This window comes from Leucopleurus acutus (assembly GCF_964270905.1).
Source record: "Leucopleurus acutus genome assembly, chromosome: 2".
In the NCBI taxonomy this organism is placed as follows: domain Eukaryota; kingdom Metazoa; phylum Chordata; class Mammalia; order Artiodactyla; family Delphinidae; genus Leucopleurus; species Leucopleurus acutus.
The window spans coordinates 178,204,597-178,275,650 of NC_139143.1; the positions used below are offsets into that span (position 1 = coordinate 178,204,597).

Here is a 71,054-nt window from a genome sequence, read left to right on the forward strand (position 1 = left end):
GTTCTATTTCAGGCCCTACCCAGAGCTAGCTGGATGACCACGGGACAGTCATTCTACCTTTCTCATACATTGCTTTCCTCGTCTATAGAATTAGCTATATGACCTTGAAAACATCATTTAACTACCTCTAAACATCAGTCTCTTTATCTGCAACATGAGGACAGTAATACGAAACATCATAGGTAAGGCCGTAAAAACCAGGCTTGGCACACAGTAAAGGCTTCATTTTTCTGCTTTTGGTTTTTGTTTTCTGTTTATTTAGTGCTTCCGATTGTTTTAGGTCCAAAAGTCTTACCTGTTGCTTCAGAGCTTTTCCCCAGGGTGTCCGTGGCGGGCCTACTCCCAGTCACCTCTAATCCGCTGGGTGACTCAGGGGACCCGTGCCTGCCCCGCCCACTGCACAGAAATGCCGGAAGGTTGACTCCAATGAGCTACTGCCTCCAAAAATGCATTCTAATATGTCCCTTCTAATCCCATACTTTTATTTATTTATTTATTTAGTTAGTTATGTATTGGCCATGCCACATGGCTTGTGGGATCTTAGTTCCCCGACCAGGGATCAAACCTGGGCCCTCGGCAGTGAAACCGTGGAGTCCTAACCACTGGACCGCCAGGGAATTCCCCCTAATCCCACACTTTAATCGTATACTTACCTCCCATTCACTTATTCCAAGCTACCTTCATCACACAATGCTGAGCAATGCAATTCAAGCCCCTTAGCTCTGCACCCTAATATTCCCATTCTGTGCATATTACCACCATTGTCTAATTTTAGGGCGTATCCCCTTCCTCACCACTAAAACCACAACCAAACAAAACACAGTATCCCTGTGTATTCCTGAAGGCCTACTCAGTTCAAAGTCTGCCCTGTCAGAAAGAGAAAAACAAATACCGTATGCTAACACATATATGGAATCTTAAAAAAAAAAATGGTTCTGAAGGAACTAGGGGCAGGACAGGAGTAAGACGCAGATGTAGAGAATGGACTTGAGGACACGGGGAGGGGGAAGGGTAAGCTGGGACGAAGTGAGAGTAGCATGGACATATATACACTACCAAATGTAAAATAGCTAGCTAGTGGGAAGCAGCCGCATAGCACAGGGAGATCAGCTCCGTGCTCTGTGACCACCTAGAGGGGTGGGATAGGGAGGGTGGGAGGGAGAGGCAAGAGGGAAGGGGTATGGGGATATATGTATACATATAGCCGATTCACTTTGTTATAAAGCAGAAACTAACACACCATTGTAAAGCAATTATACTCCAATAAAGATGTAAAAAAAGAAGAAAAAGAAGTCTGCCCTGTCTTTCTTGACTGCAAGGCCTCTGTGTTTGCTCCCTTCTGCTCACAGGCCGTGTCTTTCCACACTCCCATTTTCCCACTTCTAGTCTTTCACACTCAATCTGGCTGCTGGGAGTTCGGGAGCCTGCTCCTTGGCATCAAACAAGCCTGCCCAGCTCCTTGTTAATTTAATCTATTTTCTGATCAACTGTGAAGAATGTGGGGGGGGGGTTCCCTTTAATTTTAGTCAAAGTCTTTCACTTGTAATTAAGCAGCTCTGCACTTAACTCAGGGTGGCATGGGGAGGTCATAACTGCCCAACTGTTCTGCGAAAGAGAAGCTTAACTGGGAGACCAGCTCCCCCTCTCTGCCCACCCTTCCCCGTCGAAGAAGGGCTGTTAATTTGCCACAGCTTCTACCCAGTTATCACAGACTTGGCTTCTAATTCCCACACACGCCTCGGGAAGGCTTAACTGTCAGTAAGTTTGGTAACTTAGAAACCTCTTCCTTAACAACTTTGCTGAGGAAAGTCATGTGTTCTCACAGGCTCCCTGCTGGATTATTTTTAACAGTAAAACTTGAGTGTGTGCATGCACTTTCCATACCTTTTGGCACTATATAATTATCCATGTTCAGGGGGTGTCATATCCAAGACACCCTGGTCATAAGATAACATGACTGCGAGCTATCTCGGAGAAAAACCTCAATTATGACTAATCCCTATAAGCCCACTCATGGTTATTTAGAGATTAACACCTCCTTCAGGTAAAACCGTTCCCTCAAACCTGCTTTCATAACCCGCTGCCTCCTGCCGAGAGCAGGAACCATCTGTTACATGGAGGGAACATCAACTCTCCCCAGCTTCTGCCACATGGAGAGGGGAGGTGGGGGAAACAGGTGTTTGGGGACCTGGGCCAACGGTGTCTTTATAGTCACACCTTGGGTCTCAAACTCTGCCTTCCCGCCTCAGTCCAGGGAGGCTTCTGCTGCATCCATCATCAACCCTGCTCAGCTCATCTCACCACCTCTAGGCCTGGCAGACTCTCAACCACAAAGTGATTTGACAAGATCTAGGCGTAGGCTTCCATCAAGCTGCCTGTTGAATAGGCAAGTGGCCTGTTTACTTAAACATAATAGCTGCACCCCAGAGGCCTGCTAGGAGTCAGGAAACAAACATTGATAACGGTTCCCAAGGAACTGACAAAAGGGCAGGTGCCCATTTCTTAAGATTACTCACCAAATCAACTGGAAAGAAGAAGAATTGGATAGGAGAAGCTAACGCCATCTTCCGGCTTTCCAAAGGCTCCCACCTCCCACCACGGGGTCAGACCACCCTATTTCACTCACAACCCAAACCTAAGCCTACAATAAATGCAATAAAATATAACTACCCACATATCATCTGCTGGTATATACCAAGGGTGCATACATTTGAATTGGTCTTTTAAAAATGTTTGTCAGTTAATACAATCCTCTGCCAATCCCCACTCCTCCTTGTGAGGCTTTGAGGATGAAAACGCTCAGGAGAACAAACAGGAGATAGTAGTTGGCCTGAGAATGAGAAAACTTTGGTACCATTCCCAGTTCTACCCAGGACTAAAGATTAGAATACACTGTCCTACGCAGAGTGCCATGTTTAAAAGGGGGAGTGGAGAAATTGGACCACAAGCCACCAAGTGATCAAAGGTCTGGAAAAGGAACTGGGCATGATTCCAGCAGCAGTGGGGAGGGGGGATTAGAGGTAGGTGGAGAAGAGCTCAGTTCTTTTCAAGTACTGTTAGTTCTAGAAGGAGGCAAGATTAGGCGGCAGGATGGATGTGGGGGAGGGGCAAGAAAGAGCCTCTAGAAAGTGCGAGTTGACCTGGGTGAAACAGCGGGGGTCTGGGGGGAGGCTCAGATCTGGTTCCGATCTCTCCGTGTGACAGGACATCCCCTTGTCCCTCGGAGTCTGTGTTCGGTCTGTACTGCCCAGCCAGGAGGGCATGGCCCAGCGGTTTCCTAGGGCCCTCGGCTTCCGAAAAGCCCAGGAGCTGTCCCATTCCGGCAACGGTGAGCTCTGGCCGGGCTGGCTCTGCCCCTGGGGAGCAGCCGCTTCCCTCCGGGCCCCTGACCTGTCTCCCGGGCTTCACCCCTGGGGCCGAGTCTGGGGAGGTCCGCCCGGGCGACGGGCCCCGGGGGGCTCGGGGCTGGCCTCTCCCGGCCCCTCCCACGCCCCCAGGAGGCCGAGGAGAAACCCGCGGGCCGGCGGCCGGCCGCGCTCACCTAGCGGCGCCGCTCCATCCGCCGCCGTCGCCGGGCACTGTCCCGCGGGTAAACAGCCTGGGTCTCCCGGGCAACCGCGCCGGTGGGCGGCCACGTGCTTCCGGTCTGGCCGGAACCGGCCCGGCCTGGGGGGAGGGAGAGGGGCGGGGTAGGGTTGGGGTGGGGGTAGGGGCGGGGGGTAGGGGCGGGGGTAGGGTTGGGGCGGGGGTAGGGGCGGGGGTAGGGGCGGGGTAGGGTTGGGGCGGGGGTAGGGGCGGGGGTAGGGTTGGGGCGGGGGTAGGGGCGGGGGTAGGGTTGGGGCGGGGGGTAGGGGCGGGGGTAGGGGCGGGGCTGGGCTCGGCCCCGGGAGGAGACGGGGTGGGGACTTAGGCCTGGCCTCTGCTGCCTCCTCTTTTCGTCACCTATCCTCCCTGCCTCGCTGCACATCTCCTGGGGGAGAGGGCGTCCAGGGGCAGGAGATCCCTGGCCAGGAGACTGGGGGTGGCAGGCCCGCCTGCCTCAAACCCCTTTCGTGACCTTGGCTCAGGCCCTGACCCTCTCAGTGTCCCTGATTGGCAGATGCAGCTGCTGAGATGACTGATTCTTGTGAATCCTAGAATCTGAGCAGCTGCTTTTAGGGCGTCTGTTTGAGGCCGCCCGTTCGACACCCGTTCCTTGACCTCCTCATTTCCCTATCAGCCTAGCACACCCGGGCCACATCCGAAATCTTGCTGTAGCTGCATCTGCACCTGCTTTGACCCTCCTGACCATGACTTCTTCTGCAACTCCAGCCACTTCTACCACGCTTGTCATTCAACATCTTCCAGAGGCCCCTCCATTGCCTTTCTGCTTTCTCTGTATCAACCTGTGTCTTCCGTACCCTGTTGAGTTCAAGCTCCATTACCTCAGCTGTTCCCTTGCAAGAAGCCGTGCCCTTGTCTTGCTGTCTTTCCATCACTCCCACCTGAGGAAACCCCAACCAGTCCACCTACACCAAGGTCCTGAAGAAATCTGGACCAGCCACAGGCATTGATGTCATGGAAACATGGGGTCTCCAACCTCCTTTGGACGCTCAGTCCTACACAGAAATCCTCCCACTTTCCCCAGCCCAGTTTTGACTCCTTTCAGTGGCTATTTCAGACCTTGTCCTCTCTCCCAAAATCTCTCACCTCTCCTCGTTCCTCTTCCTGCTCAGAAGATATCCTTACTTCCCTCCTCAGAGAGAAGATAGAAGCCATCATATGGAAACTTTCAGCTTTCTGCCCTCAGACCTACAAACTTGCCTACTTTCATCTCCTTGCTTTCCTTCCTCCCTCCTGTTCCGATGGGAGGGAACCCATCCTCTGATTCTGTCCGAGATTCACCGCTGATCCAGGGCTGCCCTGAAGCCTGTCCCCGGCCACAGGGTCACACCTGTACACACCCTCATCGTACTTCAGGCCCTTGCTTCTGCTGTCCCCTCTGCCTACAAGATTCTTCTCCACGCTCCCCAACTTCTCATCCTCTTTCTTTGCCTAATGGCCACTTACCCTTCAGATCCCAACTTAATAGATGAAGGCTTTCTTCCAAGATGGAATTAAGATAGCTTCAGAAGGAGTCCTAACTGGACACTTGTCTGCCAGGCCCTGTTCTAGACTCTTGGAATTTGCAGAGGAATAACTAGTGACTATATTATTAGAAGATAATGTTAGGAGACATTCAAGAACCATATCATCAGATGAAAAAATTCAGATTCACTACCCAGCATAATGGCAAAATGTTTGCTACCTTGTCTATCCCAGATGCATGGATACAGGACTGTGTTAGAACGCAGCTCTAACCCTCCTGCAAGATATTCACAATTGGCTGAGAAGACAAGTCGCACAGTCATAAGGAGTTACCAATCAGATTCCTTTCAGTACAATCGGAGCCAAGGGTGGAAGAGCAGCACAGGCTGGACATGATTATGTGCCACGTGATTGGCACGGACAGGAAGTTCTCTGGGGGCCTGGGAAAGAGGGGATCGTTTCAGTGGTGGTGTTTCTTCCCATCTCAGAAAAGAAGCACCTGATCTGTGGGAGCTGCTGGCGAGTCCCTGGGTTGGGCAGGCCTCCTGCAAGGGTCACCCCCTCACCCACCCTGCACATCTAGGCAGGCATCTAAGGACCCAAGAAGGTGCAGGAGCTAGAGGTTTTAGGAGCTGAAGGTTTTAAAGCTCTGTGCTGGAGGCTTATTTCTTGTAAATGATTCTGTCAGAAATATCTAAGCAAGGCCCTTCAGCCCTTCAACGCCCACCCAAAAAAGATTAAAGCGGATTCTTCATCAGCTATTTTAATATCACCTAAGAATTATGCAATCTTTTGGAAAATCAGATTGGCTTCTTACCCCATTTGTGTGCGTGAGTGTGTTTGTGTGCGTGGATATGTCCCCATGTGTGCACACAGTGAAATGGTGCTTATGCCTAGGGTCTGTTTAATCTTCAGCAGTGTGTGCCTTTTGCTCCCAGGGGCCATGGAAGGCACAGCCCTAGGGGGGAGGCTGGAGGGAAGGGAAGGAAAGGAAGCTGGCCAGACAACTGCTGTGCCTGCCTGCTCTTTAAAGAGAGGGCTGACTCCGCTACCTTTGTCTCTCCGCCTTTTTTGAAGAGGATGCCTTTAAAGGATGAACCCTTTAATGCCAGGTCTTCAGCACACACACAAAGTGGATTCTCAGTAAACGTGGCCAAAGGTCACTGCCCTGCCAGCTTAAATGTGGATTCACCTCCTTCCCAGCCATGGGTCTCTCTACTCCACAGCTCTCTTCCTGGGCTCCAGCCAGCTTGTCCCCCAAATGGGCCCTCAGCCTTTTCACCTCCAGGGTCTTTGCGTGTGCCTGCCCGACCCTGCTCCCTTCCTTGAAGTTAATCCAAATTTACTGATCCTTCAAGGCCCATCTTAAAAGTCACCATTTTCTTGAAGGCCTTTCCTGACCACACTCCCCACCCCCCGACACACACACCCCTCCTGTGCTTTCTCTGATCCCGTTTCGTCCAGTGGAAGATGCCCAAGATGGCGCCATGGACCCCCACTAGGTCAACTCCTCTCATCTTCAGGACTCTCCTCCCTGCCAATGTAGTTGTAGAAAACAATTGAATCTCAGGGCCCCCCAAGTTAACGATTGGCAGAGCACTTTTAGAACCCCAGTCCAGCTGATTCCAAAGCCCACCCTGTACCCCAGAGGCCCATCCCCCACCCCAGTATTCCCACCTGGCACTTTATCTGTACCTGCCTATTGCGCTGGTCATGGGGTTGCAGGCGTGACCTCTGGGGTCAAGGCTTGAGTTTGAATCCCAGCTCCACCCCTCGCTAGCTGGAGACCTTGGGTAACTGCTCTAACGTCTCTGGACCTCGGTTTTCACCTCTGTAGAACAGAGATGATGAGAATAGGATTGTCGCGAGGGTGAAATGAGATAACACGTGTAAAGGTCTTAGCGTAGTGCCTGGTGCATGGTGAATGCTTGGTGAGGGTTAAGTTCATCATCCTGTTCTCATCTCACGGTGCACATCTTCTTCAGTAGATTATGGGCTCCTTGTGGGCAGGAACTTGCCTGTGTCTGAGTTTCCTGCTTTGCCCACCACGTGCCTGCTTTGTGGTAGGTACATATGAGAATTCAATTCATGACGATGGTGATGTTGATTGCACAGCTGGCTTTTCTATGAGAGATCCAGCAAGTTGCCAGTTGGTATCCCCCCAAGGGTATGTGGCTTGAAGTCTAAATGAGCCCTCCCCTGGGTCTGGGCTGAAGGCAGGAGCTTCAGTTTCTTAGCAGCTTGTCCCCAAAGAGCAATTGGCCTTTTTTTTTTTTTTTTTTTTGTGAACTAGCGACTTGTAGATTTTGGAGTCTGTACCCAGTGTCCTACTCTGTCTGTCCTCAATCCCATTAGACATGTTGATTGAGATCACGGATAACCTTCAAGCAGAAGGTGAACTGGGTGGATCTTCTGGTTAAGAGGCCAAGAGGCTGCCAGTTAGTCATGCCTCCCGATGAATCAGCTTCCTGAGGGCACTGCAAGAGCGAAGTTTCTAGAAAATGAAATTCGCCCCTTGACATACTGCAGTTGTTTTTTTCTTAAATATTATTTCCGCCATAGTATTGGAAAACTTCCAAAAATGTATTGCTTACTCTCCCAGTGTTCTGCAGCAAAACATACCAGACATGGTAACTCACCTTGGCTACCGCTGACCAAGTGCTTTTGCCGTTGGGAGCTTGTTGAAACTTGCCGGCAATCTGTCGGGGGCCAGGACTATTGTCTCCATCTCACAGATGAAGACCCTGAGGCTCAGGGAGCTGCAGTGGCTGTGACAGGAAGTGGCATCTCTGCACACTACAACCTTTTCTCGGGGCTTGGAAGTCAATACCTACGCTCCAGGTGCAATACTGTTGACGTGGCTAGAGCCATCTGTCCTGCACTCCTGGCCCCAGGTTTACGGGCTTGGTCAGTTATCCTTTGAATCATTCCTCTCTCTCCCTTGCCTTCCTGCTAAGAGCAGCCACTCTTTTTTCTAATTTCTGTTCAACTTCTGGGTCTGAGAAAAAGAGTGATGCTCTTGCTCGAATTTTGTCTAAAATAAGAGCGTTGTGCCATGGGCTTGGACGCTCGGGGGCGTCTTCGGTTTTGTTTTCTCAGCTGTGTGTTGGACAGTTACAGGGTTTGGCCCAGTGACCCACAGGGAAGCAAGAGAACTGCGAAGGGGTTAGGGGTGCTGTTTTTGGAGTCAGACACACCTGGACTAAGCCCTGGCTCTGTCCATTTGCGGGGCAGCCTACCTACCCCCTGCCCGTCTCTCTCCCGTCGCCTGTGAACCGGGCTTGATCACCTGTGCCTCTCTGGGAGGATTGAAAGAGGATTCGAGGAGATAATCCGCGTACCAGGCTGACCCCATTCTGCTCCCCAATGGATTGTAGTTTCGTTTTTATTTCTGTGACTTGAAGCACAATAGGCCTCGGATCATTCATTCATTCATTCACCCCTCAAATATTTATTACTGCCCATCTCTCAGTGCCTAGTTTCCTTTATCTTCAAAACGAGGATAATAACAGGAGTTATCTAGCTGAGGACTAGATATGAGGGCTTAAAGAGTAAATATATGTGAAGTGCTCAGAACTGTGCCAGGTGTAAAATAAACGTGATACACATGTCAACCGTCATCACCATTAGTACTAGTTTGTGCCAGGCACTGTGCTAGTTAGACTCTAGGTGAACAAACTAGAATGACCTTTGACTTGTGGATCTTGTAGGCTCTTTCCTCCTTATTTTCTCCATGGGGAGAAAAGCCAACCAATGTTTCATCACTGCCCATGTAAGATGAAGTAATGGGTTTGAGAGAGTCACTCCTAGGGACCTGCCAACTTGCTGGCTGCTGCCCTAGAGGCTGGCGTAAGAGTCATGCCTCCCTCCCTCCCTCCCTCCGTCTTCCCCTTCATCAAGTCTCTGGGCCCCTAGCCCTGTGCTCTTAGCTTTGGTTCAGCACGATTCAAAGCACCCGTGAACGATTACTCAAAGGGAGAGAACCATGTCTGTCTTGCCTAAGTCACAGCTGTGGAGGTCAGTATCTATGAAAAGGCTCTGTAACTTTCAAAATGCCACCCAGACAAGAGGTTTAGGTAGGGAGCCCAGCGAGGTGGATTTGAAGTTAGGGAACAGAGCTTAGTCCTGGCCCCGCCACTTGGTAGCCGTGTGGAACTGTTTCAGGTCACCTCTCCTCTCTGAGTTGGTTTCTCAATTGTCAAATGACGAAGTGATAGGTCCTGCCTGGTAGGATTGTAGTGAGGAGGAATTAGGAGCAGAATACAAATGTAAGGTCATTCAAGGCCCCCTCAAACGCCTCCGTCCTTTTGGAAGTGAGTCCACTGCTCCTTTCTCTGAGCTCAAAGGCATTTATGTATACAACCACTAGAGCAGTGCTCATCATTCTGCACAGGCTTAGACTGGCCTGCCCGGACACAGACTCTGAGATGGAGAAGTGCATTGCCAGGGGGCTCCCTGGAGAGACACCTGTGCGGATGTGAACCAGGCGAAGTTGGAGAGCAGGAGAAGCTGACATGTGGAGACGGTTGCTAAGGTCACATCTGGCCCCCCAGTGAGCTCTGGGAGACCTGGGATGGCCTTTCAGAGCTGTCCTGAAGGACGCAAGGGGGCGGCCCTTTTTTTTTAAATTTATTCTTTTATTGAAGTATAGTTGGCATACAATATCATGTTAATTTCAGGGGGTTACCAGAGTGACTGAGGAAATGCATTAGGAAACGATCACCATGATAAGTCTATTAACCATCTGTCACCACTCAAAATTATTACAGTATTATCAACTATATTCCTTGTGCTGTATATTACATCCCCGTGACATTTTATAACTGGAAGTTTGTATCTCTTAATGCCCTTCACCTCTTTCATCCAACCCTCCACCTCCCTCCCCTCTGGTAACCACCTGTTTGTTCTCCATATTTATGACTCTGTTTCTGTTTTGTTTTGTTTGTTCATTTGTTTTGGTTTTTAGATACCACATATAAGTGAAATTAGATGGTATTTGTCTTTCTTTTTATGACTTATTTCAGCTGGCATAATACCCTCTAGGCCCATCCATGTTGTTGCAAATGGCAAAATTTTTAATTTTTTATGGCTGAGTAATATTTCATTTTAAATATATATATATACTTAGGTTGCTTTCATACCTTGGCTACTGAAAATAATGAACATATGGGTCATCTGCGTTTTCGGATTACTGTGGAATAGCTGGATCGTATGGTAGTTCAACTTCTAATATTTTGAGGACCCTCTGTACTGTTTTCCACAGAGGCTGCACCAATTTACATTCCCACCCACAGTGCATGAGAGTTCCCTTTTCTCAACATCCTGGGGGTGGGGGGTTTGGCCCTTTAAATCATCACCTCGACCAGGGGCTACTCCTCCCCCCATCGCCTGGCGGAGTCATAACCTTCGACCAGACAGAGGCAATTCCCAGTGAATGAGTGACAGTGTCAGGAACAGCTGATATCCCATCCTTAAAGAAAGGACCTGCCAGAAGCTGTGCCAAGCATTCGGGATCAATGGAGAATGAATAGAATTTCTGCACATGGGACTTTCGATCTATATATGGTCTATATTTACCTATGTGGTCTCTGGTCAGCTTGGAGGCCCACCTTGGGCCACAGTCTTGTCTCATGAGAAGAACGTATAGTTGGTGCTTAAAGGCGTCTGCAGCATCTCATTACCGGTAGTGCACCCAGGTCCCTTTCTTTGTCTTTCCAAAGTGTCACCACCCGATCTTTTGAAAGATATGAGTCCCTTCATCATGGGCTAAACCACCACACAGTTATTTTTTCACACTCAAAAGAGACAAAGGAAACCAGCCTGTAAGATGGAACCTCATTTAAAAACATCCCGTGCAGCATCTGAAATGAAGGCTGCCTGGGACCAGGCCCGGTGAGGGCCTGGTCTCGAAGCGTCCACCAGAAACTTGCCAACGAGGGCAAAAATGGCAAATTCTCCCAGGATGCTTCAGCAGGTCGCTCGTTTTGAAATTTTCCTGGGAAACTTTGCCACGGAGTGCAAACCTAGCTGAAGCTCTACACCTGCCAAATCCTCTAGGCTCTGCTGAGCTAGGGTTCATAGTCCAGGTCTTGACCTTATCAGAGTTAGCCTGATTTATGATGGAGTGCATAAAAACCACTTGCATTTAAAGAGAGCTGTTGACGAACTAGTGGGGGCTCCATGTGAGGATGTGGGACCCTGAGCCCACATTCTCCTCTGTCGTCCTGTGGGAAGTATGGCTACCATTACCATTGCTAATAATATTGGTTTGGCCAAAAAGTTTGTTCGGGTTTTTCTGTAAGATGCTATAACAATAAGAAGGGTGTGGTCGCCTGGTACAGCATTTTATAGTGCCAAGCAGTTTTACTTGCATTATTTAATTGGTCCCCACAAGTCTGTGCAGTAGGGAGCTGTCTGAGCACAAGGAAGTTGTCCAAACTCTCTGGGCCTCAGTTTCTCCATCTCTAAGCTGATAATAGAGCCTCTTAAGTTATTGTGAGGATTAAATAATGTAACACCCATGAAGCCCTTAAAGAAAATAGCACCTGGCATGTACGAATTTTTTTCTTTTTTTAACAAAGAATTTACTTTATTAGAAATAAAAATGGGACTTCCCTGGTGGTGCAGTGGTTAAGAATCCACCTGCCAATGCAGGAGACACAGGTTTGAGCCCTGGTCCAGGAAGATCCCATATGCCGTGGAGCAACTAAACCCATGTGCCACAACTACTGAGCCCACGTGCCACAAATACTGAAGCCTGCATGCCACAACTACTGAAGCCTGCATGCCTAGAGCCTGTGCTCTGCAACAAAGAGAAGCCACTGCAATGAGAAGACTGCACACCACAACAAAGAGTAGCCCCCTGGGCTTCCCTGGTGGCGCAGTGGTTGAGAGTCCGCCTGCCGATGCAGGGGACACGGGTTCGTGCCCCAGTCCGGGAAGATCCCACATGCCGCAGAGCGGCTGGGCCCGTGAGCCATGGCCGCTGAGCCTGCGCGTCCGGAGCCTGTGCTCCGCAGCGGGAGAGGCCACAGCGATGAGAGGCCCGCGTACCGCAAAAAAAAAAAAAAAAAAAAAAAAAAAAGAGTAGCCCCTGCTCGCCGCAACTAGAGAAAGCCTGCGCACAGCAACGAAGACCCAACGCAGCCAAATAACAAATAAATAAATACATTTATTTAAAAAAATAATAATAAATTGTTATGATGCAATTATCTGCTAAGTGTTTTTTCTTTTTTCAATTGAAGTTTAATCAATTCACAATGTTGTGTTAGTTTCAAGTGTACAGTAAAGTGAGTTAGTTATTCATACACGTATACCTAGTCTTTTTCAGATTCTTTTCCCGTGTAGGTTATTACAGAGTATTGAGTAGAGTTCCTTGTGGTTTATCTATTTTATATACAGTAGTGTGTATCTGTTAATCCCAAATTCCTAATTTATCCCTCCCTCCCCCACTGCCTTCTTTAATAACTATAAGTTTGTTTTCTACGTCTGTGAGTCTATTTCCATTTTGTAAATAAATTCATTTGTATCATTTTTTTTTTAGATTCCAACTAATTTCTTAACAAATGTTTGAAATTACTGATAGGCAATTTTAGTCTCTCTCTTTTTTTAATTAATTAATTTATTTTCATATTTATTTTTGGCTGTGTTGGATTTTTGTTTCTGTGCGAGGGCTTTCTCTAGTTGCGACAAGCGGGGGCCACTCTTCATCGCGGTGCGCGGGCCTCTCACTATCGCGGCCTCTCTTGTTGCGGAGCACAGGCTCCAGATGCGCAGGCTCAGTAGTTGTGACTCACGGGCCTAGTTGCTCTGCAGCATGTGGGATCTTCCCAGACCAGGGCTCGAACCCGTGTCCCCTGCATTGGCAGGCAGATTCTAAACCACTGCGCCACCAGGGAAGCCCCAATTTTAGTCTCTTTAGGAGAGGAAAGCCAGATTCAGAGGGGCTAAGTTTATGAATAAGATATCTGGGCATCAAGGAAGGAAAACAGAGGGGGACTACCATGCAAATGGGGCCAGACTTTCCCACACTGGATTTCCAACACGAGCCATATAGCATTTGCCTGTCAACTTGGCAACAGAGGAAATACTGAATCTTCAAAAGAAAAAAAAAAAAAAAAAAAGATGAAGGCATAGTGTTGCCAAAGAAAGAAATTTAAAAAAAAAACAAAAACCTTGCACTTTTCAAACAATTGAACGCTTCTCATCTTTATATTTAGGTCTAAATAACTGAGGGATCATCATATTCAGAGATAATTAGGTTTGAAAAAGGTCTCTTTGCTCCGAGCCCTCCACTGAGGGCTTTTGAAGGCCTGCACTGTGCTTGGGGTTTCACATCCACGTGGCCTCCCTCATTTTGGTTATTTCCTCCCCAAACAGAAGTTCAGCTGGCAGAGCCCTCGAAAGCAGAGGAAAGTGTGATCCTGGTGCCTCGGACCCCCGGTCTCCTCAGGAATGAAGGTTTTCGGGGTTCTCGTGGTCTTTGTCTCCTGCCGTAAGTAGTAACAGCTGAGTGAGCTCAAAGGCACTGTCCTGTCTGTGTGTCTGTGTCTGGGGTGGCCCGTCCTCAGGTAGCATCGGGTGAGGGGAAATCAGGTGTCACTCAAAGGGGAATCGGGAGTGGAACGGCCCCCACCAAAGTCCTCCTGCTTCTGCTTCTCCTACAAAATGGGTTGACCTTGGTGTTGGGATCTCACAGAACGTCTAGAAAATCAAAGGTTGCTAACCATTTGCTAAGAAAGAGGGCATTTGACAATTGTTTCACCACACACACACCATTCAGGAGTCTTTTTTTCATTTGGTTGCTAGCTGCTTTTATTTAAAGTCTTGTGGATTCCAGGACAAAAATGCAGACACATATCTAACTAATTTAGGAATGATTAATTCTCATCAGAAAGCCATTCTTACGGTGACCTAAGGAATAATTAGTAATTATAAGTCATTGCTATCAGGAGATCCGATTACCTACCTCTGCAAAGTGAAAGAGAACTTACTAGGAAACCGTGTTGGGTTTGTTGGAAAACTCTTTGACTCCTTGGTTTGATCAGATGAGTAGAGATTTGCTCAAATCCATTTTTCTATCTGTTTCAGCTGTGAAGCAATCACCTTGGGCTTCCTAAGTCAAAATGTCAAAAATGGGGTTCCCTTTTCCCTTAGTCAGTGGTGGAATTTACAGTTTTCAAGACCATGATGTTAGAGGCAGGGGACCCATGTGTAGGAAGAGCCACTGCTGCAGCCCCCATCGTGTACCCCAAGAGCAGTGTCTGAGTGTGGTCCTGCCCTCTCTCCAGGGGCTGCTCCAGCCCCAGAGACCACCCCCAGGCTTTGGCCCCCTCTGCAATGCTGTGTGACAACAAGGCACCCAAAATCACAGTATGAAGTTGGAAGCTCCTGGGAAAATTTCCCCAAACCTCCTGTCTTCGGTTTTCTTCTTCAAGTTCATGTTTTTATTTTATTTTTATTGTAAAATTAATATCTGCTTTTAATTAAAAAGAAAAATACACAGAATAACAAGAGTATAGAATATGGAGTAACAAGACAAAGCCCCTTCTCATCCTTCCCAGACCCTGATCCTTTTCCTACACTCAGATGTAAGCACTCTTCAGAGTTTGATATACATCCTTCTAGGCCTTTATATATGTGCATTTCAAACATTTCAATAGAAAAGTAAAACACGCTTTTTGTAAGAAAATATATATATATATATATCAGACAGCAGAAAAGTATTTAAGATAAATGTTGCCTGTTGTTTTTCTCCACCTACTTCCTCAGTCCCATCGCCTAGTGATATTGCTAAAAGTAGTATGTTTTCAAGACATCATTTAGTTATTATCTCCTTGTCCGTGGGCATGTGGGTAGTCTCCAATTTTTTGATATCACAAATGATGCTGCAGCAAACATCCCTGTATATATATATGTATATATATATATATATATATGTATATCCATACATACATACATGTATGGATATCCATCCATCCATCCATATATATATACATACATACATACATATATCCATCCATCCATACATATATATATATATATATATATATATATATATATATATATATAATTTTCCCCCCTCACTTTCCTAAGCATTTTGTAGAAGTAAAAATTGCTAGGTCCATGTGTATTTGCCATTAAAAAAATGGATTGACGACAACTTTTTCTGCCTCTTGAGTATTTTGTTTCTCCTGTGAGGTTGTACATGCCTGATGGTATTTGCAAGGACTACATTTCTGGCTCTGAACCTTTCTCATTAATGTTTAACATCAGATCTGAGAGTGTTTCTGCCCAGGATGGTGGTCTTTTACTTTGGGGAGAAGACTGTAGTTGATAGTATTGTCCTGAATGTCATGGAAACTGGGTTCTCACCCTGGGCTAGCGAGACACTAGCTGTGTGACGCGGTAAGCATGACCCTATCTTGTCCCCGTTGAAGGGGCTGATACCCAGGCACCACATTTAGGGGTCTCCTGATATCTGAATGCTAAGCGCTCGGCTAGGGGACCTGAAAGCAGCATCTTTCTCGTCACATCTTCGCTTCTTCCTTATTTTCTCCTTGGCAGTGATGGCCCCCACTCATGGTAGCTTCTGGCAGTTTCAAAGGATGGTCAAACACATCACAGGGCAGAGAGCCTTCTTCTCAAATTATGGATACGGCTGCTACTGTGGGCTTGGGGGCGTAGGGATCTCCATGGATGACACTGCCAGGCGAGTGCAGAGGCTCTGAGGCCTCCTGCCAGTTCATTTTCTTGAAGAGAGAGAGGGTGTTAGGACCCTTGCATTGTAAGGAACCGAAACCAATTCAGGTGAGCCTGAGGGTAAGAAAAAAACTAAATGGGAGTGGGACGGTGGTCTTGAGGAACCCAAGGCTGGGGCTGGCTTCCTGTGGCCTATGCCCTATACAGGGCCCGCCTGAGGTTCCCTGCTCTGTCACCTTCTGGAAATGCTTGACAATGTTTGAATAAGGGGCCCCTCGTCTTCATGTTGCACCAGGCTTTGCAGATTATGTGGTCAGCCCTGCCCAGAGCTCTAGAATGTTCAGCTCTCAGTCCTCATGGTAAACGTGGTCTTCTCTCAGGCCTCCAGTTTTTAGGATTACAGATGCAGCAAGACTGACCAACTGTCTCCCAGTCCTAATTCCATCTTCCAGGAAAGAGAATCCAAGTGGCCCAGTTTGGAAAAGTCGTCCATCTGGGTGAGGACACACGGCACAAACTTGGCTGCCAGGCCTACTTCTAAGGATGGGGGTGGGGGAGGGCAAATTCCCAGAAAAGGGGGAGGTTGGTGTTAATCTGGGGAGGGAACAGGGAGGTAGGAAACAGGATGGTTTGTGTGTCTTTTTATTTGAAGAAAGAAGCAGCAAAATGTTCCTGGTTACTTTCACCGTAGTGTGGAGAAATATATCCCCATAGTAGGGCGTGAATATCACTCCTGGAGCTTGATTCCTCTGGTTTGGGCTCCTGAGACCATGGAATGTTCCAGCTGGAAGGACCCCAGAGCCCTTGAGGGGACCTGACACTGATGAAATGCCCGTCACATCCTGAGCCCCGGGACTGGTGGTTTGCATGCAGGGCTTGGTTTAATGCTCCCAGGACATGGCCGAGGCCATGCCACCATCCCCATTCTACAGGTGACAACGGTGAGGGACCCACTAAATGAAACAGCAGAGCCCAAAGACACAGAGCCCTTGAGTGGCAGGGTCAAGGTTTGAACCAGAATTTGCCTGTTTCAAAGTCCGGGCCCTTGGACACTCTGTGCCTCCCCTTCCAAGTCCTGTGGCTGGTGAGAATGTTAACACTATTAGCCAACGATGACCAATGGCAAAGAGCCCACGTGTGGATGAGGACGGTGAGGGAGGAAGACAGAGCGTCCAGCCCAGGGCATTGGCCAGAAGCTGATCCTTTTCATGTCTTAGAATCCAGCCCCAGATCTCTGTGTTCCTGCCACTCAGACATGGTGGAAGAGGGGGACTGAGGCCGTCCCCCAGCTGTTTTCTCTCCTCCCATGCTCTCCCCCCCGGCACGCTCACCCCTCCCCTGGCCAACCCTGAGCCTCAGGAGAGCAAAGACTGAAGGATTATGTCTGATGTGCTGACCCTTGTCTGCTCAGAGCCTCTCCCAGGGCTGGGCACATATTCAGTGCTCAGTCAAAAGTCATTAAATGAATGAATAAGTCACGGGCACCTAGATTTGAGTCCTGACTCTATCACCTTCCAGCCGTATGATTTTGGGAAATTCACCTCTGGTTCTCAGTTCCTCTCCTATAAAACGGAGACAAGGACTGCACGTCCTAGGGTTACTGGGAGGCACTCATGAGACAGCAGTAGGTAGAGGAGGGCTCTTTGTGTGATTTTTTTTTTTTTTTTTTGCGGTACGTGGGCCTCTCACTGTTGTGGCCTCTCCCATTGCAGAGCACAGGCTCCGGACGCGCAGGCTCAGCGGCCATGGCTCACGGGCCCAGCCGCTCCGCGGCCATGTGGGATCCTCCCGGACCGGGGCACAAACCCGTGTCCCCTGCATCGGCAGGCGGACTCTCAACCACTGCGCCACCAGGGAAGCCCTCTTTTTGTGATTTTTAATATCATCAGGAAGTTACCTCCTTGCCTTCCGCACCTTCTCACTGGGGGCGGCGGGGGGGGGGGGGGGTGTGCTTGGAGGGAGGAGGCATGTGAATCCTTTCCAGCCAGTCCCCCAGGGCCACCCTCAGGAAAGCTCTCATCTCCCTCCATCTAGCCCCCAGGTGCTGCCTGGCCCCCAACTGCTGCTGCGAGAAACTGAAGCAGCTCAGCTGCCAGCTGGTGTTGAACGGCTACCGGTTCCGCGTGGCCAACGGGACCGTGGTCTGTGAGTTGCCTTCCCTGTAGGGAATGTCTTTGAAACTGGGCCTTTCCTTAAGGTCAGCCTTGTGGACCCAGAGAATTTTGGGGAAATGAGATTTTTTTCCAAGTGCTTTGGGATGGAGAGCTGTAATTCCGAGAATCAGAGCTTCCCGAGAGTCCTGGCCCGGTGCCTCCCCGGTCCCCATTCGCAGCTGTGCCCCCAGCTCCCTCCAGAGGCGGGGTGCAGGGCACAGCGCCCCCGCCCGGGGTCCTGCACGTGCTCCATAAATACTTGCTGACTCGAGAGTGAATCTTGCAGCTTCGCGCGGCAGCTGCTGCCGTTGAGAAGCTTCTTCCCGATGTCTGTCCTGTGTTAACAGAGCAGCTCAGCTATCGTTCAGCTGAACAAATATTTGCGAAGGGTGATTGCGTGCCAAGCACTGGGATAAGTGCGGGGGTGGGGAGGGGGGGACACCAAAGTCAACAGGAGGGGGGCGGGGAAGGGAACCCACGTGTCATGGAGGCCATTCAAGGAAGAGGGCCAAGGACAGGGTGGGCAAGTGCTGAGTGTCCAGCACGTAGGGAGGGGCCCCTCATCTCCCAGAGCATGTTCTGGGACTGCTGGGTGTGTAGGGCAAGTTGGATCTAAAGAACAAGCCCATTCGCAGGTGCTGGGCCACGGCCTTGTCGTGAACGCCATTCATTTCAGCGGAACCGGTGGTTTGAATGCCCCTTCGAATGTGTGACTCGCCTTCCGCTTGGCCTTGGGGAGTTGCGTGAACCACTGTCCTCCCCTTGTGTGTTTATTCAGAGCTGTGAGTGTGTCTTGGAGATCGCCTGTCTTCTCCCGAGGCCGGGGAACCACCTCCCTTCCACTCATCTCCCAGAGCCCCCAGCCAGGGCTCCGGCTTAGGACACACTGAGCGTTAGGGTGGCGCAGTCTCCCCGGTCCCAGTGGTGAAACATGGCTCAGGCCCCTGCAGACAGGAGACCAGCTTCAGCGGAGTCTGCTTCTCGGCCCCCCCCAGGCACACCACCGATGGGGAGGGACCCCCCTTTTTCTTATGTGAGCTCAAGGAGACTTCCTGTGTTGGAGCTCTCTGGCTGTGACCGTCCTCAGACCTAAAGCAAGGCGTCCCCTCTGTGAGGCCCCCAAGGCCGTGTCCAGGAGATGGGGAGGGATCAGGGTCTAGTGGAGGGGCGGGGGAGGGGGTGACCGGAGGAGGTTGTCCCCAGAGGACTGTTTGCTTCGGCATATGATGCCCTCTGGAGGCCAGGGACCAAGTTTCTGACGTCCTCCTCCCACCCCTCGTGGCTCCACATGGTGGAAGGCAGGGGCCAAGCCTGGCTGTTGGTTGGTGGCAGAGAGGCACACAGAAAAGCTGCCCCTGACTCCCCTCAGCCCAGCTCATGGTTCACTTTCACATGGTTTCTTCTCACCTCTTTTCGCCTTGATCTTAACATCTGTTATGTTAAGTGTTACCTTAGAATGGTTGAAAAGCATCACTATGAGAGAAAATATGCTCTAAGAGCTCTCTCCTCTGATGCCCCTGTAAAGCGCAGGGACCAAGGAAGGAGGGAAACGGTGTTCTGAGGAGGGAAGTGGAATTTCAGTAAGTGCAGAGGACCTTCCCCCACTGTGCTCTCAGGCCCAGGCCAAGCCTCCGCCCGCTGCTCTTGTGTCACGGGGGCCAGCCCGGGCTCCCTGCACCTAGAGCAGCTTCCTTATCAACCCTCTTCACCCTCCCAGGTGGGGATCAGAGCGCAGCCCACGACCCCAGGAAATGGAGCAGAGTGACCTGGGGGCAGAGGCTGGAGCCCCAGGAGTGGCACAGGAAACGTTCTCTGCTTGGCACGCCAGGCTGGGGGGTGGTGAGAGGGGCGGGCAGGGGCCGGGAGCTGCACTGGAAAGTTCGTGGCCTGGCCCTGCTTTCTGCAGATGCTGGCCCCTGCCAAGCAGCAGTAGCCAGGTGTTCCTGAAGCTTGACCAGGGCTCCCAGAGCTCAACATCTTGCTTAGGGAGTTAGCATGGAGGGATGCTTCTCCGTCCTCACCAGGACATCAGCACCCCCTCCTCAGCTGACCCAGCTAGTGAGGACCAGGCTGACCCCCCTGTTGTCCCCACCCCCACCTTGCCAAACCCCTATTCCAGTGTGTGCTGAGACCCCACGTGAACCCTGCACACATCCATTCACTTGCCCAGTATCAACTGAGCACCCATTGGATGCCCATCCAGGGCCAGTGCTGTGCCAGGGCCAGGGGCACAGAACAAGGCAGCCAGCCGCAGGCCCTGCTGTCCTGGCCTTCTCTAGAGCTGAAAGTGCCCTTGGGACCATCCAAACCAAACCCTCATTGTAGCAATGGGGAGACTGAGACCCAGAGATGGGGAAGAGTTTGATCCAAGGTAACAGGCAAGATTAAAACTCATACGTCTTGAGGCTTTCTAGTGCTCTGGAACACACTGCTGGCCTGAGTTTTCTAGGCCTCAGTTTCTTCATCCATAAAATAGGTGCACTAACAACAGCTACAGTTCATGAGCATCTGACAGATGCTTTGCACTCAGCACTGTGAATCTGTGATAAACCTTTGAGGTGGGCATTATTCTCCCCATTATCGAGGAGGACCCTGAGGCTCAGAGAGGTTAAGTGAGATGCCCAAGGCCACACAGCCATGGAAAGAAGAGTTGGGATTCAGACCCAGGTCGTCTGACCCCAGCTGGTGCCCCTGCCTCCCACCATCCTCCCCAGGGGCATGGGGCCGCTGGGAGGGCGATGGGGCTGCTCTTGGCTGGGGGCTCACACAAATGCATATCTTATTATCTACAACAGGCTTGTCAGAATGTTCAGCCCTGGCCCAAGGGGCAAAGAAGAGCAGAAAGAATTTGCCCCTCTGCAAGGACCCAGATCTTTCTGTTCTAGCTCTACGTACCCTGCTAAGGGGCCCAGAGACAGCACACGCTTTGGAGTCAGGCAGAGTGGGGCCTGCATCCCAGCTTCACCTTTTCTAGCTGGATAATTGCACAGCCCCCCTGGGCCTTAGTCTCCTCATCTGTCAAATGGAGATACTAATCAGAGCTTCATAAGGTCACTAAAGGACGGACTAAAGTAACCCAGCTGGGAGCAGGTGCTTAGTTAGTTAATGCCCCTCCTTTTAGAAGTTGAGATTTCTTTTGTTTAATCTCAGTTTCCTTTTCCCCTTTACTTTGTGGGAAAGCACTGGGAGTTTTTTTTAGTACTGTTGAGAGATTTCTTGGAAACATCTCCTCTGCATTTGCCTCCCCTTGAGCTAATGTTATTAACCCCTTATAGGATAAAACCTCGCCCACTCTACCCCCGGTTATACTGCAGTTCAAGGAGCTGCCTTGCAAGGGTTAACCACCTCCCCAGCCTCCAAGTTCTGAAATCCCGCACCCAAGCCTGGTCCCAGGTTGCCTAGCAACCAGTGGCTGCTCCAGGATGCAGTTGGTGTGAGCAGGGAAAGGAAAGGAGAAAAACAACTTGGTCTGCCCATGTCTCTAAATGTCACTGGGAGCTCAGTGCAGAGAAAGGCCTGGAACCCAAGCCCTGGGGCCAATTTGCCGAGGGGCGAAGGCTCCCCTCAGGTAACCGGGGAGGTCATTAGCCCTCTGTTGAGTGGGCTTACATAAGTACTTGGCATTCGCAAGGGATTTTAAGATCTGTCAGTGGTGACGCCCCCTCCACCCACACATGAATGCATCTGTAGTGCAGCGGGGAGCCCGGCCGTGGGCAGCAGAGCCCAAGTTCCAGCCAGAGGTACCACTATCACCTCCATCTCTGAGCCTGTGACTTCTCCCTCTGCCAAAGGGGGAGGGTGAAGCAGGTAACCACTGGAATTTGTAGTTTGCAAAGATCTTCCTCCTTTGCTACTGAGTTTCCTCCTCGCAAGACCTCCGCTCGCTGACACATCACCCATTTCCTCTCCTAGCATCTGTCTCAACCTGACATCATCTCATTTTCTTGTTTATTTATGCATTGATTCTCCCCTCGACTGGAATGTGAATTCCAGGAGAGCGGAGAGCACTTGTTGGGGGCGGCGCTTATCCTCATAAGGCCACAGAGGATGCCCAGAGCTAGGCAGTGTGGGGTCCGCTCGCTCAGACCTGTACCTCCGCACTTCCTAGCCAAAGGGCAGGCACGGGTTAGGAACTCAATACCTGTTGGTTTGATGAGTGAGTGAATGAAAAAAAATTCATGAAATAGTCAATGCAAGCACCCGTACCCTCATTTGAAAGCAGAGGGAAGATGCTCAGACAGGGACAACTTGCCTGCCACGCTAGAACATGCAGGTGGCAGATCTGGACCGAGAAACCGACTCCCTGTTTCTTGGGATGGGGGCTTCTTTCACTGCCCCGCAGGCCGTGGAAGCCCAGCCAGTAAGCCAGTAGCAAACTGGGATGGAGCGCTTACAGCGTGTCTGGGGCTGAGGATCTGCAATGAAAAGACAAACTCCCTGCCTGTGTGCAGGGAGAGAGACAGCCCATAAAATATTCAGAAAGAAAGATACACTTAGGTAGTGACAAGTGCTATGAAGCATCTAAAATAGGGCCACAAGCTAAAGGATGAGGATGGCAGTGGGCGGAAGGGCAGGGGGTGTGGGTGCGCGGGGAGGATGGATACTTTCTGTGGCTGTGGAAGGCCTCTCTAAGGAGGTGGCATTTAGCGAGTGCGGAAGGAGACGAGGGGCTGGGGGGTGGGCATCCCACCAGGAGTGAGGCCGGTGGGGCCTGGCCGTGGGGTGAGGGGCTCACCTTCTCCTTCGGTTGCAGGGGAAACATTAAAGCAGGAAGTGATCTGCTCAGATGTTGCTTCAGAAATATCACTCTGGCCCCTGTACAGAGACGTTGGGGAGCAGGGGAAGAAACGGGGAGCCACTAGTGGGGTGTTTCAGTAGCACTGGGGAGAAGCGACCATTGCACAGATCGACAGCTGGGGAGAAGTACCAGATGCTGCATGTGTTTGGGAGGAAGATTGATGGGACCTGCTGATGGATTAGATGTGGGGTTCGGAGGTAAGGGAGGCTGACTCTGAGGTTCTTGGTCTGAGCAGCGATGGATGGTGGTGCAGATGGGGGAGAGCAGACTCTGCAGACACGGCAAGAGCCTGGCATGAGCCATGCTGGGTTTGAGAGGCATATCAGACACCCAAGAGGGAGTCACGTGAACACAAGCCTATTGGCATCTAGAGCTCAAAGGAGATGTCTAGGCTGAGGTGAGAACTGGAGAGTCAGCAGTGCTCGGTGGTATTTAGAGCCCTGAACTTCAAAACAAAAGCTCCCGGGCTTCCCTGGTGGCACAGTGGTTGAGAGTCCACCTGCCAATGCAGGGGACACGGGTTCGTGCCTCGTTCTGGGAAGATCCCACATGCCGCGGAGCGGCTGGGCCTGTGAGCTATGGCCGCTGAGCCTGCGCGTCCGGAGCCTGTGCTCCACAACAGGAGAGGCCACAAGAGTGAGAGGCCCGTGTACTGCAAAAAAAAAAAAAACCCCAAAAAAACCAAACAAAACAAACAAAAAAAAAAACAAGAGCTCCCAAGGAGAGGGTTTAGAGACCAGGCCGGAGGCCGGGCACAGAGAGTAGCAGCATGGCAGGCAGTCTGGGTTAGCCCAGGCAGGAACGTAGACCTTCTTGCTTTGTCTCATTGGTGGAGGTATATTTCATGGAATGAGAAAGCATATCCTAAAGCTGTCAGTTCCATTCTTCATGCCTCAGTTTCCCCATCAGCAAATTGGAAGGTGCAGGATCTGGGTTTACGCTTGTTTTTAAAAGATGACTTCCAAACATGGCATTTCTTGGCCCAGAGCTGCCTCTTCTTCTGGCCCATGACTGGCCTGATGCTACAATGGCTGTGGGATGTCCACAGCAATGGACCGCTGCTCCAGGTCGGTCCTGACAGCCTGCACCCTGGGCAAGCTGTTAGATGTAGAACTAGACAGCAGGAGAGAATTCTACTCCACGCTTTGGAAAAGAGCGGAAGACAAAGCAGGAGAGGGGGTGGTGAGAAAGAAAGAAGGAGGTTTGGTGAATTGAGATGGAAGAAAGAAGAGATGTTACAGACTAGGAACAGGAGACAAAGAGATAAACAGAAAGGGAGAAGGATGAGAAAGAGGAAAGGGTGAGAAATGTGCCTCGCTTCCAGTTTCCAGAGAAGCAGCACCCGGGTAAGTGAGAGCACCAGGTGCCAGGCCCTTTGGGAGGGAAGCGAGGTTGGATGGGGCATGGCCCTGTGCCCAAGTAGCCCTGGGCCCCGCCAAGGGCAGCAGCCACACAAGCCGGTGAGCCCCTGCAGACCATGGCAGCTGCTGGGGGAGGGCAGCAAGGGGCATGCTGGGTGGAGGTGAGAGACCTGGACATGGAGGCTCTCAGGGAGTCCCTGCAGGAGCTGGGGCCTGATGGGTCTTGAAGGATTGTCACAGATGGAGAAGGGAGAGCGTGAAGGCAAAGGTGATCCAGGCGCCAGGAACAGTGGGAGCGGCAGGAACCATCCCTGGCACATTTCCTGAGGATGAGTAGAGAGGTACAGCTGAGGCGTAGGGTGGGTGTCAACATGTCTTGAGAAATCCAGGCTCCAATGAGATGTGGGAGGACAGCTTCCTGCAGGAATTGTAGACTTCGGAGAGGGGGAAAAGCAAACAAACAGACGATAGCCAGCACTGGTCCAGTTTCAAAGGGCCCTTCTTTTTCCAACATGTGAAGCTAAGGGTGCACCATCGTCATAATAACAAGCATTTACAGAGGCCTCTCTGTGTTCTGAGCACATCCAGACCACTCCATCTGTAACGACACCAGTGAAAATCCTCACAGCAATCTTGTGAAGTAGACACCATTATTTACTTTTGATACTATTGCTTTTATCACCATTTTTAAAAAATTTATTTATTTTTGGCTGCATTGGGTCTTCGTTGCTGTGCACAGGCTTTCTCTAGTTGTGGAGAGCGGGGGCTACTCTACGTTGCGGTGCGTGGGCTTCTCATTCTGGTGGCTTCTCTTGTTGCGGAGCACGGGCTCTAGAACGCAGGCTCAGTAGTTGTGGCGCACGGGCTTAGTTGCTCCGCAGCATGTGGGACCATCCTGGACCAGGGATCGAATCCCTGTCCCCTGCATTGGCAGGCAGATTCTTAACCACTGCGCCACAAGGGAAGCCCTATCACCATTTTATAAATGATACTGAAACTAACTTGCCCAGGGCCAACACATCAGGGAGTCTGGCCACCTCACTCCCTCACCCCCACAACCCTCAAAAGAGAGTGGAAATGGAGTGGAGTTATCTAGAAGGAGGCTGCCTTAGACGTCCCCTACACACACACGCACACACACACACATGCACGCATGCACGCACGCACACATGCACATGCACCCATGCACAGAGCACTATAACTCTGACTACTAAATGAAAGATGCCCCCCCTAGTGGTCACTTGGCCACAGTGCAGACACTCAATCCCAAAGGCCCACTGAGGCTTCATTCACTAATTCAATGAATATTGAGCACCTACTCTGTGCCAGCATAGTATCCCAGCTGGGGATACTGGGAGGGACAGGACAGAAAAAGCCCCAGTCTCACAGAGCTTACAATTTGTTGATGAGAAACAGACACAAATAAGAGAAATAAGAGATATGAAAAGTGTGGTGAATCAAACAAATGGGGATGTGAGGGAGAGTGGCTGGAGAAGCTTTAGAAGGAGTGGGCAGGGAGAGCCTCTCTGAAGAGAGGAAATTTGACCAAGACCCAAAGGTGGGATGGACCCAGCCACTTAAAAATCCTGGAGAGAAATGTTTCAGACAAAGAGAGTAGCAAGTGCAAAGGCCCTGGGACAAGATCAAACAAAACATGCGACATAAAGAGGCCATTGGTCCTGGAGCAGTGTGAAGGCGAGAGAGTGGAGGTCTGTGAGGATGGAGAGGTTGGCGGGGACCCCATCATGGCAAGCCTGCTTCGGAGTCCATGGCAAGGATTTGGGATGTCTTTGCCCAAATAGTAGGAAACCACAGCAGGGCTTTCAGCAACAGAGTGATCCTAATTCAAGTTACATTTAAAGACGGTCTCGGACTTCCCTGGTGGTGCAGTGGTTGAGAATCTGCCTGCCAACGCAGGGGACAGGGATTCAGCCCTGGTCCGGGAAGATCCCACATGCCGCGGAGCAACTAAGCCTGTGCGCCACAACTACTGAGCCTGCGCTCTAGAGCCCACGAGCCACAACTACTGAGCCCGTGCGCCACAACTACTGAGCCTGCGCTCTAGACCCCGCGAGCCACAACTACTAAGCCCGCACTCCATACAAGAGAAGCCAGTGCAAGGAGAAGCCCGCTCGCCGCAACTAGAGAAAGCCTGTGTGCAGCAACGAAAACCCAACGCAGCCAAAAATAAATAAAATTTAAAAAAATTTTAAAGACAGTCCCTGTTTATTTCCTTCCATTAGGGTGGAATTGCTGGTGATGACAGAGATTGGGATTGTGGCCAAGAAGATGGAGAGAAGAGGGCGGAGTGAAATATGCTAAACATAGAGACATCAATGGGACTTCGGGTGGATGGGCTGTGAAATCGAAAGGGGGGTAGGAATCAAGGTCGGCTGCTAGTTTTCTGGCTTGAGTGGGAGGGGCTGCCATTTCCCAAGCCGAGAGTGTGGGTGGAGGACCAGCTCAGTGGGCGGGGGGCCGGAAGGGGACCCTTACATCCAGAGCTTCCTTTGGGGCGTCTTACACTGAAGATGCCTGCGACATCCAGGTGAGAAGCCAGGTAAGCTGTTGGAAGGAGGGGCTGAGTTCTGATAAAATAGGTTTCGTGTCCTTGGCCTGGGTGCTGCCTGGCAGCGCTAACCCAGGGCCCGTCTGTGCAGCCCACACCTGCTCCTTCTCTCACTTCCTTCCAGGATTCTCCTTGGGGCATGTCCCGGTGTGGTGGGGGAACGGCTTGGGGACAAAAGAAAAGAACTCCCAGTTCCTTTCCTTTCTATTTTCAACCCTTGACCCCTTGCAGCGAGCTCCCAGCTCTCCCCAACTTTAGAATCAAACCCTGGGAGTGGATGGAAGCCCCCTGTGACCCTCTGTCTCCCTTCAGTTGAATGCGCCCTTGGTCCTGGTGTCGGCTGCCTCTGTGGGCTAAGAGCCTGCGAGTGTGACACGCAATCCGCTTCAAAGAGAACCTGCCCAAACTTCAAGCGGCTCTTCTGCAGCTGGCCCCGCTGCGGCAGGAGCAAACTCCCATGCTAGTGAGGCCGCGGGTCCCTGGTCGGTCTGGTCTGGGATACTCCTTTGTCACTCGGCTTTAGAGGGCTGGAGATCAACAGTGGAAAAGACAGAATCCTGGCTTTCTATGGCGGGAGACAGACCATGAACATACACATAAATAGGACATTCCAATAGCAGTAAGACTAGGAAGCAATAAAACAAGGTGACAGGGCAGAGAGAAGTCGCCTACCCCCATCCCAGGAGGGCAAAGGCCCCAGGATCCGCCTTAAACTCTCCCTCCATCCCCACGTCAAAATCAGGATACAGGGCGGGTTTGGGAACCAGACCCACAACCCAGATCCAGCTGGAGCCGAGCAGGGATCCTGGAAAACAAGGTCTCGGCCACATGCCAAGGACCCGAGAAGCACACTTGGACTCTGTTTCTCATTTGCTGGAGTTCTGCCTTCTCCAGAAAACCCCGAGGTAGGAAAAAGTCGATGCCCTTTTCACCTCCCAGGAGACAGAGCATGAGAACATCAGCTCCCACGGCTGCCACCTGGATGTCACGCCAGGAAGATAACAAAGAAAGAGGGCAAGGGAGAAGGAATTGGGGGTATCCAAGATTTCGATCCACACTTAGAAGTCCCTGGTTATAAGGCGTAAATTCTAATAAATATTAAAGTGGTCCAGTCAGGGTGGATGCTAATCGTTCTGATGCCCGGGGGTAGATTGCAAAAATGACCACAACTCTTCTTACCTCTCTGTATCCTCACCTCTCACGATGTCATGCTAAGCTTTTCCCATCAAGCGGTAGACTGTTTTCCCCACCCCCGAATCTGAACTCTGAACTGGCCTTGCGATTTACTGTGGTCAATAGAACATGGTGGAAGTGATGGTCCACCGGTTCGCCAGCAAGGCTTCTGGAGGCCCAACGCACGTCCCCTCTTTCTTGGAAACACCCTGGGCCCACCTGCAGGAGGGCAGGAACCCACCTGGATCAGGGTCGTCAGGCCAGCTGGCTGGCTGAGGACCTCAGACCTGTGAGAGCACTTGGCAGGGATCAGCAAAGCCAGCTCACGGATGACCAGAGACACCAGAGAACCTCGCTGAGACCAAAACAACCGCCCAGCTGAGCCCCAGCTAAACCACCACCTTGCAGAAGTGCAAGCTACGTAATGGGCCCGTTTAATGTCATTAAGTTTTGGTGTCGTTTGCCATGCGGTGTAACTCACTGATGTCGTTGGTCTTCACTACCTGAGGCTCTGGGGTTCTCAGCACTGTGCCGAGCTTGGAGGCCACATGAACAGCGTGGACATGCCCCTGCCCCTTACCTGACAGGCTTGGGAGGAGAAAGGCCATCCTCATGCAATACCGGAGAACACACAGAGGCTGTAATCACTCACAAAAGTTCATTGAGGCTCTGCTAGGCGGCAGGCACAGAGCTGGGCAGTAGGGATACAGACGTTTAAAGAAAACAAACAGAGAATCAGGTGTAAATATCCTGGGGAGAAAGTTGAGAGCCAGAGCAGCTTTTAGAAGTTCAAGTTCAGGCACTTACACTCTGGATTGAGTGACGCTGTCATGGGTGTGAAGACAGAGAAGCCAGCGGTGGGTGGTCAGCAGAGGGTCTGGGAACTAGGGCTCTGGGGCTCTGCCTGGCTCAACTGGCAGGTCACAGGGGAAACTGGTCTGTTTTCCCACCTGCCCACGCGCTGTAGTAATCGCTACTGCAGAAGGAAACTTGGGGTTGACGGGCGTCACGGTGAAGGTTGTAAAAGGCGGTGAGGGGAGTGACCATGGAAAGCCAGGCATGGAACCAGGGTGGCTGGGCACCTCCCCTCCTTGGGGACTCTGGACCACAACAGAGACCAGCTCAGGACTGGCCAAGTGACACAGTGGAGGGAGGGAGGCCAGGGCTGGGCTCAGCATGGGGGCAGGGATTTCAGTGTGAAATCCAGGCCGTGGTCCACCGCCTGGGCCTTCGATTCTAATCTGTAAAATGGGGCCCGTGGTGGTATCGAACTCCTCCCATCGATGCCCTGATTCTGGGAGGACAGGACAGTGGTGGGACTGTGGAGGGATGTCGTTGGCTTTCACTGGGAAAGGGCGATCACTCATCCCCTCAACAAATCCACGTCAAAGGCCTGCGGCAAGCCAGGCCCTGTGCTAAAGCAGAGACATAAAGCTGCATCCGACTCCAAGTTGCTCAGATTAGGCAGAACACAAGTCAGCGGGTGATCGCAAGGCAGGCTGGGAGATGCTGGAATTGGGGTCAGCTCACGAGCCATGACCACCATCGGGGCAGGGGGTCAGCATTCCCCGAGGAATGCTGAGGGTCTGACGTCTCACCTGAGAGCTGAAGATAAGGGGGAGCTGGGGTACCAACTGAGGGAGAGGGATGGAAGGTGATTCAACAAACCTGCTCGAAAGCGCCGCTGCCACGTCTCCCCCCAGATCAGCTGAAGGGCCGTCCTCCATGTGTGCCCCTCCCCCAAGCCAAAAACATGCATGTCAAATTCTTTTTCTCATATCCCACATCTAATGTGTTGGCACCTTCAAAATACACTTAGATTCTCTATTTATAAAATACTTCAGTAAAATGTACACATTTTTAAAAAGACAAAGATGAGAGAGGAAAAGTTTAGAACCACCTGGGCCACCTTCAGGGCCGCCATCTTGGTCTGAGCCACCGTCGCCTCGTTCCTGGGCTACCGCTTGCCCACATCATTCTCTCCACTTCCACCCTCAGCCTCTGCAACCTCTCAGCCACCAGCAGCTGGTCAGCTGGGTGCCTGGAGTCTGATCGCGTCACTCCTCTCCTCACGCCCTCCCCGTCTGCCTCTGAGTAAGAGCCGATGTCCTTCCACGGCCCCGAAACCCCCATGACCATCCCCACGCAGCCTCGCTTCCTAGCCTCTCCCGCTCACTCCCTCCACCCCAGCCAATGGCCTCCATGCTGTTCTGTTCCTTGAACATGGCGGCCACGCTCCCTCCCAGGACCCTGCCCACAGCGGCTCCCTCTGCCTAGAAGGGGCATCCCACGTGCCTGACTCCCTACCTCCTTCAAGTCTCTGCTGGGATCTCAGCTTCCTGATAAAGCTTATGCGACCCCCCTCCTTAATACTGCCCACACTCCGCTGGCCTTTCCCATCCCCTTCGTCCTGTTCTCTGTTTCCCCATGCATCGTACGCTCATGGATACCACTGCTCGTTGTCTGCCTCCCCACTGGAAGATGAGCTCCTGAGGACAAGGATCTGTGTCCTTTTCTAATCCCTCGTGTATATGTTGAATGACATGAGGTCAATGCGAAAGGATTGCATTAGCTCAGAGTGGGGAGCATGGAACGTGGGAGTCGATTTTCAAGCGAGCAGGAGATGAGGCAGGCAAGGCCAGGTCAAGGAGAGCCTGCGGCCACTCTAAGAGGTCTGGGCTCGATCCTGGGAGCAGCAGGGCTCCCAGTGCTCTGAGCCATCACCACTTTCCACCTGGGAGAGCTTGGGCAGCTCAGTGTCCTCAGGGGAAAACAGGCAGACGGTGGACGGCGGAGACCAGGGCGCGTGATGACTCACATGGGGAGGGCTGTGGCGATCGCGGGGACGCAGTCGTGTCCCTTCCTTCCACCTCGGCACTGTTGTAGGAGCGAACGCCCTGCCTCAGAGGGGACAGACGTCAAGTGTAGATGCGTTTTTGCGACAGCCTTGTGTCTGCACCTTTTCCTCAGCTGCATTTCTTGCCGTCTGGGTGAAGCTGCCAGGCGGTCAGGGAGGGGTGGAGCAGTGGGCACACCCTCCACCAAGGGTGGGCTTTGGGCTCAGTGCCCCACAGGGAAAGGCTGTCACCGCTTTGGAGTGACTGTGTGCATGGCAGGCAGAGCCATTGTCCCGCATCCCCACTTCCAGGGTGTCTGTAAAGCTGTGAAAGGCGCGGGGATGAGCAGATGTGGGGAGTCTGGCATAAAGCGGCAGCGTGGGCACGGCTGGGGGCCTGGGGCGGGGCAGCCGGCCTGGCGGGGAGAGAGGTGACTGGGTCAGCGAGTACAGAGGCTCTCCCGGGGTGCCTGGGACGGACCAGGCATTACTGAGCTCATCCCGAAGCGAAATCATATCCGGTGGGAGAACAGAGAGCTGGGGCAGGGGGCGAGGTCCAGGCCCCGGGACCCTGAGCGGGGAGAAGGGGAATCCAGACATGCCCCCCAAGCCTTAGTTGCTGCAACAAGCGGCCTCCAGGTGCTGAGGCTCAGCTCGTCCAGGCACAGCGTTCCCTTTGTGCATAGTACACCCGACCTTCCTCCGGCCGGTTGCTGTTAAGTCCCCAACTGACTGCGGCTCAAGGCCACACCACTAACGCATGGCAGAGCAGCGACTAGAGCCCAGGCTGACTCTCCTTGCCCTAAGGTTCCCCTCCCCGAGCTCATCTGGGAAGGAATCCAGTACTGGCGAGACTTGGGGGAGGGGTAATGGAGGAGGCTGTTCCCCCCGGGGTTTAAACCCTTGCCCTAGAGGGAGGCCCAGATTCTGGTTCTGGCCAAGCCACTAAGTCGTTGTGTGGTTTCATTCATTCATTCACCCAGTGCACAAGTATCCAGTGTGCACTGGATTCAGTGGGCAGCCAGGCAAGGCAGAGAGGAGGGAGAGGGCACCAGGCAGAGGGGACGGCCTGAGCAAAGGCCGGGAGACAGGCAAGGGAGAGGGGCAGCCCGTAGCTGAGATGAGTGTGAAGCAGGGGTGGGGCTGAAGCGGGCTGGAAGGAGGGGAGCTAGGAGGCCGGAGAGAAGGAAGCTGGGGTGAGGACCCCCTCACATAAGCCCCTTCCTCTTCCTGGGCCCCAGGTTCCTATCTGTGTACATCTGACCCTTCCTGAAGCTTTTTTTCACCCAACTTGTTGATCATCAGTGAGACCTCAGAAATTATTCATTCCCTTTTCACAGATGAAAATGGAGGGTCTGAGCAGGCAGGTGGGGCTGGAATGGGAACCCATGTCTTCGGATTCTAAATTTCTTTTTTTTTTTTTTTTGCCATGCCCATGGCATGCAGGATCTTAAGTTACCTGACCAGGGATCGAACCCACGCCGCCTGCAGTGGGACCACGGAGTCTTAGCCACTGGACCGCCAGGGAAGTCCCAGTTCTAAATTTCTTGTTTCCCATCCCCTTTCTCAGAATGAAGGGGTTGAAGGGATGCTCTCTGAAGCTAAGGCTCTGGAGTCAGGGTTCAAACCCTGCTTGTGTTGCATGACCTTGAGTAACTTACTTGGCTTCTCTGGGCCTCAGTTCCCTCCTTTTATAAACAAAGCTATGAACAGCCCCCACCTCATAGGGCTGCTAGGCGGGTTCAGTGAGATGGCACACACAGAGCTCTGAGCCCCGTGCTCAGCATACAGTAAGTGCTTAATAAATCTTGCTCTACTCACAGAGCCCCGACATGCTGAGGGACCAGATGGCCAGCCCAGGAGGCAGGGTGTTTGGCAGGGTTGCAGGGCCGCATGCCCAGACCTTTGTACTGTGCACCCTTGCCTCCTAACGCCCAACTCTGCTTGTTGTCACAGTTGCTGGCATCAGCTGCTTGTTAGAAGTCACAGCTGGGGAAGCTGACAGCAGTGTTGCCATGACAACCACTGGGGAGGACAGGGACGCCTCCCTGCATTCATAGTCGGTCCTGAGCATGAAGAGAGGTGGCTCCCGGGCCCAGCTGAGACCAGGGCCGGACAGGCACCAGGGCCCTGGCTGTGCAGCTGGGGCACTAAGTTGCCCCCTTCCCTTCTCCTTCTGCCTCTCTCCTTCCCCTCCCCTCCCCCCAAAACCCACGTGTAGAGAGCCGGATTTTCTTGGTAAACCACAGCTTTGCTCTGCCAGGTTTCCATTTGGGGGAGAATGTCCCAGGCCAAACACTTCATCAGAATCTTCCTTCCTTCCACCTACTGCCCTTTGCCAGCCTGGCCCTGAGGACCTTTGGCCCAGCATGCAGTCAAGGGCCCCAGTCTCTGCACAGGCCCTGTGCTGGGAGCATTCTCCTCTGCGGCCTCAAGCAGTCCTCAGACCCAACGATGTGCTCTTCATTATTACACACATTTTACAGAAGGGGGAGATGGAGACTGGGAGGGGTGAGGCAACTAACCCAAGGCCAGTGGCCCCATGAGCGGCAGAGCCAGGGTTGCACCCAGTCTGCTCCTTGTGAGAGGCAGTGTCGATGGCAATGGTAAGGTGGAGGTGACAGTGATGGTTTCCTAGGGCTCTCCTGGGCATTGCCAGCCTGGGGCAGGGTCTCTCCCTTTGGGTTCAGACCCAGAGGGGCAGGAGGTGTGGAGCAAAGCATAGGCGGTGACCTATCGTGACCACTAGGTGTCGCCCAAGTTCTAGAAAAGAGTTGACAGCCACTCCCTGGGGGGGGGGCCTGAAGAATGGGGGCAAGGGGCAGTGCTTCTCTGAGAATGGAAGACTGACCTAGGTCTGGGCAGAGATGGTGTGTTGTAGAAAATCAGAACTGGACAGAAGTTAAAGCGGTAAAAGTAGATTTTATTAACTATTGCAGTGGGGGAAAAGAGACAGTATAGAACTGGGCTCAATTCTTAATAGAACGAAGAAAAGTGGGGATTTCTAACTAAGGAGCAGGGTGGGTGAGGGTAATCAGTGGCTGGAAAATTGCTAAGAGAGTAGGGGATTCTTGATAAACTGACCTAACAGGATTCTTGCGGAAGGCAGGTCGTGGCGATCAGATATCACCTGGGGACTAGTGAGAGGTGAGAAATTTGATCAGATATTGAGGAAGGGTGAGGATTCTCCCTAAACTGATATAGCCGGATTCTTGCTGAAACACAAGAATGATGCAAAGATGAACACAGAAGCCCACAGGTTGCGGCCAAGTTGAGAAAATTCTCAGAGGAGCCCAAAGTTTGGTCAAGGGGAGAGTCTTTGCCAGTCCCTCCTCTGGTTCAGGGAAAGAGGAGATCTTCTTTCTTCTGAACAATATGAGTTCCTTTCTCGATTGGTCATTTTTTTTCCCTTAGTGACCAGTGGAACCATCTGTTGAGACTTGGTAGTAAAGGGTATTTTCTCGATGGTGTGAACCATCAAGCATTTAAATGAGGGGGATATCTATGAAAAAAAGAAAAACAAAGATTAATGATCGGAGCAACTAAACCCAGTTTCTGGGTTCAGAGGACAGCCAGTTGAGACTTCTAGATGTTGAGCTTGAAGCATCTGTGGATGGTGAAGTGAGGAGAGCAGTGGCAATCCATCGGTCTTCCTGGTTGCAGTTTGCATCATCTCTGGTGGTGGCACCGACATCGATGTCATGTCACGTTTGTTTCTTGGAGAAGAGCGTGGACGCATCCAGCTTCAGCTCATAGGGCTTCTTTAGAAAGTCCCAGTAGGGATCTGGGCAGTTGGGTTTTAGTTCTCAGTGACTCCAAGTCAAGAGGGTGGGAGAAAAATTGGAAACATTCATCTGAAGAGTTGTAGCCAGATTTTGGAGAAAATTAGAAGAATTAACTAAATGTGCAGGATGGCAGGATTCATTCCGTTTACAGACAGGTAACAAAGCAGAAAGGAAAATGGAATCTAGCCAAGAGGTGAAAAATAGCTCAAAGACAATGAACAGGACTGTAATGTAATAACCCACGAGGCTGTGCTATACTTTCCCACTGAAAGTGAGAGGTGTTGAATTTTTTAAAATGCACACGTGAGAGTTGCGAGTTAAGTTTTATTTGGGGCAAAATGAGAACTATAGCATCTCAAATAGCACCGAGGAGCTGCTCCAAAGAGGTAAAGGGGGGAGGGGTCAGAATATGTGGATTTTGGTGCAGTCAGGCACACATTTTGTTTGTTTGTTTGTTTGTTTTTTGTTTTTTTTTTTCTGTACGCGGGCCTCTCACTGTTGTGGCCTCTCCCGTTGCGGAGCACAGGCTCCGGATGCGCAGGCTCAGCGGCCATGGCTTACGGGCCCAGCCACTCCGCAGCATGTGGGATCTTCCCGGACCGGGGCACGAACCCGTGTCTCCTGCATCGGCAGGCGGACTCTCAACAACTGCGCCACCAGGGAAGCCCCAGGCACACATTTTGACAAAAGTTGCTATTAGTCAAGAAGGTTGCTGCTGGTCACAAGGAGTCAGATGTCTCTGTTAATGATTTTAGTGCTTTTCTAGAGCTGAGAAGATGCAAGAAATTGAGCTCATAAAATAAATCTTCTCCTGAAAATATCTAACTATCTGAAGACCTGTTCTGCCAGTTTTTCCCAGAGCAAAGCGGGCCTCATTCCTGATCTCCACCCTTAACTCCTTTCAGGGGGTGTTGAAGGTCAGAGGCTGCGGTGGCTGGTGAGTTCATTCTTATAGAAACAAGAATGGCAAGCGACAACTTTTAGTTGGCAGAGATCCCGGGGTCCAATGATGAATCTGATTCCATCTGAGTCACAACTCCTAGAAAACCAGAGCCGGACAGTAGCTTAAGCGGCCAAAACAGGTTTTATTCAAGAACTATTGCAATAGGGACCAGTATAGAATCGGGCTCATTTCCAAATACAATTTCAAATCCTTACATTTCTTAAGTGAGAGTTTATAGCAGGGGGTGGGGGAGGTGGAAAATTGATAAGAGCTGGGGAATTCTTGCTTAACCGACCTAACTGGATTCTTGCAGAAGGCAGGTGGGGTAATCAGGTATCACCCAGGGGCTGGTGGAGGATGAGGAATCTGATCACGTATTGAGGGTGGGTAGGGATTCTCACTAAACTGACATGGCAGGATTCTTGCTAAAACGGGGCAATAGAAACCCAAATGTTGAGACCGAGCTGAGAAAAGATCTCAGAGGAGCCTGACTAAATGTTGGTCAAGGAGAGAGTCTTGATTAGTGGCAGCCCCCAGACCAGTGGGAAGCAAGTCCAGCCCCTTCCTCGAGCCTCTGCATAAAAGACCTCACTAACTTGAGGAGAGAAAGACCACCCATACTGTAGAAGCAAAGAGCCCTTCTTCAAACACTGTGACCCCACTCCCCCTCGCCACCTCCAGAGGCATCAGATACACCATCCCATCTCCACCCCATCCCCTTGGGGGCCACTTCCAGGATTGGCTGCATCCTTCGTGCTCCCCTGACACCACCTCGCACCCTATGTCAAGGGTATCGGTCCACGTGTCTGCCTCTCCCTCCCAGGCTGTGGGGTCCTGGGGGCAGAGGCTGCGTCTGATAAGTGGTGTCTACCCCGAAGCCCAGCCTCATGCCTGGTCCATAGGAGACCATGGGGATAGGTCCGTTGAATGAATGAACCAATGGATGATCATGTCCAGGGCTTTTCAAAACGTTAGCTGAAGACTCTCTTTTCTTCTTACAGTAGCTCATGTGAAGGATCAATATGTAACACAGGAAAAGCACGGCTGATCATGGAAGAATGAGGTGGGGGGCTCAGACCCCCATCTGCTCAGCCTCCCCTTCCCCAGAGATCACCCCTAGAAGTCCCAGGAAAACCCATGGCCTTGGGGAGCATCTGAAACATTGGCTCTGGTCTCTCTGCACTTGGGGAAACTGATGCCCATCACAGGGAAGAGGCTAAGGCCAGGACCCAGGACCTGACGCCCTGCTGGACTCTCAGTCACTTGTCCCACTGACCCCAGCTGCCCAACTCATCATTAAGGAGGTGCGAAGAGATGACATTAAAAGTCAGATGCTGAGGATTCAGATCCCAGCCCCATCACTAATGACCTGTGTGACTTTGGGCAAGTTACTTACCTTCTCTGGGCCTCGGTTTTTTCAACAGAAAAGGATGGGGCAGAGGGAGAGCATTGTGGAGATGGAGGCCTAGTCAGTACTCAGCCCAGTAGTTGTTATCATTGTCCGGCCGCTGGACCACAGCCCCACTTTCCAACCCTCCTAACAGTTTTGTCTCTGCTGGAGGAGGGCTGCTTCGCCCAGGCCAGGAGCGGGAAAGGGATAGGCCCTGCCCGATGCTGAGGGTCAGGGAACCCACTTTCCCCAGAGCTGGAGACCCGGGAGGGAGCCACTGTGCTTCTCCCTGGCCAGTGGGCGCCTTGCCAACGAGGACTCAGCAGTGGGCAGTGGAGGTAGGAGGCCTTTATTAGTTTGAGGAGGGGTGCCACGTCCTGTGGACAATCTCTGGGGGTTGCAGTATCTGGGAGAGTCTGGGGTGAGGCAGGGGGCAGGCAGGACCCCTTAGCAGCAGAATCCCGTCCCAACACCTAGACTTTTAGGAGGGGAGGCTGTCTGCACGGGTAGAGGGGCACAGCCAGAAACCCAGGCTCCCACAGGCAAGGGGCCCAGGCCTCTGCTGCCCCCGCCTCTGGGGGACTCCCCATCCTGGCTCCATTCCTGCTGGGGGGTGGGCGGGGCTTCAGCTCAGAGTTGATGGGGTCAGCTCAGGAGCAGGTGGGCTCCTGAGAGCATCTCGGTGACTGGGCAGGTCGGGTGCGGGCCCACGGGGGACCACAGCCATCACCCCACGGCCAGCAGGACAGCAGGGGTTGAGCAGCAGGGAGGCCTCCCACACACAGCGACAGCTGCCTCCAGAGCCCAAGGCAGGTTCTAGAAGCTGCAGCTTGGCAGGGCTCCGTCCAGTCCTACCGTCTTTTTTGTAGATGTTCTCCCTATCCCCACGTCCCTCCCCGCCTGTGCTCGTCTTGACTGTCCCTCCCCCCGTGCCGGTGGTCCTCGGCGGCCGCAGGGTGCGCCGGGATTCTTGGCGGATGTTTTCGGTGTCCCGGGGGGTCAGTGGCCCTCAGGGCTGACGCTGGCTGAAGGCAGAGGGTTGAGCGAGGCAGGGTGCGCTGGCTACTTGGAGGCCGCTGACCCTGAGGTCAAGAGGTGAGCTGAGGAAGGACTGGGAAGCTGGGGAAACAGCAGTGCTGGGGCAGAGTCAAGAAAGCGGGCCCGCTGAGGCCTGACCCTCCTCCTGTTCTGCCCGTAATCCCACAAGCCCCAGCAGGAACCTGGGCCCCAGGGGGGACCCCACCCCCAAGGCTCCTCTGCTCCCTCTTCTCCTGCCATGACCTCTCTGGTCTGGACGTCTGGCCCTCACCTTGTGTCACTTCTCCCACTCTCTCCCCTTCCTTCCCTCTTCACATCCTGCTGCCTTCTGGAATCTTCCCCACAGCCTCCTGCCTGGACCTGGTCTCTCCTGCCTTTGTCTCCTCTTCACGGAGGTGGGTCCCAGCTCCCGGCTTCCTCCCCATCGCGAGGGCTTCTGTGGCCAGGCTGCAGCCTCGCCTCTCCTTGCCCGGGGAAAGAATGGTCCCTTCCACGCCCTGGCCTGGTTGCTGCGCTGGGAGAGATGCAGGGGGAGCGCCTGGAGGCCTGGGGCTTCCCCCTCCCGCGTTTGTCAGGGACCCGGGCAGCCTAGGGTCGGGGCGCCCCTCAGAGCAGTTCAGCGTTGCAGGGCAGCGGCCAGGGTGTGCCTCTGACATGAATGTGTCGGCAGAGGACCCGAGTGGTGGGGACACATCTGAGTGTGCACCTGGGGGCGGTGCATGTGGGCTCTGTCAGTGCCCAGTGCTCTGAGGCCCTCTGGGTAACTGAGGCCAGACTTCAGGCCTGGGACGTTAGCCCCGTGACCATCCTGTGGTCTGGGCTGGGACTCATGTGCTACTTTGACAAAGGCCAGGATGGGACCACCTGCCCTTTTCATGGGGCTTTGGAGGGCTGCAAGGCTCCCAAAGCAGGGCTCACCCTGAGTCATCCCCTGGGAGCAGCCGAGGGGCCCCAGAACCAGGCCTGTGACCAGCGCTCTGTCTGCCTGGGAACCTGGTCCTAGGACACGCCAAGCTCTGGGCCCATGTTGGCCGCCCCAGGTCTGGCTCTCGAAGACTCCGGGCCCCAGCCTTGAGGGCCTGGCTGAGGACGTCAAGCTAGTGCCAGTGAGAGGCCCCCCTCCCTCAGAGGCCCCCAGTCTTCCGTAGGTCTTGCCTTCCACACTCGGGAGAGACCCCAACAGGGCACATGCCCCCTGCCACGTCCAAGATGAAGCCACACCCAGGTCTGGGCTGGAGGAGCCGGGTGGCCAGGGCCCCGGCCTTTCTGAGTCCTCTGGGGCCGGTCTCGCTGGAGGGCTCCAGGGAGGAGGGCAGCCCAGGGGCCCCCGACCCGCCCCCACCTCCACCTGCTCCATCTGGCTGGTCCCCAGGACCAGAACCTCCAACCCTCCTCTCTGTCAGCCCCCAGAGGGCGCTAGGGAGGGGCCGGGGCCGTGGCCCATAGATGCTGCAGTTGGGCGTGGGGCTCTGGCGGTAGATGTTGAGGTAGGTGCCATGCTCCTTCCTCCCTGTACGTCTGCTTCTGGAAGCGCAGGACCACGCTCTTGTCACACTCGCACGTCTGCTGGTCACGCTCCGTCTGGTTGAGCTCGCCTGTGGGGAGTGGAGCACACGGACTCTGAGGTCACAGTGGACCTCGGAAGGTGGTCTCGGGCCAACAGCACCAGCACCGTCAGCGGGCCCACCCCAGGCCTGCAGGCTCAGACACTCGGGGCCCAGCCTCTGCATTCACAGCCCTCCAGGTGCCCCTGGTGCATAGGAAACAGAGAACCCCTGAAGCCCAACAGAACAATGTCAACAGGGGGAAACTGAGGCCCAGGAAAGTGTGCGTTTGCCTAAGTCATCCAGCAAACCCAAGGCAGAGCTGGGACGGAAACTCAGGCGTCAGGAACTCGCCCCCCAGCCCAGTTACTTTCTACCATCGCAGGCCTCTCTCAAGCACAGAATCACAGCACGCCCACCCTGGAGGGAGTTTGTGGTGAGGACGGAGTGAGAAAACCACTTATAAAGAGCTTAGCTCAGTGCGTCCCAGGGAGCAAATGCTGTCGTAGTTGTTATGGGCCTTCAGAAATCATCTACCCCATAGTTCTCAGCCTTAGGTGCGCATTAGAATCAGCTGGAGGGCTCCTGAAAACCAAGGCTGCCCAGCCCCACCTGTAGAGCTTCTTCTGACAAGTGCTGTTGATGCTGCAGGTTCGGGGAACACCTCTCGAGAACAACCCACTAGCCCAATTGTTTGCAAACTTGCAAACTCTCCATCAGCAGAATACCTTCTCTGACGTGAAACTCTTGGCCAAAGACTAATATATCAAAGAGCCGAAAGAGGGGACTTCCCTGGGGATCCAGTGGTTAAGACTCTGCGCTCCCAATGCAGGGGAGGCCCGGGTTCGATCCCTGGTTGGAGAACTAAGATCCCACATACTGCAACTGAGCCCGAGAGCTGCAACTAGAGGGGCCCGCACGCCGCAGCAAAGACCCAGTGCAGCCAAAATAAAAAAGATAAGAATAAAAAATATTTTTTTAAACAGCTGAAAGAGAAGCCACTAGAGCTACAAAATACATTAAAGAGGCAGCTGGACCACCGATCCAGGGATAACCGACCCCCCACTAGGCTCTCACAGCAGTTGACATGATGACCCCAGAAATCCCCAGAACCCAGTGTGAAAACCACTGCTTGGGTTAGTCCATTGTCTTGGGGGTTGAGGAGGGAAATTCCTCTCCATGAACTGCTTAATGACTCCTCTCTCAAGCCAGACCCTCCACCACACATCTGAACAGCAGAATATGAGGACCAGACAGCCCTGGGCTGCCGAGGGTCCCCAGATGTGCCCAGTTCCCCACCAGACTCCTTCCCAGAGAACAGGAGTCTTGAGTATCTTTGCAAAGCTGGCATTGCTTGTGAGCTCTTAGTAAGGAATGACACACAGCCTGGTGAAGATAAGGAGACAAAGGGAGCCCAGGGCTGCCCACGGGGCTGGGCCAAGGGGCACCTGCTACCCCAGGGTGGGACACTAGCAGGGGCTGGGCAGGGACACCTGGGCCATCAGCTTGGACGCTGCGCCCCTCAGGTGGGGAATGTGTCCATGGTAAAGGAGGGAACCTGCCAGGCCTGGCTCCAACACCTCGAATCCCCAGAAAACCTGGGTGTCTAGGATGGGGCCACGTCATCTGCTGGGGTCCCAATGACAGAACTAGAAGGGAATGGGTCTGCTCAGATCCAAACCCCTCAATGTACCCATGGGGAGACTGAGGCCAGGTGGGGAAGGACCCTGCCCAGGGTCATACATGCTGGGAGAACATGGGTTCCAACCCAGGTCCCCTGACTCTCATGCCAGCCTGACACAAAGTTTCAGGATCACCTGAGGATCTGATTAAAAACAGAGAGTCCTGGACCCCGCCAAGACCTGACCCACTGAATCAGGATCACTCCCTAAGCTCTCCGAAGCTTAAGAATCTCAGGGACTGGGGCACCTGGGGGCCAATTCAGGCCTGGGGGCTCCGAGCACATCAGGGAGATGTGCCAGGGCCACAGCCAGGGTTATTAGATTTGGCAAACAAACAAGCAAACGAAAAACAAGGTACCTGGTTAAATCTGAATTTCAGACAATAAATATTTTGGTATAAGTATATCCCAAATATTGCATGGGATATACTTATGCTAATTCTTCATTTCATACTAATACTTACTAATTTTATGCTAACATTTAGTTTTTAGTATAAAACTAAAGTGTCTAGGATATACTTACATAAAAACATCTTTCATTGTTTATCTGAAATTTGAATTTAACTGGGCATCCTGTATTTCATCTGGTAACCTGGCCCACGGCCCTAGCACAGGCTGAGGGGGCTGGCAGTACACACTTCCGTGAGGGGAAGGGGCGATGGTGGGAGAGGGACTCACTGCAGACAATGTTAGTGTTGTTCTCGATGGTGTAGTCGTAATGGTCCACATAGGTGTGGCAGCCCAGGTCAAAGAGCTCCTGGGGCTTCCCTGGTGGCGCAGTGGTTGAGAGTCCACCTGCCGATGCAGGGGATGCAGGTTCGTGCCCCGGTCCAGGAGGATCCCTCATGCCGCGGAGCGGCTGGGCCCGTGGGCTGTGGCCGCTGGGCCTGCACGTCCGGAGCCTGTGCTCTGCGGCGGGGGAGGCCGCAGCGGTGAGAGGCCCGCGTACTGCAGAGAGAAAAAAAAAAAAAATTTAAAGAGCTTCTGGTAGCAGCAGTCGTGGACATGGCAGCACGTAGGTGCGGGGAAAGGAGAGCAGGCAGGCATAGCCAGGCTTGGCCCCTCTCCCACCGGCAGTGACCTCTATCATGATCATCTGTTCCTGTCCCTCACGAGTCAGACCTTCAGACTGAGGCCCAGAGAGGGCAGTTACTGGCCTTAGGTCACACAGCCAGGCAGAACCAGGCCAGTGCCCCAGGTTCTTGTCCGTGATCCCCTCCCTTTGCCCTCCGCCCAGAGCCCTAGCTTTCCCCCCCACCCCCTGGAGCCCTGGCTGCAGCTGCAGGAGGGGTCAGGGTGGGAGGGAGGGGCCTGAGTGAAGTCAAAGTAGGAAGAGACCGGCTAGAGGCAGGGGCTATACCTGGCTGTGCACGATGGCCAGGGAGACACGAAGGCCTGGAGAGTTAAGTGGGGCTTGGGGATGGGGGACAGGAAGCAAATGTGGTGTGGCTGTCCCACCCCCTCTGGTGGAGGGCAGGTAATTAGTCAACATGCATTTATGAAGCCTCCGCTGATACCAGACTTGGTGCTTCGGGGGAGACAGGAGCAAGGGATGAGCCACGGCTTCCAGGAACTCCCGGTCTGATGGAGGAAGCACAGTCCTGTCCACCTGAGCCTCCAGTCTGAGGGGCCAGTGGTCACAGCCCTCGCCTTTGTCACGTATAAGCTGTGTGACTATTGCTCTCATGTGTATTTGGAGACAGGTCAAAGGCTCCTTCCGGTGAGAACGGAAGTTCAAATGCCTCCAAGCCCAAGACCTTGGAAAGGGACAATGGAAAGTGTCCAAGATGGGACTTCCCTGGCAGTCCAGCGGTTAGGACTCTGCACTTTCACTGCCGAGGGCCCAGGTTCAATCCCTGGTTGGGGAACTGAGATGCCACAAGCCTCGCGGCCAAAAGAAATAAAAATAAAATAAACATGCCAATGATAGAATTAAAAAAGAAAAGCCACAATGTTATACACTTTAAAAAAAAATGAAAGAAAAGAAAAGAAAATATCCAAGATGGTTGAGGAGGACACGGGTCAAAGGTCAGGCTTCTGGCCACTAACTCATCAAACAAGCCTCCTCCTTGGGGGAAGGGGCGTCTCCCACCTCTCAGAGATGGAGACAGTCTGACCTTTACTGTCCCTGCCCGGTTCCAGCAGACCAGACTCTCCAGGACCTACCAGTACACCTCATCCATGGGCAGGCCACGCCCCCCCACCTCCCGCAGTAGCAGCCGTAGCCCACGAAGGACAAGATGGCGTTCCTCCCTGGCTTCCACCAGGGACCTGAGGTTGAGCAGGCTGCTGTGGGCCATGGGCAGGACTGCAAGAGAACCCAGGGGGTGCTGTGAGTTCCCTGCCCTGTGCGTGGCCTCTCCTGTTTGACTGGCTGTCCTTCCAACACCCCAGGGCTGGGGAAAGGGGAAGGGACAGAGGGAGGAGGAGAGGGAGAGCAGAGCAGGAGGAGGGTGCAATCTTCAAAGCAGCCGGTATGGTGCATTACACAATCCTTACACTGAGGCCTATGGCCCTGAGAATATAATAATAGCATTTGCCAGGCACTGTCCTATGCCCCTTGCATGCATTAACTCATCAAGCTTTCCCTGCAACCCTGCAGAGTGCTGATAATATCCCCATTTTACAGATGAGGAGACTGAGACCCAGAGTGTATAGTAACTTCCCCAGGAAGACATGGTTGAAAAGAGGTGAAGCAGAATTTGGACCCAGCCAGTGAGAGCCCAGTGCCTTATACACTCTAAGGGGCTTCACAAATGCCACATACTCTTCTGAACACGATTCTGGGCCCCTCTGGCGTGGCCTGGCTCCTCTGCTCCCAGCAGGGACTCAGCGTCCCCACATGGCCCTGGGGCCAGTGCATCATTCAATGAACACACACACACACACACACACACACACACACACACACACACACACACACACACGTATATATTTCTTCCCCTTTGTACTTGTCTCACAGGTAGTGCAACAACCTTTCCTACACCAGCAAAATCAGCTTCCCGGCATCCTCAGGCAGCTCACCCCAGGGACATATTCTCCCCTCCCCTGCTTCCCTGCCTCCTGGGCTCCCAGATGTGCTGGCTCACTGCTGAGTCAACATCAAGCCTGGCATTTGGGTCCTTACCTGGTTGAGGCCACCACCCACACAGGCTGGAGGGCCGCTGTCATCCCATTTTATGGATGAGCAAACTGAGGCTCAGAAAGGTGAAGCTTTGCCCAGGTCATGCAGCCTGGAAGTGGCAGAGCCCAGACCTGAACCCAAGTTTGTGTGCCCCAGAGCTGGGATGCCTCCCCAACCCGGGCTCCTCCATCTGTGCCCGGGGCTGGGCACCCAGTTCAGCCTAACCCTAACTCTCTCCACATCCCCCATCCAGCTCCACGGCCTGAAAAAGGAAATGTACTGGGAGAGGGAGGAAGCTAAGAATTTCAGAAACGGAGACTGGATGGAAACCCAAAGGCCGAAATTACTTGTTTCTGGAGACGTGGTTGTCCAACATCGCTAGTGATGACAAGGGACTCACCACCTCCACATGCCTCAGTGGGAAGAGCACAGACTTTGGAGTCAGACAGAGGCAGGTCCAGAACTAAAGCTCCCTGGGGCTCTGTTTTCCCATCTGCAAAATGGGAATAACAATCCCAGACATCGGGCAGGCCCGCTCTCGGGGCCTGGCACGCACCAGACCCTCGCTGCCCCCATGGTGCCCCCTCCCAGGAATTGTTGTGCCCCTGAGCCAGGCCTGCCCTTCCCCTATACCTCCCACACTCATACAGTCCCACAAGCAGACCCACACTCACCCCCCATGCCCGTACACATGCACACGCACTCCCACTCTCACACACACACAGCACCCAGAGCGGCCACGTGCACATTCCACTCCGAGTGGAAGAAACAAAACCTGCATTCGCTCAGGCTGCAGCCTCTGTCCCAGGCCCCTGGGCCCGGCTGAACTCGAGGGGTTACGTTCTAAATAACAAGTCACTTCGCCTGAATTCAACCAACTGTTTCTCACGTCTGGCCACATTTAACCTTATTTCGTTTCTGATATTTTCTTCCTTCGTCTCAAACCTGGCTGGGTTCAGGGAATGCTGAACAGGTGGACAGAAAGCCAGTGGGACATTCAGCCCATCTTCCGCCTACACAGGGCAGCTGCCACCAGGACGCCTGCCTGTGTGTCAGGAGCCTCAGCTGTCCAGGGGGTGGGGCCCCCCAGAAAGAAGAAGGAAGAAGGCCCCCAGACCTGCTCCATGTCTTCCGGTACATCTCACACCCAGACACTGCTACACACCTGCCATGTGAAGATGTGTACAGCCTACTTTCATATACACGCTCTAGAGACACACACGCCACTGTGAACACACACTTACACAACATCCTGATGTGCGTTACACACATAGACATCACCACGTGCTCGGACACACCCACACACACATAGATACATGCGGCTATCTGCACGCAAGCTCACCAGCTCTGCATGTACACACGTACACCAGCACGTTTTCCTATGTACACAAGCACCCTGGTGTCCCTAAGTGCCCTGACGCCAAGCCACCACCACCACTTTACGATGCTTGTTCAGCTGTGGGCCCTGCATCCTTGAAGCTCGTAAATAGTAAATGCCGGCCGCCCGGGTATGTTTACAGGTGCCTGGAGGAGTAAAGAGCCCCAAAGAAGGGATGAAGCCAGGCAGGGGCAGAGCCAGGAAGCAGAGACCCAATGGCAGGCCTGAGGTCCTGTGGCCTGTGGGTGAGTCACAGCAGAAAGGCTGTGGGTGTCGGGGAAGGAGGAGCTTCCCAGCACCTTCAGTCACCACAGCTGGCCAGGATGCGATGGTGATGAACGTCTTCATCCCCAGGTAAGACCTGAGAGAGGAAGAAACCCTGGTCTTGGGTCCGTCCCTTCCCCCTGTGTGGGGTTCCTGGCCTGTGGCTCCCTCCTGGACCTCGTTACAGGTGTGGTCAACGCCATCTCTTTTTTGTTTGTTTTTTTTTTTGCAGTACGTGGGCCTCTCACTGTTGTGGCCTCTCCCGCTGCGGAGCACAGGCTCCGGATGCGCAGGCTCAGCGGCCATGGCTCACGGGCCCAGCCGCTCCGCGGCATGTGGGATCTTCCCGGACCGGGGCACGAACCCACGTTCCCTGCATCGGCAGGCGGACTCTCAACCACTGCGCCACCAGGGAAGCCCAACGCCATCTCTTGATGCCCCATTTCCTTCTGCCCTTGCCTTGTGATTAGCTCCTCCAGGAAGATCTGAGCACCTCCCACCTCCTGGGACAGACCCCAGGATGGCAGAGCCCACAGGCACCAGGAGCCTCCTTCCCTCCCACTCTGAGCAACAATCAGCTTCCAAGACAGGGAGCTCCTGTCTCATGGAGTTGGACCTTGTCACAGATCAGAACCAACCCCTTTCCATATGCACGCCAGGGAGTCACGTGACCCAACCTGCTGGCTGCCTCTTGCTCCCGGAGCCAGGAGACCTGGGTCCCTGGGTTCTAGCTGCAGCTCTACTTCCAAAATGCTGTGTGACCATCCATAGATCCCTTAGTCTCTCTGGGCCTCGAGTGCCTGTAAGGATTAGCTAGATGATCCCAAAGGCCCTTGTAGTGCTAAAAAGGCAATGACATATCTCAGCCACCATCAGAGACTCAGAGCTCTCCTTTCTGAAGAAATGGATTCTAGGAGCCAGTTCCCCACCCTCATCCCTGCTGCTCTCCAAGGAGGGCTCCATCCCAGGGAAGCAGGCAGGTACCTGGAGTTTCTCAAAGGAGAAGAGGCCCTGAGGCTCGGGCCCCTCCACCCAGAGGGGTGTCTAACCAGCCCCTTCTTCCTGAACTCTTTGGGGTTGGCCTGAGCCCCATCTGCCATGTTCCGGGTTCTGGGGGGCCAGGAACATAGGGCTCTCAAGGAGAGCCACGATCCACCCCAAAGTCTCCGGGGAGCAGGCCCCAGCTTCTCGTTGTTGCAGTGGCAGAGTAGTGCCGGGGCAATGCCCCAGGGCAGGATGCAGGGGACACATGGCCTAGAAAAAGGACGCTCCACCTCCCCCCACGGCCTGCCCACAGCTGCCGGGTAACGCCCACTCCAGGGTGCTCGGGCCTGTGGGGCGTGGGAGTGGATGCACCTGAAGAGGAGGTGGCCCTTCCCCAGGCATCTGAAAGGAAATTAGCCCAAAGTTCTCTCTCTTCCCATCTGAAAAGGATGAAAAAATTATCTAGTGACACTTGTTAAAGGACAGCAAGGCAGACTAATTATTCAAGGGGGCCATTGTATAGTGTAGGGACTGCTATGATGGGGTCTTGCGGTGAGGGAAAGAGATTGGATTCAACTCCAAACAGAACAAAGAAAAGTGGGAATTTGTAGCCAAGGCAACAGCGTGGGGGTCAGAGGATGGGAAATTCCCAAGAGGAAACATCAGGGTTGGGGAGATTCTGGCTAAACCCACCTAACAGGATTCTTGCTGAAGGGAGGCAGGTGATCAGACATCACCTGGGGCTGGTGGGGGCGGGGGGTGAGGAACCCCATCAGATATCAAGGATGAGGGATCCTGGCTGAAGTGACCTAGCAGATGTCATGCTAAAACTGGACAACGCCTAGATGGACACGGAAGCCCAGAAGTTGAGGCCTAGAGAAGAAGAGTTCAAGGAGAGCAAGTTTGAGTCAAGGAGAGGCTCTGCCCGGAAGACGCTCCGTGTGGATATGCACACATCTGTAAGCCATCCCTTCACATCTGGAAGGGCTTTAGTCCAGAATCTGCAGAGAACTGCCTACCCACATCTGCAAGCTGCTGGTGCCCACCTCTGGTTAAGACTGGAGGGGCACGGGCACACGCGTCCAGCAGGAAGCCCCCAGCTCACATTCGGAAGGGCGAGCCTGCAGATCTGGGCTACTCTGTGCCACCACCACTGTCATGTGACCCGACGCCTCTCCGGTGGGGACCGCCCTAGGCATCCTAGGGGGCTGGGCAGCATCCCTAACCTCCACCACTGGACCTGGTAGTGACCCCTCCCCATGCTCCTCTCCTCCTCCCTCCCCCCCGCACCCCCACTTGCGACAAGAAAGGTATCCCCAGACATGCCAAATGTGCCCTGGGGGGCCCAGTCACCTCTGGTTGAGATCCTGGTGGCCTGGGGGTCAGTGCCATTTGCCTCTTTTTGGGGGTGGCATGTGTGGGGGAAAGATGGGGCAGGGAGGAACAGAGGGGGGCTGGAGCCCTGGGAGCCCCCGGCAGTGTGGACCGTTGCACAGACAGGGGCTCCGATCCCAGCACCCTGACTTCTTGACTCTGAGATCCTGGTAGGATAGCTCCCTTCCCTGGCCTCTGTGTTCTCAGCTGTAAGATGTGTATAACCGGGCATCACCGAGCAAGGATTCTGCTCACAGATAATAACAGATTACAGGTGTTGTGTGCTATGGGGGCATGCGGCAGGTGCTCAGATAAAGACCTCTTTGTTACCAAACAGAGGCCTGTTCTCCAGCCTTGAGGTGAACTGAGATGATGGGAGGGGAAAAAGGGAGGGGGGAAGAAGAGTAGCATTGGAAGTGAAAACTCCAAATCGCCTCCATTGGCCCTTCCCTCCCAATGGTCCCAAACTTGCTGGCAAAGAACAGACGGGAACCGCCCCTCCCCCCACCAGCATTTCCCTTCCTACCCCCAGCTTTTCCAGCTTGCACTTCTGGCTCTACCAAACCAATTGGCTGGCCAATCCCACGTGTCATTTCCCCGTTCTCCCAGCCCTCACCCTTCCCTTGCCCAACCTCCTCTCTGCGGGTCCAGGCCCTTCTCTTTCCCAGGAAGTTATCCTAGAAAAGCTCCCCTGCGTCCAATCACACATCCCTACGTGGAAGGTGTTGACCTGCGCTTGCTTATACAGTCTTTTGTAGGCACCTGTATGTGTTTTGGTCTGTGGGTCTTGACATTGCACTCAAACCAGGGATCCTGGAGAACAGGGGACTATTATTTCCTCCAAAACAGCCAGGGGTTCTCCTGGGACAGGGGCTGCACCTGCCACATCAGACTGTGAGCTCCCTGAGAACAGAGCGTGGAGATGGAAGGGTAAGGCTGGTCTCTGCCTTCACTTGCCTGCACAGTTCAGTACTCGCTTTGATTTTTGCAGATACCTGTTAATAACTCACTCCAAAGGAGGAAGAACCAAGAAGTAAGGCCCAGTCCAGTCCACATACTGATAATACAGCCGCCAACATGCAGGTAACCAGGAGGCACTTAGATCTATGCCAAGGAGGCCATGGCTGGGGTTGGGGGGAGGGGGCGGGCAGTGGAGGAGGCCCTGAGAGCCTCTACATAGTCCTGTGCCATTTTCTCATCACACACTCCCACTGGCTGCGTTGGTTTTGGGCTTGGTGCCTTGAGGGGAGGATGGGCGCTCCCTCCCCCTCCCTCCCCCTCCCTCCCCCTCCGTCCCCCCTCCTCCCCCAATCGCAGAGTGCTCAATATCTAAAGTCAACAATAGACTGGTCGACCCAGTAATTCCACTTCTGGGACTATAAACCAAGATACAAACCTGAGTAGCTCCCAGAGACAAATGAAAGAGGATGCTGACTGCGGCGTTCTTTAGACGCTCCTCCATCAGAAGCACGTTAAGTTAGGGAATTAGTTAAGCAAATGATTAACCATCCATCCATAACTATGTTTTCATAATTGTTTTAATGATACAAAAAACCTGGATATTAAAGGTAATAGCAATTTTGTAAAACAAACAAAAGAAAAGTGAGGTGGGCACAACATTGTCAAGCAAATATACCCCAATTAAAAAAAAAAGACTGTTGGAAACTAAAAACAAAAGGGGGGGGGCGGTTGTTGAGGGGTGGATGGGCACATGCATAAAAATTATCTGGAAGATATACAGCAAAACATCAGCAGTGGTTATTTTTAGACAGTAGAATAACTGGTGGTTTTACTGTCTGTCATTTTTTTGTGTTAAAATGAATGTAAGGCAGTATATTCAATGACTAAGATGAAACAGTCACTTTCCTTGAAAAACATGAATTCACTCAACTGGAAATAACCCCTACATCTATTAAACAAATTGAACATGCAGTTTAAAACCTTTTCATAAATAAACCCCAGGTCTAGATGACTTCACAGGTGAATATAACCAAATACTTAAGGAAGGAATAATACTAATTGTATCAGGCTGCTAGGGGTGCCATTACAAAGTACCATAGACGGGGTAGCTTAAACGACAGAAATTCACTTTCTCACGCTTCTGGAGGCTAGAAGTCCAAGACCGAAGTGTCGGCGGGGTTGGTTTCATTCTGAGGCTCCTCTTCTTGGCTTGCAGACGGCTCCACACGTGGTCTTTCCTCTGTGCATGCACATCCCTGCTGTCTCTTTGTGTGTCCACATTTCCTCTTCTCATAAAAACCAGTCAGATTGGATTAGGGACCACCCTAATGGCCTCATTTAAACTCAGTTAAAACCCTATCTCCAAATACAGTCACATTCTGAGATAATGGGGGTTAGCTTCAACATATGAATTTTGGGAGGACACAATTCTACACAAATTCTTCTAGAAAATTTAAGTGGAGGAAATACTTCCCAATTCATACTATTAAGCCACTATTCTTCTGACACCAAAACCAGATAAAGACATTACAAGAAAAGAAAACTACAGACTAACATCTCTCATGAACATAGACGTAAAAATTCTTAATAAAATGTTAGCAAACAGAGTCCACAAGATATAAAAAGGAAAATACAAAATGATCAAGTGAGGAATGAAAGTTTGGTTTTACACTAAAAAATTAATCAATGATTAACAGACTAAAAAGACCCTATTAACAGACTAAAAAAGAAAACCCCTTAATAAATTCAAAAAAACCCATCCATTTGACAAAATCTGACATCTGTCCCTGATTTTTGAAAAATACTGTCAGAAAACTGAGATAGAAGGGAACTTCCTCAGCTTGAAAAAGGGCATCTACAAAAAAAACCCTGCAGCTACCATCGTACTTAATGGGGAAAGGCTGATTACTTTTCCATCTAAGATTAGGAACAAGACAAGAATCTCCACTCTCACTACTTCTATTCAATGTTTTACTGTTGGTTTTAGGCAGTTCACTAGGGCAAGAAAAGAAATGAAAGGCATTCAGATTGGAAAAGAAGTAAGATTGTCTCTATTGGCATAAACATGATAGTCCATGTAAAAAAAATATCCTGTAGAATCTACCAAAAAACTGCTAGAACTAATAACTGAGTTTAGTGGCAAGGGAGAAGGATATAAGATGAAAATACAAGAAAATTGTACTTCTATTTACTAGCAATAAACAACTGGAAAATGAAATTGAAAAAAATACTTTAACAATAATATCCAAAAATATGAAATATTTAGGGATAAATCTGACAAAATATATGGAAGACTTGTGCATTGAAAACTATGAAACAATGCCCAGAGAAATCAAGAAAGACCATGTTTATGAATCAGAAGACTGAATATTGTTAAGATGCCAATTCTCCCGATTTGCTCTCTAAAGTCAATGCCCTCTCATTCAAAATCCTAATAGACCTTTCTTGTAGAAATTGACAAGCTGCTACTAAAATTCATATGGAAATGCAAAGGACCTAGAACATCAAATCAACTTTGAAAAGAAGAACAAAGTTGCAGGATTTATACTACCTGATTTTAAGGCTTATAAAGTTACTTTAATCAAGACAGTGTAGATTGGTATAAAGATAGACAAATAGATCAATGGAACAGAATAGATGATCCAGAATTAGACCTATACATTTATGGAAAATTTATTTTTGACACAGGTGCAAAGGCAATCCCGTGGAGAATTTTCTTTCTTTTTGTTTCTTTTATTTATTTTTGGCTGCATTGGGTCTTCATTGCTGCATGCGGGCTTTCTCTAGTTGTGGAGAGTGGGGGCTACTCTTCATTGCTGTGTGCGGGCTTCTCATTGCAGTAACCTCTCTTGTTGCAGAGCACAGGCTCTAGGCGCGTGAGCTTCAGTAGTTGTGGCACGCGGGCTCAGTCGTTGTGGCTTGTGGGCTCTAGAGTGCAGGCTCAGTAGTTGTGGCGCACGGGCTTAGTTGCTCCATGGCACGTGGGATCTTCCCGGACCAGGGCTCGAACATGTGTCCCCTGCATCGGCAGGCGATTCTTAACCACCACGCCACCAGGGAAGCCCTGGTGGAGGATTTTCAACAATGGTGCTGGAACAATTGACTATCAATATGAAGAAAAGAGAAGAAGAAAGGAAGGAAGGAAGGAAGGAAGAAAGGAAGGGAGGGAGGGAGAGAGGGAGGGCAAAAAGATAATTTCATCCATACATCTCACCATATTCAAAAATTAACCAGAATGGATCACAGTTCAACAAGGGTGCCAAGATAATTCAATAGGGAAAGAGGTCTTCAAAAAATGGTGCTGAAACAATTAGATATCCACATGCAAAAGAATGAAACTGGTTTCCTTCCCCACACCATACACAGAAGTTAACTCAAAATGGATGATAGATTTAACTGTAAGGCTTAAAACTATAAAACTCAGAAGAAACTTAGAAGAAAAAATAAGAGTAGATCTTTGTGACCTTGGGTTAGGCAATTGTTTCTTAGATACTACAAAAAAAGCACAAGTGATAAATAAATAAATAATTGAACTTCATCGAAATTAAAAATTTTGTGCTGCAAACAATACCACTAAGAAAATAAAAAGACAGCCCACAGAATAGGATAAAATATGTGCAAATCATATGTCTGTTAAGGGACTTGGGTCCAGAATTCTTATAACTCAACAATAAAGATAACAACCCAATTTAAAAATAGGCGAAGGATTTGAATAGACATTTCTCCAAAGAAGATAAACAAAGGACCAGCAAGCACATGAAAAGTTGCTCAACATCATTAGTCATTAGGGAAACACAAATCAAAACCATAATGAGTTACCACTTCACACCCACTAGGATGGCTATATATATGGTATATAGGTATGTACCCAAGAGAAATGACAACATACACCCACACAAAAATTTGCACACAGATGTTCATAGCAGGATCATTCATAATAACTAAAAAGCAGGGAAAAACAAATGTCCATCGATTGATAAATAGATACATGAAAGGTGGAATAGCTATACAATGGAACATTATTCAACAATTAAAAGGAATAAAATATTGATACGAACTATAACATTGATGAACCTCAAAAACATTATGTTAAATGAAAGAAGCCAGCCACAAAAGGCCACATATTATATGATTTCCTTTATGTGAAATTCCAGACTAGGCAACTCTATAGAGACGGAAAGCAGATTACTGCTTGCCTGGGGCTTGGGGGAGGGAGTGTGGGGTAGAGGAGGTTGGTAACTGTTAATGGGGAGGGCTTCTTTGGGGGATGTTGAAAATGTTCTAAAATTAGATTGTGGTGATGGTTGCATAACGGTGAATATACCAAAAAAAATCAAATTATACACTCAAATGAATGGTGTGATATGCAAATTATATTTCTGTAAAGCTATTCTATTTTTTTTTTTTTTGGCTGTGTTGGTTCTTCGTTTCTGTGTGAGGGCTTTCTCTAGTTGCAGCAAGTGGGGGCCACTCTTCATCGCGGTGTGCGGGCCTCTCACTATCGCGGCCTCTCTTGTTGCGGAGCACAGGTTCCAGACGCGCAGGCTCAGTAGTTGTGGCTCACGGGCCTAATTGCTCCGCGGCATGTGGGATCCTCCCAGACCAGGGCTTGAACCCATGTCCCCTGCATTGTCAGGCAGACTCTCAACCACTGCGCCACCAGGGAAGCCCCAAGCTATTCTTTTAATGGATCATATTATTCAGTTTTAAAAAGGAAGGAAATTTCGACACATGCCATTTGGATGAACCTTGAGGGCATGTGTTAAGTAAAATAAGTCAGTTAGAAAAGGACGTATACTGCATGATTCCATTCGTATGAGGTACTTAGAGAGTCGAATTCAGAGACAGAAAGAATGGTGTTGCCAGGGAGGAGGGGAGGGGGAGGGCGAGATTAGGAGTTCTTGCTTAGTGGGCACAGAGTTTTAGTTTTGCAAAGAGGAAAGGAATTCTGCAGCTGGATGGTGGTGATGGTTGCACGACAGTGTGAAAAGTAGTTAAGATGGTAAATATTACGTTGTGTATATTCTACCAAAACTTTTTAAAAATCTTTTTTTAAAAAATGGATCATAGACCTAGATGTAAAACCTAAGCTTATAAAATTTCTAGAAGAAAGCATAGCAGAAAATCTTTGTGACCTTGGATTAGGCAGATTTCTTGGTACAACACCAAAAGCATGATATATAGAAGAGAATATAGAAGATATGAAGCCTACAATAAATTGGGCTTCAGGAAAATGAAACTTCTGCTTTTTCTAAAGACTCTACTGAGATAACAGAAAGACACATCACAGACCAGAAGAAAATATTTGCAAATCACACATCTGATAAAGGACTTGTATGCAGAATATATATAAGAACTCTCAAAACTCAATAATAGGAAAACAAACCACTCAATTTTTAAAAATGAGCAAAAGATTTGAAAAAACTCTTCACCAAAGAAGATATTGATTGACAAATTAGCATAGAGAAAGATGCTCTGCATCATTAGTCATTAGGGAAATAAAAATTAACACCACACAAGATTCTACTACATACTTATTAGAGGGCCGGAAATTAAAAAGACTGGCTATACCAAATTTTGTGGAAATTGTACCTCAATAAAGTTGACTTTCAAAGAAACAAAAAGTTAAGAAACATATACTGCTTCTACATTTATAACAAAAATGTTTTATATATACACACACATATATAATGACTATATCGCCAAATAATTCCTAATCATTAAGCAGTTGACCCTGGAGGAGGGAGGCTTCAAAGGACATTATTCCCATTTTATGGAGGCGGAAACTGAGGCAACAAGCTGGGCTCAGCCTTGTGAGTCAGGGAAAGCCTGGTTACAGGCAGCAGCCTGAGGACCAGACCAGTCCCTCAGACCAGGTCTCTACTGCAGGCACGGTGCATGTGGACTTTGTGGGGAGAGGAAGAGGACCAAGCAGAAGAAAGAGGGCAATGACTAGCAGCTGCTCACCTCCTCCAGGAAGCCTGCCTATGCATCCATTATTATTTCTGGGCTCTCCTAACAACTGTGTTGGCTTGATCAGGCTGCCATAACAAGGCACCACAGAGTGTGGGGCTTAAACAAGAGAATTTTGTTTTCTCACAGTTCTAGAACCTGGAAGTCAGAGATCAAGGTATCAGTAGGGTTGGTTCCTTCTGAGGCCTTTCTCCTCGGCTTGCAGCTGGCCATCTTCTCCCTGTGTCTTCACATGGTTTCGTCCCTCTGTACCTGTCTATGTCCCAATCTCTTCTTCTTATAAGGACACAAGTCATTTTAGAATAGGACCCACTCTAATGACCTCATTTTAACTTAATTACCTCTTTAAAAACCCTATCTCCAAATAGGATACTGGGGCCTAGGACTTCAACATATACATTTTACAGGGTGGGAGGACACGTTCAGCCCATAACACCACCCATTGTGCATATAGCCCATGGCGATGCCCCACTGGAAAAGAATCAGACTTGAAAGTGAGGAGACTGGGTCTGGCCAGTGCTCTGCGTGAGAAGTGGCTTGATCCTTCAGAGCCCCACTAACCCCATCCGCAAATGGGACGGATGATACCCACCACACACATGGTGAGATCAAAGACCTCATGTAAAAGGCAAACATTGCTATTTCCTATGGAGTGAATGGTGTGTCTCTTGGGTATACCCTTCCACCAGGTCTCAAGAGTGTCAACTTAAAAAAAAACATTCACAGCCTAAAAGTTGAGAGTCCTGTTTCATTCTGTGGGAATTTTCAGGACTTCAAGCCCTGGAAGCAGCATCTCAAGTAACCCTGAGAGAACTGCTCCCCGGAGGTGGGGAACTAGAATACACAGGAGTTTTGCAACGAAGCGCAGGTAGTCAGGAAGATCAAAAGATTATTGTTAATTAAAAAACCAGATATCCCAAGTTAAGGAATTAGCATTTTTTCTATGTATGGGAAGATGCAAGAGTCTGGGCTCACTGAAATCATTCCTTTGATATGCACCTCAGCTATCTGAGGCCAGTATCCTGTGTTTTCATATCCTGAGGTTCCTCAGGGTTCGTTGTAGCGAGTGGCTGCAGTCTGATGGCTGCTAGATGGCAGGCAGTCTTCCCTTCCTGAGTTTTCTCAGGGTTCACCGGCTCACGTTGGGAGGCTGCAATCGCTGATGACATTGACAGCCTTTGTTTTCTGATATGGCAGGAAATATTCCATCTCTCAAGAGGCTGTGGGCCCCTGGGGGAATCAGATTAACAGTAAGAAATGCCTCTGGCCTCTTGTCCGGCCCACATAAGTCAGCCCCTCCCTAAGTCCCCACGAAGTAAAATCTTGCCACTATTTCTGGGAGTCTCCAAGGTAGCCTTGGGAACCCCAGGCTCTCAGTCTTCTGCTCTGCTCCCCAAACCCACCTCCACAGCTGTTCCTGGAGGCCTCAGCACCCCAAAGCTGTAGGCCTTCAGGGGCCCAGTGGGGTCTCCCTACCCTCCAGCCTCAGAGCCACACCCATCCTGCACCACGTTTGCACCCCTCTGTCCCCTGTGCCCTGCAGAGCCCCTCCCAGTGACCAGAGCCTACGCCTGGAGTTTCTGCAGAGCTCTCTCCACAGGGCTCCAGCCAAAGCCACCAGACAAATCTCTTGGGGTCCACAGTCACACCCCCCAACTCCTGAGGCAGATCAAACCACCTCCACCCAATTCAACTTGTGCAAAGTGGTACCAGGCCCCACCCACACCTGCCGTTTGCAACAAGCACCGTCTGTGCCCCATGTCTCAGAATCCTCACAAGAACTCTGATAGCTGGACATTCTCATGTTCCTCCAGCCCACTTAACAGATGAGAAAGCAGAGGGGGAGTCAGGATCCACACCAGGCCTGTCTAACCTCCTGAACACCCAGGCTCTGCTGCCCCCCAGGATGATGTGACCTTGAGGAAGGCAGCAGGGGCCCAGGCCAAGTCTGAAAACAAGAAGAACCTTCAAGCAATGACCATCTTGAAGCTGCCTGGAGGGGGATTTTGAGTGATTTTGAAAATAATTCTGTGGCCACTTGTCTGAGAGGTCAAAGTGGAAATTCCCTGCTCTGTGACCAACTCTATCCTTTAGAAGCAAGAGTCCCTGGGCCTGAGGTGTGAGGGGAGGTCAGAACTTTAAACTCTTTTCTCCTGGGCGGAGGGGTCACCAGGTGCCATGCATTTACTGACCACCTACTGTGTGCCAACCATTCTACCTGTAATCATGACAACGAGCCTCAGAGGAAGCGTGACTGGTCCCAGTTTCAGATGGGAAACCTGAGGTTCAGAGAGATGAAGTAATGTAATCAAAGTAATGCCGTGAATAAGCTAGAATTCGAAGCCGGATTTGCCTGATATCAAAGTAGAAATTTGTTTCTACTACACAACTTCAGTTGTTCATAATCTGGTAGGATGTCTGAACATCTAGAAGGATATCTGATCATCTAGACGGATACTGGATCACCTAGAAGGATATTGGGTTATCTAGAAAGATTATCTGATCATCCAGAAGGATATGTGACCATCTAGAAGGGTATCTGAAGTGTTGGGTTGGCCAAAAAGTTCATTCGGGAAAAATGAACCTGAATGAACTTTTTGGCCAAGCCAATAATTCCTAGTGAAGTTTGAGTCCACTTGCTTTTACTGTCATGATCTTCATTATTATTGTCATTACTCAAATATATGGATGTATAACATATACATGAAAATATACAAATCAAAAGTGAACAGCCTGGGGACTTCCCTGGCCCAGTGGTTAAGACTCTGCACTTCCCTTGGAGGGGTACGGGTTTGATCCCTGGTCGGGGAACTATGATCCCACGTGCCTCATGGTGTGGCCAAAAGAAACAACAGTGAACAGCTAGATGAATTTTCAGAATATGAACGCACCAATGTGACCAATACCCAAAGAGACAGGGTCTCAGCAGCACCCCTGAAACCCTCTTAGAAACCCCTCCAGTCACCACGCCCCTCAACGGGTAGCCACTGTCCTGACTTTTTTGTTTGTTTGTTCTGTTTTCTGTTTTGTTTTTGTTTTTGTTTTGTGGTACGCGGGCCTCTCACTGTTGTGGCCTCTCCCGTTGCGGAGCACAGGCTCCGGACACGCAGGCTCAGCGGCCATGGCTCACGGGCCCAGCCGCTCCGCGGCACGTGGGATCTTCCCGGACCGGGGCACGAACCCATGTCCCCTGCATCGGCAGGCGGACTCTCAACCACTGAGCCACCAGGGAAGCCCCTGTCCTGATCTTCAAAAGTGCCAATTAGCTTGACTATTTGGGAAGGTCATATAAATCTCTCTTACAACCTGTACTCTTTTGTGTCCAGCTTTCTTCATTCAGCATTATGTTTGTGAGATTTTTCCGGGTTGCTATGTGTAGCTGTGGTTTGTCGATGTGGTGTAATCACACCATCTACCATTCTGCAGCAGACAGACATTGAGTGGTTTCTGGTTGTTTAATTCACTTACTTTAGTTCTGCTTGGGTGCAGCGGGAGAAAAGTGGGTCACTACCCAACAAAGGAATCTCAAATCTCTCCCTCCCTCCTCGCCCCCTGCCAGATGGTATCAGAGATGAAGTTCAGAAGCCCCTGAGGAAGTCCAGCTTCTTTATTTTTTTTAACCTGTTTTCCTCTTTTTATTTTTTTAATTTAATTTTTATTTTATATTGGAGTGGAGTTGATGTACCATGTTGTGTTATTTTCAGGTGTACAGCAAAACGATTCAGTTCTACATAAATCCGTTCTTTTTCAGATTCTTTTCCCATATATGTTATTACAGAATATTGAGTAGATTTCCCTGTGCTATACAGTAGGTGCTTGTTGGTTATTTATTTTATATAGAGTAGTGTGTATATGTTACTCTCAAACTCCTAATTTGTGTCTTCCCCCTACATTTCCCCTTTGGTAACCATAAGTTTGTTTTCAAAGTCTGTGAGTCTGTTTATGTTTTGTAAATAAGTTCATTTGTATCTTTTTCTTCTTTTTTAGATTCCACATACAAGTGATATCATATATTTGTCTTTCTCCGTCTGACTTACTTCACTTAGTATGATAATCTCTAGTTAAGCCCAGCTTCTTTAAATTTCCTCTTCCCCTGCAAACCTTCAGTAATTCTGCTGCATCTCTAACCCCCTCTGGCAGGTTTCATCATGAATGGAATTCAGGCAATGGGATCATTTCAGTAAATGGGGCTTTGCGGGGAGGGCTGCATCAAGTGGAGGACGCTGGTCACTGACTGAAAGGACATGTTCTCAACCCATGGGGGTGTCTCTTAGGAGATGGGAGTCCACCTTCTTCTCTGCACTGAGGCTGGGGGCAGCAGTCTCCAGGCTCTGCCAGCTCTTCTCACTTCCACCTCCGTCTATGTTGGGAGGGCAAGAAAGTAGCCCCTGGGTAAAAGGACTCATCTGTAAAATGGGGATTAGGGCACTACCTGCTTACATTTACTTAGAACAGTGCCCAGCACATAGTAAGGGCAGCTCTGGCAGACCTCTATTCTAACCCAAATTCTGCCACGTACCTGCTGTATGACGCTAGGCGGGTTTCTAACCTCTCTGAGCCCCAGCTGATGGTAACTATTCTTAATAGAATTTGCACTTCAGTGTCTAAGTCCTCTCCTGCTCCTTTCTGTCCACCACTTGGAGATATTGATGGACTGTGGCCTAATAGTATCACCAAGTGTTCTCCCCACTGTTTCCAGGAAAGTAAAAATACAGACTTTCTGGCAAGTCTCAGGAAATGACCAGTTCTAACTATTATATGCTGCTGATGGAACCAGAAGCAAGGGAGTTTCTAAATTCCTACGAATTTCAGAAAGAGGAAGAAGTTTAAGGACGCTTCAATCTTCTAATTCAGCAGTTTCACTTCTGGAAACCTACTTTAAAGAAACCCCCTTTTAAAAATAGACAAAGTGCCTTCTTTTCTTTTCCTTTTTTTTTTTTTGGCTATGCTGGGAGGCATGCAGGATCTTAGTTCCCCAACCAGGGATCAAACCAGTGCCCCCTGTGGAGTCTTAATCACTGGACCACCAAGGAATTCCCCATAGTATTTTCTATAACAATGAGCAAAGGTGACCTAAAAGTCGTAATAAGAAAAAAAAAAAGCAATCAACAGAAACAGACCTAGAGACAATGCAAATGATAGAATTAGTAAATAAAGACATTACGACAGTTGTTATAACTATATTCTATATGTTTAAGAAGATAGAGGAAAGCTTGAGCATGTTAATTAGAAACATAGAAGATATTTTTTTAAAAACCCAGGTCACATTTCTAGGGAGAAAAAAATACACTGAGATGATAGAGTGGATAGGATTAACAGCAGACTGCAAATGATTGGAACCAGAAGGTTAATGAGATTGACCCCCAATTACCTCACCACCAACCAATCGGAAGAATGTCCATGAGCTGATCACACACCCCGCAACCCCCTCTCCCTCACCCTGTCTTTAAAAACCTTTCCCTGAAAGCCACCAGAGGAATTCAAGCCTTTTGAGCATTAGCGGCCTGGACTCCTTGCTTGGCACCCTGCAATACACGGTGCACTTTGGTTCACCACAGCCCGAGGTCAGTAGATTGGCTTTACTGTATGCTGGCAAGCAGACCCAAGTTTGGTTCAGTAACACTATCACTGCCCCATTTCACACATGAGGAAATGGAAGACGGAGCCGAGCAGCTTTCTCCCAGTGAAGCAGCTGGAACACTGGGGAGGCAGCCTGAGTTCGAATCCCACCTCCCAGCCTCTTCACCTCCACGTGATGCTACATAGCCCGTGTTGTGATCACCATCATGGCATCGTCTCTGTGGGTGAGATTTGGTGCGGTGTGCTGTGTGCATGTGTTCTCTAAACCCCACAGCAATCAGAGGAGGGAGGGACTGTTGCCCCCACATTGTCCCCATTCTGCAAATGAGGAAGCCAAGGCTCATGAGGTCAGGTGATTTGCCCAGGGTCCCACAGCTGGTAAGAGAAGAAGCCAGAGTTTTAACACAGTCCCTTTGATCTCAAACTCAGCCTTTCAGCTGTGCGCTGGGGCCTCTGGGAGTATCGGGGACAGCAGATTTTGAGAACTTTTTGTAGCATCTATTCTGGAAGCAGCAGAGAGAGGTCCTGGCTACTTTTGCTCCTGCCGAAATGATACCAGCCTGGGGGAAGCTGGGGCTCTGGGGAGTAGTCCTATGTCCCATCAAGACCCCAGATCTAGAAGACTGTACAGTAAGGTCCCACATTGGTAAGAGTACCAGGGAATGACTACTGAGCACACAGATGGGAGGAGTGTCAAAGAATATGCCAGAGACATTTCATTTACTTGCTGCTTCATTATTTTGCATGCAGATTGCTTTCTCACATAGGAGATGATCAGTTGGTGACTGAGTCTAGGAACAAAGGAAAATTAGATTGAAAAGAGAGAGCGAAGAGGGCTGGGAGAGGGAGAGGGAGAATACCTAGCAGTGTCTCGCTTTTTTGGGTGGACTGATTAGCTAGCAGCAAAGAGGTCAACCTATGCACTGTGTTCTTGAATAGCTATCTGACGGGCACGGAAGAAACCCAATTTCTGGTCTCACGGACTCTCCACCAAACCTTGGAAGGTTACCAGTGGAGCCTTTGTGGCAGACCATCCCTTTGTAATGCCACGTGTGTCCTGCCATCAGCATCTCCACCCTAGTTGGGCTGGGTCCACACCATTTGCCTCATTAGGATTCCCATTGTAATCTGGGGCAGATCTTCTGCAGGGTAAGTAGTCAACACACTCAACACACGTCAATTGCCTTCAAATTGTGTGTGTGCTTTGACTCAGCAAGTTCACTTAAGGAGTAGATCCTATAGAAACAATTTTGGGCAGACACTGAGATTTAACAACAAAGATTTCTTTCACTGTACCACTGTACGGTCTAAAAGAGTACAAAATTGACCTACATGCCCATGAATAGGGGATTTGTTAAATGAAGAGCATAGTCATATAATGGAATACAAGGCTGCCTTTCAAAACATTTCTGCAGGAGAATAGTTAACAACATAGAAATATGTTCAAGTTATTTTAGTAAATGAAAAGACAGACTACAAAGTACTACCTGTAACATTTTCCTAATTCGGTCAGGGAAAAGTGTGGAAAGATGTATATAGCAATAGAACCAGAAGGACATACACCAAAGTATTAATAGTGGAAACAACTTAAGCTCCCATCAACGGGTGAAGGGATAAAGATGCCATGTATGTGAGTGTATATATATATATATATATATATATATATATATGTACACAATGGAACATTATGCAGCCGTAAAAAGAAGGATATCCTGCCATTTGCAACAATATGGATAGACCTTGAGGGCCTTGTGGTAAGTGAGACGTAAGACAGAGAAAGACAAATACTGTATAATATCACTTATATGCGGAATTTAAAACAGCCAAACATATAAAAACAGAGAGTAAAATGGTGGTTACCAGGAAGTAGGGGATGGGGAGGGATAGGACCAAAGTTGTTTAAAGGTACAAACTTGCAACAAGTAGTAAATAAGTCCTAGAGACAGTAGAGTGAATATAGACAACAATGTTGTGTTATAATCGCCAAACTGGCTAAGGGACTAGATCTTAATTATGCCAACCACAAAAAGAAATTGTAATTATGTGACATGATAGAAGTGCTAACTATTGCTGCCATGACAACTCATATTATAATATATAATGTATCAATATGTTGTACACCTTAAATTTGCACAATGTTGTATGTCAATTTTTTAAAAAAAATGAATGGTGATGAATGGATTCACAAGTGATTTTAAATTTCTTCTCATCGCTTATGTTTTCCAAATCTTCTATGCTGAACTTGTTTCTACTGCAATCAAAAAGTTGAAAAAACAGATATTAGAAACAAAAATCATAAAATTCCTCATTGCCGGAAAAGAGGAAACAAAGAGTATGGGTGACCTTGTCCAGAGCTGGGAGGGGTACGTGCAGGCTCCAGTAGGGTTACATCTGATATAAAGAGCTGCTAGCATGGAAGGGGACTTCCAGCAGCTGCCTCCACTGCTCTGTGCTGGGATCATGCGACTTGCCTCGCTGTGCATGCTGGTGGTGTTTGCTGGTAAGTGGGGACAGGACCCACAGCTGGGAAGGCAGGGAGGGAAGCGGAGATGCCCTATATCTCTTTCCTAAGCTGAGCTGTTGCTCTGATCCTCACTGCCCTGGCCTCGCAGCCCCCAACTCTTTGGCCCCCTGCAGGGAGCCATCCGTGGCTGTCAGTCCCCTGGAACAGTGGCTTCGGCCAGAGAGCCCTGGACCGCCAAGCTGTGTGGCATACGAAGGCGGGAAACTACAGAAACTGTGGTCCAGCTGAACTGATGCCTCTGGTACTTCGGACACAAATTATAGAAATGGATCTGCTCCCCTCTGTCCCTTTGACCAGATAATAGTAATCTCTTACTTATGTACAGCACTCTACATTTTTAGAACTCTTGCATGTTCATTATCTCCCTTGAACCTGGGAAGAGGGTTCTGTTGACCGTTGGGAGATGGGGCAGTTTCCATCCGATCTTTAGCAGATCAAATGTACAAATCTGGTTCCTAGCAAACTGGCGTTTTTGTTTCTTGAGCCATCTCAAAATATGTGATTTGAGAAAGGATTTGCATTTTTAAATGTGGTTTTGTGTTATTTTGGGGACTTCCAAATTCTCAAGAGGAACACATCTCCAAGGTTACCGTGAAAACCATTAGGAAAATTGCAATCAAGCTGCAGAAATTCATCTCTCAGATGCAAAGAGGCAATATGGTATAGAGATAAAATACACAGATGAACCTGCATTCAGATGCTGGCCCATCACCTCCCAGTCCCCCTTGCCCAAGTCCCCCTACCCCTCTATATCCTCATCTGTAAAGTGGGCACAATGGCACCCTTTACATTGGGTTGTTAGAAGGACTCTAATGAGAAAACGTTTACAAAGTGTTTAGCAAGTGTAGGTAATAGTAAGCGAACAATAGTTTAACACACAGCACATTCACGAGATAGTAGTGATGTTGCCTCCCGCCACTGCCGCTAACCCTTGGGAGAAAGCGCTCCGCCCCCTCAGTGACAACTGAGGATGGAAAAAGCAACCCAGGCAGGTATTTCTGTCAAGCTGAGCCAGTGCCTGAAGCCCTCATGACCACAAGTTGAGCTCCTCAATTTCCCAGGGCTGGGTTGACCTCACTGTAAAATTATGAGAAATAAGACCACCCGAAAGCATTCTGAATCAAAGTTGAATTTATTGTTTGCCTGGCAAGGAACAGCTGCATCCTTCAGGTGTGAGTTTATTTGTGTGGCTATTTCTAAGCTGAAACGGAAAGGGCTAGACTTAGGGGGGACAGAGGTACAGCAAAAAGGTGAGATTCTGAATTCAGGTCCCTGGCTGGCCTCCAGGGTGGACGGTAACTCTCTTGGCAGTGGGCTGCTTTCTGGTGCCTTATCACCGAATCCGGAAGTCCAGAGGGCCTGGGGACATTCCTTAGGATGGTCAAAACTTAGCAAGGTTTCTCTTTAACACCCGTACATCTACAGCCACCGTGGCAAACAGCAGTGGCATTGTGGATTCCCACATGCTGGGGACACGACCTGCCTGCAAGTCCCTGACACCACCAGTCACTTTTACCTACAGCCCAAGGCAAGCACCCTGCTTGTGATCGAACCCTTGGTCTGCTGCATGAGTTCATGCCAACGCCACCTCTTCCCATCCCAACCTTCCCCAATCTGGGGCTCATCCCTGGTTTACTACTTACTTCATTTGAGTGTAGCGTTTTCATTATAACATCATTTACTTGGCGGGGGGGCTCCAAAACTAGGGTCACCTGAGGGGACCTCCCCAGCCCAGTCTCCCTGAGACTCTGGGCTCCATCTGTGTCCTTGGATCATCTCCCCAGCTTGCACACAGGTACATTCCAGTCCCCTCTTACCTTGTCTGTTTCTCCCAAATTCTCCCCTGAATTCATTGACTTAATATATTTTATTTCTCCTAACTCAACATAATGTATTCCTCTCTCCCAATAAAATAAATTCCCCTTATGATCAACTCTAACCAGCAGATATTATGACTGAAATGAAAAATATCCATGAAAGTCATTGATTTCGGGGCTTCCCTGGTGGCGCAGTGGTTGAGAGTCCGCCTGCCGATGCAGGGGACACGGGTTCGTGCCCCGGTCCGGGAAGATCCCACATGCCGCAGAACGGCTGGGCCCGTGAGCCATGGCCGCTGAGCCTGTGCGTCCAGAGCCTGTGCTCCACAACGGGAGAGGCCACAGCAGTGAGAGGCCCGTGTACCGCAAAAAAAAAAAAAAGAAAAAGAAAAGAAGATCACTGATTTCTAAATCACACTGCTTCCCACGAGAGCCATGCATGCTGTTTAATGTGTGGATTTCTCTACAGGCTGTGCTGGGGGTCTGGGGAGGTGGGGTGAGTGTAAGAGGAAGGGTGTCTTCCTATTATGGAATGTGAACTCAATGCCCAGAGACAGAGAACAGAACCAGACTGCCTTGGGTTTCAATCCTGGCTCTTCTATTTACCAACTACTATGACCTGGAGCAAGTTACTGAGCCTCAGTGTGTTCACCTCTAAAATGAGGATTAAAAATAGTATTTATAGTACCAATGTTGGTTTTTTAGTTTTCATAAATATACCACGATTATCTAAGAAGACAATAACATTAGAGGAAACTGAATGAGGAGTATATAAGAACTCTCTGTATGATCTTGGCAACTTTTCCATACACCTAAAATACACCAGAAGAAAAAGGTTATTTATTTTTTTTTAAAAAAAGTGTTTATCTCATGGGATGGATGGAGTCAATATGTCACTAGATGAAAAGATGCATGGTAAGCACTCACCAACTATCATTATATTTTCAATAACCTTAGTGTTAGTTGTCATTTTATTTTATTTATTTCATTTATTTATTCTTTTGCGGTACACGGGCCTCTCACTGCTGTGGCCTCTCCCGTTGAGGAGCACAGGCTCCGGACGCGCAGGCTCAGCGGCCATGGCTCACGGGCCCAGCCGCTCTGCAGCATGTGGGATCTTCCCGGACCGGGGCACGAACCCGTGTCCCCTGCATCGGCAGGCGGACTCTCAACCACTGCGCCACCAGGGAGGCCCTGTTGTCATTTTATTATCCAAGGTCATTGGTTTGATCCAGGTGCCAGGCCTGCAGCCCACTGGCCTCTTAGATTCATGTCCTCTCCTTGTGGCTGGGCTCCTTGACAGGTGTGATTCCAGCCCAGGGCGGGATACTGGACCTGAACAAGATGATCAGACGAGTGACAGGGAAGAGACCCATCTTCTCCTATTTTCTCTATGGCTGTCACTGCGGATTTGGTGGCAAAGGCCAACCCAAAGATGCCACAGACTGGTAACTCCTCCCAATCATGCGCTGCCCCTACCCAGGGACCCTCCCCTTTCCTCTCTATCCATTTATTCATGTGGTACTATGTGCTAGGAACTCCACTGAGCTCCAATCCAGCCCCAGCCCTTCTGGAGGGTTCCCCAGAATCTCTAAAGGCCCCCTTGTACTCTCAACCCCAAACTAGTTAGAATACCCACACACTCCCCAGTGCCGTTGAACATTGTTTTTTAAAAGTCTTACCTCTTTTTGCCATGATCACATTTGGTTTTCACAGCAACCCTAGGGATCAGCCAGAGGAGGGATGAGAGCCAGCCAGGCCCGGGGTCAGTTCCCTCATCCACCACTTACAGGCTGTGTGATCTTGGGCAAGTGGCTTGACCTCCCAGAGTCTCAGTTTCTTCATCTGTGAAATGGGGATAATGCAAGCACCTCCATCATAGGGTGGTCAAAAGGCTTAAGAGAGAATTCATAGATAGCACAGGTGCCTGGTACACAGGAAACAATAAGAGTTAGCTAGAAAGCAGACTAGACCCTGCAGGCCTTGACTCTTCCAAGATAGGCACACGATTTCTGCTCTGGGGCAGGGACAGCCAGAGACCCGAGCTGGCCAAGGACTCATCACCACCATCCCTGTGTCCTCTCCCTCCAGGTGCTGCCACATCCATGACTGCTGCTACGATCACCTGAAGCACCACAAATGCAATATTCACTTGGATCGCTACAGCTACAAGTCTTCCCAGGGGAACATCCAGTGCTGTGAGTGCCCAGGCCTCGGGGTTGGAGTTGGAGGCCGAGGAAGAGAGTTCTAGCCTGTATTGCCTTAATGTGCTGTGTGACAATGCACAAGCTACTCAACCTCTGTGTTTTTCTCATGTGTCCAGTGGCAGTAGCTGAGCTGTGGAGGAGAGGCAGGAATGGGGGTAGGAGTATGGAGAGGTCCAATAGGGGCTTTGACCCCTTGTGGATCTGGAAGGCTGGCAGACCTCAGCTTAGATCCCTGACCCACCATTAACCAGCTGTGTGACCTTGAACACATTGCTTAACTTCTCTGAACCTCCTCTGGAAACTCAGGAGGATAACAGTATTCTACTCCATAAAGTCAATTCAAGAACTAAAATAAGAGCAGACATAATGGGCCCTGCAGATGCATGCTCGATAAATTACACAGGCTATCAATGTTACTGTTACTTTTTTCATCATCATTTGTCCTCAGAGCAGCCCAGCCAGGAGGCAGCACCACCCTGGTGATCTCTATTTTGCAAACAAGGAAACTGAGACTAGAGTGAACTGTTTGCTCAGGGTGACACAGATGTAAATGACGAAACCTGGGCTGTAACCCAGGTCACCTGGCCCCTGGGATGCACAGAGAAAGGTGGCAGGTCCCAGGGCTGGGAGTTGAATGGGCTCATTAGCTGTCACTGTTAATTGAGAACTTAACAATAAAAACAGTAATAGTCAACATTTACTGACCACTTACTATGTGCTGAGGGCTTTGCCTTCTTGCTTTAATCTTTTATATATACATACATATATATATATATATATATATATATATATATATATTCTTTTTCAGATTCTTTTCCCTTATAGGTTATTCAAAATATTGAGTACAGTTGCCAGTGCTATACAGTAGGTCCAGGTCTTCTTACCCCCATTTTACAGATCATGAAACTGAAGCACCGTGGTCCTTTCCCCAGAGGCTTTGCGCATGCTGTTCCACCTGCCTGGAACAGTCCCCTCCTCCACCCTGACTTTCGGGAATGGGGGCAAACCCTTCCGATCTCAGCTCAAATGGCTCTTGACACTGAGTCAGATCCCACCCGTTTCCCATCTCGTAGCCCCTGCATTGTTCCTCACTCCTGGGTAGCACAGTTGCTGGCACTCATTTCTGTGGTTCTCTGATATCTGCCCTCCTCAGGGGGGTGTGAACCTCACGTGTCCATTCTGTTCAGTCCTTTCCCCCCAGGGCCTGCCACAGGATAGGTGCTCAACTATTTTCTGAAGGGATGAATAAATAAAGGAGCAATGGCACACAGGGAGGCCATGGCCTGCGCCCAAGGTCGCAGAGCTAGAGTCAGAGTAGCTGGCAAGGGTACCAAAAGCCATGAAAAGGCTGAGCTGCCATCAGCGTCTCCCTCCAGGGGCCCTGAGACACCCCTGCCCCGGCTGGGGAAGGGATAGATGCTAAGTGCCCTCCTCCTCCACCCTGCAGCTGACAAGGGGAGCTGGTGTGAGCAGCAGCTGTGCACCTGTGACAAGGAGCTGGTGCTCTGCCTGCAGCGGAACCTGGACACCTACAAGAACCACCTGCGTTACTACTGGCGGCCCAGCTGCAAGGGCCAGACCCCCACGTGCTAGGAGGAGCCCCCTGCACCATGCCACGCCCCCTACCCCGCTCCTGGCTTCTTGAGCTCCGGAAGTCCTGCAGGACCACTGCCACCCCCCCAGGATCTAACCCCTGAACCAGCCTGGCTTCTTTAAAACACTCCCTGGAAAAGGGAGGGTCTTGGCCTCCCCTCCACCAAACCTTGCCTCTTGGACCTTCTAAATCTTCCCAGCCAAGGCAGCAGCTGTCTCCCCTGAGGGTGGAATGGGGTCTTAGGAAAAGCCAAGGCCAGGGAGCCCCCAGGGATGGTGTTTAGGCCAAAGCAGCGGGAGTTGGGCGTGGGGTCTGGGGGCGAGGTGCAGCAGATTCTCCCTCTACTGCCGCTCCAGGCACCCCCCTCCCCAGGTCCCCCCCCACCAGTCCAATGCACCGTCCAAGCTGCCACTGGAGTGGCCTCTCTAAAGGGTGATATTGATCTTTTTGTCTGCATGACTCTACTTCTTAAAACCCCAAGGTCCTCCACCACCCAGGATAGGGGCGGAGTTTGGGACCTGCACTGTCTGGCACTGTGTCCCTCTCCCTTGGAAGCTTGGGGATCCTTGCGGGCATGGCTTATGTCTGTCTTGGACTCAGTTGCATCCCTGGTGCTCAAAGCAGTGCCCAGAACCCAGAAGGGACTCCGTAAATACTTTTTGAGGGAAGGGCTTGTCGACTTAAAAAAAAAACACAACATGAGAGTTGCGAGTTAAGTTTTATTTTATTTGGGGCAAAATGAGGACTATAGCCTGGGAGACAGCACCTCAGATAGCTCTGAGAAACTGCTCCAAAGAGGTAGGGGGGAAGATCAGTATATATGTGATTTTGGTGAAGGGGGAGCACAGGCCATCAAGCACATTTTTTTGCAGAAGTTTGCTGCTAGTCTCGTGAAGGTTACGGCCAGTCACGAGGAACAGAAATCACCGTGAAGGATTTTAGTGCTTTTCTAGATTTGAGGAGATGCAAGTATTGGGCTCATAAAATCTTCTCCTGAAAATATCTAACTATCTAAAGGCCTGTTCTGCCAGTTTTTCCCAGAGCACAGAGGACCTCATTTCTGCTCTCCACCCTGAACTCCTTTCAAGGGGTGTTGAAGGTCAGAGGCTGCAGCAGCTCGTGATTGAGTCCTTGTAGAGGTAGTTGGCAAGGGCCAGTGGCAAGTGTCAATTTGCTGTCGACAGGCTGGACCAAGCAGCCCACCCCTTTGCTCCAGGCACCTGGTCCACAGGCCATGTGTCCTCCAGGCACCCGTTCCTCTCCCGCTGCCAGGCTTTTGCTCAGCCTGGGCTTCTACAGCGACGCTCCACTGTCCTGCCGTCTCCAGGTGGCTAAGCCCACGCTAGGCTCCTTGGGGTCCACGGGCAACTTCCTACAGGAGTCTTCCCTGGCTGCTTCCTCCCCAGTCCTAAGGGCTCACTCCCGCCTTTGAGCTCCCACGCACTTTATGGCTCTACAACTTGCCAAGCTCTCGCTTGAGTGGCCTATGATGGTCCAGACTGCTCTGACCTCCCTGGACCAGACTGGAGCTCCCGGAAGATGGAGGCCACATCAGTTTCATCTTTGTTTCCTCTGCTGCCCCACATAATGGGTGCTCAGTCAATGCTTTGAGATCAAAGGAGCCCATAATGGAGAGATGGTGGTGGGGGCGGGTGGTGTTTGTGCCAGCTAAGCCAGGTGTTGGCTGCCACGTGCTCACATCGGCCTCCTTCTCTTGAGGGTTGCCCTTGGCTGCTGGGAGCTACCGTGCCCATCGCCCACCCCAGCCCGCCCACCTCTAACCAATGAGTTGGGAGAATAATACCATGTAGGGCATAACTGCCCCCCGCCTCGTGCAGGACCATCTGGGTCACACGCTGTGTGCCCCAGTGCTCCTCGTGGGGTCAGGCTAGATGTCTTGCTTTGTCCCCTGGCCTATCCTGTTTTCCTTGTCCTCCTACAGGTTTCTCCTGAGACCACTCCCTCAATAAATCATTCACTTGCACAAGAATTCCCATCTCAGGCTTGGCTTTTAGGGAAACTAACTTTGGATGGATGGATGGATGGATGGATAACATTTTCATATAAGGAGTCACAATCTGTCATTCATATGTGATTAGCGGTATTTCCAGCTACGCGGCTGGGGCACCTGGAGCCACCCACACCCTCCTGCCCGTGACACACATCTGTGAAACAGCTGACCAAGGGGTTTTCCTTCCACGTGAAGCTCAGTGGCTCATGCTGGAGAGCGTAATAG

At 50.7% G+C, this 71,054-nt stretch overlaps 3 protein-coding genes across 3 annotated transcripts; 2 read left to right on the forward strand and 1 right to left on the reverse strand.

Annotated features, from left to right (window-relative positions):
• Positions 1-13,521: 13,521 nt before the first annotated feature.
• PLA2G2C (phospholipase A2 group IIC) lies at positions 13,522-27,113 on the forward strand (the record flags this gene model as incomplete). Its single annotated transcript, XM_082834016.1, has 4 exons — positions 13,522-13,561; positions 15,634-15,778; positions 17,810-17,913; positions 26,962-27,113. The coding sequence occupies 4 exons, from the start codon at positions 13,522-13,524 to the stop codon at positions 27,111-27,113; spliced, it is 441 nt and encodes a 146-aa protein (XP_082690142.1).
• Positions 27,114-27,941: 828 nt separating this feature from the next.
• PLA2G2F (phospholipase A2 group IIF) lies at positions 27,942-46,905 on the reverse strand (the record flags this gene model as incomplete). The annotated part of the gene is given in 10 exon segments (XM_082834017.1): positions 27,942-28,041; positions 39,331-39,409; positions 41,718-42,012; positions 42,016-42,017; positions 42,020-42,054; positions 43,206-43,243; positions 43,246-43,290; positions 43,292-43,347; positions 45,841-45,902; positions 46,790-46,905. Coding segments are annotated over 10 exon segments (828 nt in total).
• Positions 46,906-63,136: 16,231 nt separating this feature from the next.
• LOC309978526 (group IID secretory phospholipase A2-like) lies at positions 63,137-68,817 on the forward strand (the record flags this gene model as incomplete). Its single annotated transcript, XM_082865078.1, has 4 exons — positions 63,137-63,176; positions 66,321-66,465; positions 67,109-67,215; positions 68,672-68,817. 4 exons carry the CDS (start codon positions 63,137-63,139, stop codon positions 68,815-68,817), a joined length of 438 nt encoding a protein of 145 aa, XP_082721204.1.
• Between the last annotated feature and the right edge of the window lie 2,237 nt (positions 68,818-71,054).